General features: G+C 49.2%; 1 protein-coding gene across 1 annotated transcript; it reads left to right on the top strand.

Annotated features, from left to right (window-relative positions):
* The first annotated feature begins 43465 nt into the window (after positions 1 to 43465).
* LOC109784766 (GDSL esterase/lipase At4g10955-like) lies at positions 43466 to 44840 on the top strand. The gene is made up of 2 exons (XM_020343364.2): positions 43466 to 43476; positions 43752 to 44840. The coding sequence occupies exons 1-2, from the start codon at positions 43466 to 43468 to the stop codon at positions 44695 to 44697; spliced, it is 957 nt and encodes a 318-aa protein (XP_020198953.1). The 3' UTR covers positions 44698 to 44840.
* The last annotated feature ends 27249 nt before the right edge of the window (positions 44841 to 72089 follow it).

Below are 72089 nucleotides of genomic sequence, written 5' to 3'. Positions count from 1 at the left end.
TGGACTCGGAGATGGCATGTGCTGGTGTTCCCCCGGGATAATGAGTGGCCACTCTCCAGAGAGTCAGCCAACACACTAGCCTCACCACTCGGGTTTCATGGCACGTCCACATCGGACTACTAGTCTATCTGCTCCGGGAGACATACGAGTGCCACCAAGTTTTTCCTTGCAGTCAACATACCCGGATCTGTCGGGAAGCACGTGTACTCTTACAAATACCCCCTTCCTGCAAAAGCTAACGGTCAACGTAAGAAGTACTGCTGGAACGTTTACTCCCTGGAGTGTCCAGCTTTTTTCTACAGTTGGCAGTTTCAAGGCCGAATTCATTCGTCATGCCGAGCGCACGAAGTTTCGCTTGATTGACCCAGTTCCAGGTTGAATTTATTTACCGTGCCAAGTGCATGAAGACCAGACTGACTAACTCAGCTCCAGGCTGAGCTTATTTACCATGCCAAGCGCTTGAAGATCCATCTGATTGACTCAATTTCAGACTAAAAGATATTTATCATGCCGACTGCATGGAGGTTTACCAGGAGACCTAAACCCTCTGCCAGACTCATCTAGTCCGACAGAGGCTCGTGGACTACACCCATTGAGATTTTGTTCAAACCTTGGTTGTCTACTCGACCTTTGAGTTGGAGAGGAACAAGTTTGATCTGTACCAGCTAAGAAGATTTTTAGTTCTCTCAGACCCCCGCTGACTGCCACCAGTCGACGGCGGTCTCGGGGACTACACCCAGTGGGTGCACTTAGCGTGCCCCCACCGAGTAATCTCTACTCGGTACGGCCTGACCGGTCCGAGTGACGACCAACAAACAAACAAGTTCTAAGACTCCCGTCGACTACCAAAAAAAGTTCCTATAAGGTGAGTTTAACGCTCCTCCGTGCACATGTTTTGAGCCTTCTTCTAGGACTCAAAGCGTGAAACTCACAAGTTTGGATATAGAACCAATTCGTATTGACGTTCCTCCGGGATAAGAATGGCATCTCTCTGAGAGAGCAGTCCATGCATCAATTTTGTTGCCCAGATTTAATGACACACCCATAATCAGATCACGAGTTAACCTCTTCCGAGGGATGAACGAATGTCACCAGGTTGCTCCTCACGGGCCCTTACCGCATTTCAGTCGGTAAGCACAGTGCCAGAATCCATTGAGATTTTATTCAAACCTTGGTTGTCTGAAAGCACGATGATAGGCACCGAGTATTTCCGTAAGCACTCGGGCCAAATTGTGTCTTTCATAAACTCGTATTGCAAAATATCAACCGATTCGGGGGCTAATGTTGGGCATACGCATAACAGGTAGGCCCACGAAGGGTCAAAATATATTAAAGCATGGGGTCCAGACATCATGTGGGTCCAGATAAATTTCAGACATACATACTATCCACTCGGACAAGCAACATACCATCCACTCGGATGACAGTCGACCACTCGGTCGTATGACTCACTCGGATATGCGAAGACCAACAGTCAACAAGGCACTCGAAGCATCATCTTAGTAGTAGACTGACATTATGGCATCAATGCCCCACTTTGTAACATAGGAGGTGAGTGGGTGGCGCACTCTATATAAGCCACCCCCACCACTAGACTCAAGGGGGAGGCCCTCATTCTTCTCTCTACTCTCTCGCCATTAGTCTCAGGACTTAGCTCTGGCATGGGGATCCGTTCTCCTCTCTCTCTCTCTCTCTCATTGTAATCTCCGGATACATACTCAGATAAAACAAAGCCTCTCCGGAGCACTAGACGTAGGGCTGTTATCTCCACCGCAAGAGGCCCGAACTCGCTAAGACAACCGTGTCACCCATATGCATCTCGATAGATCATGCTCCTTTACCCTATCCCTTATTATTGCCGGAATCATTCCCACGACAACCGATAATGTTGAAGACGAAAGAGGGCATGCCTTCCGGGCCATCCCCAAGCTTAGTTTCTTGGATCTTCCTTGAATATTACCTTGGAGTGCCTTGGGCATCCCCAAGCTTAGGGTCTTGTCACTCCTTACTCTTCTCATATCGATATCTCACCTAAAACTTGAAAACTTCAATCACACAAAACTCAACGAAACTTTGTGAGATGTGTTAGTATGATAAAGAGGAAATCATTCACTTTGGTACCGTCAATACTAGATTCATAACTGTTCTCACACAATGCCTACTGTACCTTATCATTTCAACAATTTATATTAAGCAATATAAGCCATAGAGAGTAGGAAACAAGCAAAGTATGCATTGAAAACATAATCTGTCAAAAACAGAACAGTCTGTAATGTTCTGAATTGTGATCATACTTATGCAACTCTAAAAATTCTGAAAACTTAGGACAACATAGGGAATTTTCATATAAATCATATGTCAAAATTTTAGATTAAAATCACGTTCCAGTAAATTTTAGAAATTCCTGGACTAGGCGCAAAAGTTTCAGTTTTTGCACAGAATCAAGTCAACTATCATCCACACTATCCCAAAGGCTTTACTTGTTATTGAAACAAAAGCTATAAAAAATGATTACTACAGTAGCTTAATCACATGAACACACAAAAACACTAGGTAAAAGTGTTGGGTTGTCTCCCAACAAGCGCTTTTCTTTAATGCCTTTTTATCTAGGCACGATGATTTCAATGATGCTCACGTAAAAATAAAAAATTGAAACACAACGGGAGCATCATGAAGCATATGACTAGCACATTTAAGTCTAAGCCACTTCCTATGCATTGGGATTTCGTGAGCAAACAACTTATGGGGGCGAGAATCAACTAGCACAGGAAGGCAAAACAACTATAATTTCAACATTCTCAACACATAGAGAGGGAACTTGATATTATTGAGATATGTAAAAGCATATGTTCCTCTCTCATAATAATTTTCAGTAGCATCATAAATGAATTTAACAATATAACTATCACATAAAGCATTCTTTTCTTGATCCACACACATAGAAATTTCATTACTCTCCACAGAAGCAAATTCCTTCTCATGAATAGTGGTGAGAGCAAACTCAACAAAATAACTATCATGTGATTGAAAATCAAAATCATGATGACAAATTTCATGGTTATCATTATTCAATATAGTATACATGTCATCACTATAATTATCATAGATAGCAACTTTGTTGTCATAATCAATTGAAGCCTCTTCCAAAATAGTGGATTCATCACTAAATAAAGTCATGACCTCTCCAAATGCACTTTCATAATTATTATTATAAGATTCAACACCCTCCAAAATAGTGGGATCATTCTTACATAAAGTTGACACTCTTCAAACCCACTTTCATCATTGTAATCTTCAAAAATAGGAGGCATGCTATTATCATAATAATTTTTCTCATCAAAACTTGCAGCACTAAAAATATCATATTCATCAAACATAACACCCCCAAGCTTGTTGCTCTGCATACCATTAGCATCATGGATAATCAAAGAATTCATACTAACAACATTGCAATCATGCTCATCATTCATGGATTTTGTGCCTAACATTTATTAAATTCTTCTTCTATCAATTGAGCACAATTTACCGATCCATCATTTTCACGAAAGACATTATAGAGATGAATAATATGAGACCACCTCAATTCCATTTTTTTAGTTTTCTTTTTATAAACCAAACTTGTGATAAAACAAGAAACTAAAAGGTTAAGTTACAAGATCTAAAGATATACCTTCAAGCACTCGCCTCCCCGGAAACAGCACCAGAAACGAGCTTGATGTCTACTACGCAACTTTATTCTTGTAGACTCGTGGTGGGCCTCCAAGCGCAGAGTTTTGTAGGACAGTAGCAATTTTCCCTCAAGTGGATGACCTAAGATTTATCAATCCATGGGAGGCGTAGGATGAAGATGGTCTATCTCAAACAACCCTGCAACCAAATAACAAAGAGTCTCTTGTGTCCCCAACACACCAAATACAATGGTAGTTTGTATAGGTTCACTAGTTCGGCGAAGTGATGGTGATACAAGTATAGTAACGATAGTAGATATTGATTTTTGTAATAGTAACAATAAAAAATAGCAAGGTAACAAGTAACAAAAGTGAGCACAAACGGTATTGCAATTCTTGAAAATGAGGCCTAGGGTCCGTACTTCCACTAGTGCAATCTCTTAACAATTCTAATCTAATTGGATCCCATAACCATCCCTCGACGTGCAACGAAGAATCACTCCAAAGTTCTTATCTGGCGGAGTACATAAGAATAAAGTGTTTGTAGGGTACGAAATCACCTTAAAGTTATTCTTTTCGTTCGATCTATTCAAGAGTTCATACTAAAATAACACCAAGCTATTCTTTCCGTTCGATCTATCCAAGAGTTCGTACTAAAATAACGCCATACGATACGCATCAACCAACCCTAATGTCACCTAGATACTCCAATGTCACCACAAGTATCCATGAGTTAATTATACGATGCACATCTGTCGGATTCTGGGTTCCGGCAAACCCTTGAGGTTCGAACTCTGGGGTGCGCACGAAGAACTCTCTCTCCCTAGCTCGCTCTCACAACGATCTCGAGGCCTAGCTCGCCGAACCCAAGGAACAAGAGACACGAGAGTTTATACTGGTTCGGGCCACCGTTGTGGTGTAATACCCTACTCCAGTGTGGTGTGGTGGATTGCCTTGTAGGCTGAGGATGAACAAGTACAAGGGATGAACAGCCTCCTGTGGAGAGGTGTTATTGAGCTCGGCGAGCTAGTGTGTGTGAGGGTGGTCCGAATGATCCGTCTAGATCAGTTCGATCCGTCCAGATCCGTCCCCTCCTATGGTGGTGGCTAGTCCTATTTATAGAGGCCCTGGTCCTCTTCCCAAATGCTAGACGGGAAGGGATCCCACAACGGCCAATTTTGAAGGGAGACAACTAGTACAAGTGATCCTGACAAAAGGTGGTCTTCACTTGCCAAAGGCTCTGGTGGTGACGCTGCTGTGGGCTCCATGGTAACCTCCGTCCTGCCGTCCAGCTTGTCTTGGTCTCGTTGCACCGATATGGAAACCTTTGCCCGATGCCTCGGGACTCCTCGCCTGTGCCTGCCCCTTTAGCACCAAAGAGGAAACTGGTACACTGCGCCCGCTGGCGCCCGCCTGGCCTTGGTTGTCATGGCTCATGTCACGCGCACCTCGCGAGGTGCCCCCTGCCTTGATATCTCCGCTCCTCGGGAGCTAGCCTAGTGAGGCTGCCCCCGAGGGGGTCTTGCATCGTCCGCCTCGCGAGGGTCTTGAGTGGTTGCTGCTGAAGATGGGCCGTACCAGGCCGATGATGGAGCCACGCCATGGGCCGCAGGCTGGCAAGTCTAGGTACCCCCGTTCCCAGGATGTCGACAACATCAAACAATGTCAGATTCATAATACTCAATCCAACACAAAGAACCTCAAAGAGTGACCCAAGATTTCTACTAGAGAAACAAGGACGAAAACGTGCATCAACCCCTATGCATAGATTACCCCAATGTCACCTCGGGAATCCGCGAGTTGAGTGCCAAAACATATATCAAGTGAATCAATATAATACCCCATTGTCACCACGGGTATTCATATGCAAGACATATATGAAGTGCTCTCAAATCCATAAAAGTATTCAATCCAATAAAACGAAATCTCAAAGGGAAAACTCAATTCATCACAACAAGATAGAGAGGGAGAACACCATATGATCCAACTAAATTAACAAAGCCCACGATACATCCAGATTGTGCCATCAAGAACACAAGAGAGAGAGAGAGATATTAAACACCTAGCTACTGGTACAAACCCTCAGCCCCGAGGGTGGACTACTCCCTCCTCACAATGGAGACCATAGGGATGATGAAGATGGCCTCCGGTGATGAACCCCCCTCCGGCAGGGTGCCGGAACAGGGTCTAGATTGGTTTTTCGTGGCTACAGAGGTTTGCCGCGGTGGAACTTCTGAACTAGGGTTATTTCTGGGGTTTTTGGTATTTATAGGATTTTTCAGCATTGGAATCATGCATAGATGGGCCTCGAGGTGGGAACAGCCCACCTGGGCACGCCTGGGCCTCCTGGCCCACACAGGTGTCTTGTGCTCACCTCCTTCACCTTCTGGTCCTCCCATGAAGCTTATAGTGCCTTTTTGTTCCAAAAAAATTGTCAAAAAGTTTAGTTGCATTTGGAGAACTTTTATTTCTCCACCAAAAACAACACCACGGTAGTTTTGCTGAAAACAACATTAGTCCGGGTTAGTTCCATCCAAATCATACCAAAACCATATAAAATTGTTGTAAACATAGCATGAATACTTCATAAATTATAGATACGTTGGACACATCACTGGTGAAGATTGGTCCTCCCACGATGAGAGGAACGTTGGTGATGTCGATGGCATCGAAGTATCCCCGGCATAATCGCTCTGCCGGAGAGGAAAAGTGCTCCTGCCCAGGTCCCGCCTCGAGACAGCGGCGCTTCGTCCCAAAAAATCATCCTCTTATTTTTTTTCTAGGGCAAAAGGCTTCATAAAGTAGGAGTGAACCGGAGGGCTACTATGGGCCCCACAAGACATCAGGGCGCGCCCTAGGGGTAGGTGCGCCTCGATGTTTGGTGGACAGCGGGTGGCCCCCTCTGGTGGCTCTTCATTCTAATATTTTTATATATTCAATAAAAAATCCTCCTGAAGTTTCAGGCCATTTGGAGCTCCACAGAATAGCTATCTCTATTGTAGCTCTTTTAGGTTCAGAATTCCAACTGCTCGCAATTTCCCTCTTCATATAGACCTTGCAAATTATGAGAGTAAAGGCATTAGAATTGTATCATAAAGTGAAATAATGACCAAAAACACTATAAGTAACACTAGGAAAACAAGATGCAAAATGGATGTATCATCACCACGAGTATCCACAAGCAAGACACACATCAAGTGATCTCATATCCAAAATATTCAATCCAACATACGAAACTTCAAAGCGCAAGACTCGATTCATCACAACAAAGATAGAGAGGGAAGAACACCATATGATTCATCTATATTAACAAAGCCGATGGTACATCAAGATTGTGTCTTATCTAGATCACGAGAGAGAGAGAGGGAGAGAGATCAAACAGATAGCTACTGGTACATACCCTTAGCCTCGAGGGTTAACTACTCCCTCCTCGTCACAGACGCGGCGGGGATGATCAAGATGGCCTCCGGTGATGACTTCCTCCCTCCGATAGGTGATACGTCTCCAACGTATCTATAATTTTTGATTGTCCCATGCTGTTATATTATCATTCTTGGATGTTTTACAATCATTTTATAGAAACTTTATACCATTTTGGGACTAACCTATTGACATAGTGCCCAGTGCCAGTTGCTATTTTTTGTGTGCTTTCTACTTCGCAGAATATCAGTACCAAACGGAGTCCAAACGCAGAAAAACATTTTGGAGAATTTGTTTGGACCAGCACTACAGGAATCAGGCACTTCGCCAGCGGACGGCAAAGAGCATGGATGGCAAACATTGCATGTTAGGTCCGTTAGGGGGTTAACGGCGTGCTTTGCCGTCAGCTGGCGGACGGCAAAGACCTTTGCATATTTGCCGTTTGCCAGCGGATGGCATAGCGGGCCACGTGGCAACACCTGGGGGGCTGGCCTATTTGATTTGTTTGCCGTCTACTAGCTGACGGCAAAGATGCAATGGTCTTTGCCGTCTGCCAGTAGACGGCAAAGCATCCAAATAGCCAGCCTATTGCCCCAGGTTGCACAGGTAGCTGACACGTGGCATATTTGTCGTTTGCTGGCTGATGGCAAAGCTCTTTGTCATCTGCCAGCAGACGGCAAAGAGCCTGTATAGCCCCTGTTTTTTTCTGTTTTTTCTTAAATTCATTCAATTTCACAGATATGTATATATATATATATACATATGAAAATACTTTCGACAAGCATACCAACACATATACATACCAAATCATATCCATGCCATATGGATATGATCATCCAACACATATACATAGCAAATCAAAAGTCCATATGCAACATATATAGCTAGCCAACATATCCAACAACAAGCATACAATGGTTCCATCCATACATACATATATAGGTAGCAAGTTTTCACATTGTTCATCCTACAAAATCAAAACAAGAAGGAAGCATAAAGAGCAGAGTAGACTCCATCAACGCAAGCTTCCTCATCTAAAGCAAATCTGCAAATTGGGAAAGAAGAAAGTTAGAAGAAGAAGAAGACTAGTTAGAAGAAGAAGAAGAAGAGTTTTTTCTTCTCTTTCTTTTTCTCCTCTCCTCTTCTTTATCTTCTTCTTCTAACTAAGGTAGGTAAAAAATACCATTTTATTGCTAAGCTAGGTAAAAATGCTAAGTGTAGGTCATTTTAGAGCTAAGCTAGGTAAATAGGTCATTTTGGAGCTTAGTAAGGTTATTATGTCATTTTCGAGAAAAATAAGCTAAGTCTATATCATTTTGGAGGTAACAAAGATTATCATGCCATTTTTGACCTAAGTATGCTAAGTATGTCATAAATGAACTAAAGAAGCTAAGTATAGCCCATTTTTTGTCTAACTTAAGTAATTATTCCATTTAGGAGGAAAGTAAGCTAAGTATGCATTTGTTTAGCAAAACACTAGAGAAAACATACCCTCATCACAACAAATGCGATGAAGATCACAACTAAGGTAAGAATTGATCCAGCGGCATAATGATACCAAGCCTCATTATCAATGGCATATTTTCTAATCTTCTTAAGCTTCAAGCGCGTTGCATCCATCTTCAAGAGCATTGCATTCATCTTCATCTTGTGATCATCGACGACATCAGCAACATACAACTCCAATGTTATCTTCTCTTCTTCAATCCTTTTAATTTTTTCTTTCAAATACTCATTTTATTTTTCAACTAAATTTAACTTCTCGACAAGAGGGTCGGTTTCAAATTCCGGTTCACATACCTCCTAGATTAAAATATCTCTATGCCAACTTGATGGCCATAATTGTCATAAATGCGAAATGCAACAAATAGTTATGAAAGAGAATTTACCACATCTGAATTATAAAGCGGGCGAGGGCCGACGGGGACGGACATCAAGACCATGGCACTATGTATAAGACACAATCATACAAAGTAAGAAAATTATAAAAGTAACTATATAAATCATACAATCATACAAGTAACTATATAAATCAAGTACACCATAAAAAATTGAATACCTAATAATAATCTGGATCATCGGGTTCAATAAATGCTCCGGGATCAATAAATGCGTCATCATCATCACTATCGGTAATGACGTGCTCATCATCATAATCATTAATAAATGCATCATCATGTGGAAGGCCACCTTTACGTATTCAGTCAAGCATTGACAGGTCATCAGCAGCAGTAACCTCTTCTAGTTCAAGCTCTTCTTGTTCCGGCTCAGGGGTGAAGTCGGGTTCACTATCGCTGTCTACTTCAATGTTCTGGGATGAACTAGAGCGGTTCTTGAACCATTTTTTGGGAAGACGTGTTTCTTGGAAGAATTCTCCTTCATATGTGTCTGCGTTAATGTGAGGTTCATAATCCTCTTCATTGGGGGGAGGTGGTCTAACACGTGGCGGCACTTCATAAACGACATCCCAACCATTGAGATTTGGATCACTTTGACACGCCCACGGTAGATAGAAAACTTAGGTTGCTTGTTGAGGCATAATATAGACATTGGGAACATCCAAATGGGTGCTTTGTTTGATTTCCACTAGCCCTAAGTGTACATGAGTCCTTCTAGTCTCCTTCGGCTGGAACCAATAACATTTGAAGACTACGACTTTTGGTGGGTTTGCACCATAGAATTGAAGTTCATAAATTGCTTCAACTCTTCCATAATACTCGGTATCTCCTTCGCCGATAGCAGAGACACAACAATTTGTAGACTTTCAGTCGGCCATAGATACCTCTTTGCCATAGGTACGAAAGCGATACCCGTTGATGTCGTATTTGTCAAATGAACGGACCCCAAAGTCAAAACCATTAGCGACTTGTCTCAATCCGGCGTCCATTAACTATGAATTAGCCTACAAGTTTAATACGAAAGGGATTGTTGCATTAGCCACAAATTAGACGAAGAAATGAAATGGTAATGGAAATTACCGTTTGTCTGAACCAAGAGATGAAACCAGGATAGCTGCCTCCATGCTTTGCCAGAAGCTCATACTCTTCGACAGAATCCTTTTGGATCACCACTCTATACGAGAATTTGGCGACATATCGACTGTATTAAATTTATCCGGGAATAAGAGCAGTTCAAAGGCATTAGAAGTTGCGAAACAATGTATCAAGAACTTACTCGATGTACGGCCGCACTTGTGTTAGGTTGGTGAAGATATACAATGAAATGATCTGCCATTCTTCGAAATCCAACGTTAAGGAATTAGAAGCACCGGCTGGTGCGAGATCCCCTTTGAATAGGCTGAGGTTGGATTCACCCTTTTTAGGGTCGTCAGCATTGTACCGAGGCTTCGGATTATGCAAATGATGATTTTTGGCTTCATAGTGTGCTGTCACGAAGTTTGCCGCCTCCTCAGTAATGAATGCCTCAGCCATCGATGCTTCAATTCTATGTTTATTTTTACATTTTGCTCGTAGCGTCTTTTGCATCCTCTCAGTTGCGTAGCACCAACGATTTTGCACGCCCCCCCCAATCTTGCCTCGGTTGGGAGATGCAAAATCAAGTGCTGCATTGGATTAAAGAAGCCCGGCCGAAAGATCTTCTCTAACTTGCAGATCAACTCCAGAGCCAACTCTTCCATTTCTTCTAGCAGGTCGGGCGATAGTTCTTTCGCACAAAGGACACGGAAGAACTAGCTCAGCTCTGCTAGTACTAGCCATTCATCCACAGGGATGAAGCCACGCAACATCACCGGCATTACCCGCTCAATCCATATGTGCCAATCGTGACTACTGAGACCAAATATCTTCAATTTATCAAGACTCGCTCCCCTCTTTAGATTCGCCGCATACCCACCGGGAACATCAACTCCTTTTGCACCCACAAGATAATTTCCCTCATAGCTGGCCTTCGCAGAATAAACCATGCATTTGGCTTTGTCCAGTTCTGCTTTCCTTTCGGTGGTTGCATGTTTTGTAATGGTCTATGACATAGCGCCTCCAGATCAGCTCTAGCCTTAGTATTATCCTTTGACTTCCCATCTATGCCGAACAATGTACCAAAAGTGCCTCGGCGATATTCCTCTTAGTGTGCATCACGTCGATGTTGTGTGGGCAAAGCAGGGTCGGCCCTGGCGTATGGCCGATGGGGCGACGGCCTAGGGCCCAGGCGGGGGAGGGGCCCATGATCTAGTACATATATATACTATAGCCCAGCAAAATATATGTAAAAAATATATAAAAAAGAATGAGATGGGCTAGGCCCATCAGATAGCTACCGATCGATTAGCGAAGCGTCACGCGCGTCAGTCACGCCAAATGCCACGCACGGCTGCTCCTTTTCCTTCGTCTCGTCGGTTCATCGACCGTGAACCATCGGCCTGCTCGCTTGGCGCCTCGCTGCCTCGCCCTCGCCCGAGTCACCTTGGCCGCCGCTGGTTGTCGCCGCTGCGCGTGCCGCACCCGCACGGCAGTCCGGCAGCCCCGCCATCAGGCATCCGGCAAGGTAGTCCTCAGCAATACATATACATCCGGATTCCGACAAGTTCGTTGTCCGCTAGGCCGCTACTTGGCCGACTGCAAGTCTCCAACGAAGCTCTGCCGTGATCTTATCACCGACCGTGAGGGCACCATAGTAGTCTCAGTACATTTGAACTTTCCATCCATGTGGCCTGATTCATCAACCCAAACCCTAATTTGACATATTCAGTAGTTTATTTTATTGTTTATTTAGTACGCGTATTCAACTATCCATCCATATTCATCCTCAAATTTCCGTATGCACGAAGTTTTAAAAATTTAATGTATAATTTTCTAATTCAACATTTCGATTTTTTGTCATTCTATGTACATGTCTAGGGGTCCAATCATCCGATGTATAAATTCTTAAATTTTTGTTTTCCTCTTTTCTTCATGATTTTAGGATATTAGCCTGCCATGTTGCCTAAGAAGAAGCAATTGTTGGGTGCTGAAAAAAGGAGAAAAAAGAAAGAAAGTGATCTGAAAATTCAACCAAGGGTTATTTGAATAAGTATTTTACATCGTCAAGCAATATTGATGTCAGTGAATGTCGGGTGGTTGGTGCGACATATGCCAATGGATGGCTTATCATTGTGGGTGCCAATAAGACGTCGCCGGTGCCTGGAAACGGGATGAGGCGAAGACATGCACGCCGGCGGATCTTACCCAGGTTCGGGGCTCTCCGGGGAGATAACACCCCTAGTCCTGCTCTGCAGGGTCTCCGCATGATCACTAGATCAAAGAAAGGTAGCTACAATCGCTCCTAGAGCTGTTGGGTTCAAGGGAGAAGAAGAACAAGGCTAGCTCTTGCTTCTCTCTATCTCTATGGTGTGTGTGCTGTGTTCAGAAGCTATCCCTTTGCATGGGTGCTCCGGGGGGTTTATATAGGCCTACCCCCCGGGGGTACAATGGTAATCCGGCTGGGCACTGTTCCCAGCCATCAGTGTCTACGCTCGCCGGCTTCTCCGCTGGCTGCTGGGTCCCGCCGACTGGTGGGTCCCGCCGGCTGCCGGCTCCTTGGTCGACAGGCCGGCCCCACCGTCTTGGGTCTTGTCGGCGTCTGCTTACTGTAGCCTCGCCTCTGATGACGAGGGCTTTGTCGAGGTAAGCATGGCTACAGTGGCCCGCCTCGGGGGCTCTCACTGTAGCCTTACCTCGTCTTGTCTCCTTAAGGGGGCTCCTGCTTCGAGGAAAGGAGTGGCCGGCTCCTGAGAGCCAGCCACACCCTTGGCCGACTGGGGGGACGCCGGGCCGCCTTCATGCCTCTCTCTGGCTAAAGGGGCCCGCCGCCCGTGGGCCGTACGGGAGTCGGTCGTGGATGACGTTGAGGCTAGCATGGCTACAGTGCCGGGCCGCACGGGAGACGGCCGTCCCGTACGGCCTCCTGTAGCCATGCCCGCCTCGGGCTTCGGGGGTAGTGGGCCGCACTGTGGCCACACCCCGTCTTGTCACCGTTATGTGGGAGTAGCTTTGGTGGTTGTGGTCTCGGCCGGCTTCTTGGAGTCGGCGCTCTTTGAGGCCGGCTTCTTGGAGTCGGCCACCCCGCGGTTGTCTTGGGGAGGGAGGTCGCTTGAGGCTGGGCCGCCTTCCGTGAGTCGGCTTCAGAGGTAGCCGGCCAGGGAAGGTGGTCCAATGCTCGAAGTGTTTGAAGGCCCAAAGGCCTGATAATTTTTCTGAAGAGCCAGGGGTAGTCAGTTAGGCTACCCGTGGCCATTTACTCCAACAGTAGTCCCCGAAGCTGATTGGGCTTCGAGGTTGTGTAGGAGTTGAGAAGCACGATCAGCTTCCCATCTTAGCAAGCCAGCAGCCGGGAGCCGGCTCTGGTTAGGCGTGCCGCCTAGGTCGAAAACTTTTGGAGTCGGAGGGCGGGAGCTCGCCAACGCATGCTCTGGGCCGCGGGCTGGCCACTCGCCGCCCGCGGACCACGTGGCCAAAAAGCCTGCCAGCCTACGCGCGCGACAGGACGTCGCCGCAGGGCGGGGGCCCGCCACGTCCACGCCCGGCCCAGGTGCGGATCGTCTGCATCCCGAAACCGCCCGCATGTCACGTGCGGCAGTTTCGGGCCGCATTCATGCACAATAATTGCGAGGCGTGGGGGGGAGTGGGTGCAGTTAATCCCATGACTCCCCCCACGTTCGGCTTCTCCGGTCCTGCCTCGTGAGGCTATAAGTAGGGGGAGGTGGAGGGCGGCAGGCCCTCGCACGCTCCTCCTACCTCCGCCATCTCCTTCGCTCTCCCGTTCTTGCGACAGCGCCTCGCCGCCGCGCTCTTCCACCGCACATTCCTCCGCCGCCGCGCTCGTTTTCACCATGCCTCCGGCCCCAGAGCAGCACGGCGGGGATTGGGACGGCTCCAATGTCCACGAGGACCACGTTGAGTTCCTCCGCCAGACGCGGCGGCTGCCCGGCGCGGACAAGGTGGAGGTCTGCCTCGCGCCGGAGGGGGAAACTACGCCGGAGCCGCGGGAGGGCGAGCAGGTGGTGTTCCGCTCGCATTTCTTGCGCGGCATCGGCCTGCCGATGAGCGCCTTCTTCAGCACCTGGCTTGATTTTTATTAGCTCCAGCCGCACCACGTCACGCCGAACGCGGTGGTGCTGCTGTCGGCCTTCGTCACCATGTGCGTGGGCTACCTCGGCGTCCTCCCGACCCTCGAGTTGTGGGGGGAGCTCTTCCAGTCCAAGCTAGGCACGTGCAAGCAGGGCGTGCCGGCTCAGACTGGCGCCTTCATCGCGTCGCGGAGGTCGAGCGCCGACAACCCCTTCCCTGTCATTACGCTGATCCAGTCGGTGAAGAAGTGGCAAAAATCGTACTTCTATGTCAGGAACATCGCCCCGCGGGGCGACTAGGTCAACCTGCCGGCTTACGTAGCCAGCCCATCGGCGGGCAGGCGGCCCCAGTGGTCGTACCGGGCCGTGACGCTGACGCCGGCTGGGAATGCTGCCATCGCCCGACTACGGGTGATGGTCCAATCGGAGGGCCTGACGGGGCCCGACCTCCTGGCCGCGTTCGTCTCACGCCGGGTTCTTCCGCTCCAGAGCCGGCCTCATCTGATCTGTCAGATGAGCGGCCAGCTCGATCCGAGCCGGATGTGCACCCAGGAGATGCCGCAGGAGGAGGTGGCCTTTATGGTGAACTACCTCGCGAACTGCAAACTCTCCGTAAATTGGCAGTTCGGCAAGGAGCCATACAGCCGAGCCAACCCGCCGCCTACGGTATGCTTTCTTTGTTTCTTCTTTTTCTCTCAGCTTTGACGCCGAGTTCCTCTTGGCCGACTCTGACTTAGTCGGCTCGTTCTTCGACAGAGCCCTCTTCTTCGGCCGGCCGGCGGGTCAGACGCGGAGCGCCGATTCGCCCCCGACCGGACCGAACACGATCGGGATGACCCTGACCTGAGGGCGGTCGGTATGGACGATGAGGTCGATCCGAGTGGTGGCCCAGCAGGCGGCGAAGCAGGCGGCTCCGGGCTCAGCGCCACCTTTGACTACTGGCCGGATGACGATGAAGCCGAAGCCGTCCCACGCCGCCAGCCGGCGTCTAGCCGCGGCGCGGGTTCCTCTGCTGCGCCGCCTGCTCGAGGCGGCGGGCAGAAGCGTCGCGCCGCCCAGGGCTTGTTCGGCAGTCGGACGAAGAAGCCCAGAGGCGGGGCGGTGGCGACCAGGCGGGAGGAGGCGGCCGCGAAGGCGGCTCGCTTCCGCAGGGCGGTGAGGCAACCGCAGACCGTGTCGGCGTTAGTCCACTTTCCTCCGTATACTCTCTTTCTTTCTTTTCTTTGGTGGTTCCTGAAACCTTGTCTTTTTTTCCAAATGATCAGAGCTCCGTTGTCGCTTGAGCGGGCGGCTGTCGGCTCCGTCGTCGAGTCTCCGAGGGGATCTGGGAGCACCACCCACCGTGTGGACCCCCGCGCCGAGCTTCAGGCGGCGACGGAACGGAATGCGCGGGAGGCGCAGGAGGAGCAGGAGGCACGGGAAGCGGAAGCACGGAAGGCGGCCGCCGCCCAGGCGGCACGGGAGGAGGAGGCGGCGAAGGCGCTCGCCGACGCTGCAGCCAGGGCCCAGGCAGAGGCCGCAGCTGCAGAAGCAGCGGGGGAGGTCTTGATGGTCACCCCTCTGCGCGTTGCGGCGCCGGGGTCCATGGAGCCCTCGCCAGAGGGGGCCAGCGGCGACCAGCCAGGGCTAGGGGGAAGCGACGACGTCATCATCTTGGAGAGGGCGCCGGTGCCGACCCCGCCAACGGGAGCGGCCCAAGGCGGCCGGCCTGATCCGCCGCCTGCAGAGTCGGCGGGGGGCGAGCCGGCCATGAGGGCTGAGATGGCGGTCCGGATTCGGCCGAGCCGGCGCGCGGGGAAGGCCGCGTCGGAGCCACAGCCGGCCGTGGGCTCCAGCTCGTCGGCCCGTGATGCGGAGGCAGCCAGCGCTACCTCGGGGTGGACGCCAGGCGGAGGGACGGCCGTGGTGAACGTGGCCGCGCAGGACGTCCGGACCCGGCTCCAGGCCCAAGCTACGGCGCTGAGGCAGTACACCGACGAGTTCCTCGCGACGCGGGCGGCCATCCGGGTTAGGCTTCTTATCATGCTCTTGATTTCTTCTCGATCTTGATTTTTTCTGTGGGGGCGCGTCGGTGCACCCACTGGGTGTAGTCCCCGAGTTCCGAGTCGGCTGCTGAGCAGGCGGCTTGGAACTTCTTAGAGGATTTGTCTTTGCTACTCTTGTTCTTATTCTGATCTTCTGTCTATTCTGCAGGACGACCACAATCTTCGTGCGGCCGCCTTCAACTCCCAGGCTCGGGAGCTGGCCCAGAAGACCGCCGACCTTGCTGAGAGCCGAGGTATGTGCTTGGTTCTTTGTCTCATGCGGGGGCGCGTCAGCGCACCCACTGGGTGTAGTCCCCGAGATTCGGGCCGACTGCTGAGCAGTCGGGTCGGATCTTCCTTGACGACTCCCTCTTACTGTTTTTTGTTTTTCTGCCGTCTCTGCAGCGGCCAACGCCGGTCTGAGGGCACAGCTGGGAGAGTCTCAGACTGCCCTCCGTGTCAAGGACGCCGAGCTCGCCGCCTTGGTGCAGGAGCGCGACCGCCTGGTCAAGAAGCTGGCCGACCAGGAGGAAAGCCACAAGGCGGCCCTGAAGGCTGCACAGGACCGCGAAGCCACTCTCCAGGCCGAGTTCGAGACGGAGGCGGCCGGCTGGGCTGAGGCCAGGCAGACTTTGATCTCTGGCTACGGCCAGATCGAAGATCTGGTTGACGGTAAGCCGCCTACCTCTTCGTCCTTTCTTGCCATCCGCCACTTTGGCTTGTTTTCTGATTTTGGTGTTCTTTTCTTCCTTTCTTGCGCAGAGTATTTCCCTGGCTATTCTACTGCCGCCAACCAGACCATCGAGGCCCGTCGCCAAGCGCGAAGGCAGGCCGGCTTTGAGATCTCGCCAACCGCCGGCCGCTCGCTGGAGGAGCAGCTCCTGGCGATCCAGGCCCGCATCCAGCCGGCTCACCGACTGCTCCGCCATCTTCAGCGCGTTGGGGCGCAAGTCTTGGCCGCCCTCTGGCCCGGCCAGGCGGTTCCTCGCACCCCCCGTCGGACTGCCCACTGGCTGGAGGTGGCAGTCGGCCGCTTCGAAGCCTGGATGGCCTCGGCGGCTCGCTCCGGCGTCAGGCGGGCGCTGGAGTTCGTCAAGGCCTGGTATCCCGGCCTGAGCCTGGATCAGCTGGCTACCTGGCGGCAGCAAGCCGACACGGAGCTGGAGCCGGCGCGGCCGGCTATCATCCGGTGGGCTTCGGTGATCGCCGACTACACCGACACCAGTGTCTTCGCCCCCGAGGTAGAAGACAATGGTGTCGCCCAGCCGGAGGAGTGGTTCGGGCTGAACCCGGGGGATGGTGAAGACTCGGCGGAGGAGATCGACTCCAGCGACGAGGGTGAGAAGGAGGAGGAGGAGGGTGAAGACGCCGAGCCGGCTGGTGGAGCAGCCGACCAGCCTCAGCTTGACCGCTCCTCCAGCACTACGCCACGCGCGAGCGCGTCGCCTGCCCCTGGTGGCGGCCAAGCCGGGACTCGCTAGGCGGCCACTCCTTCAGCCGGCCAGGCCGCCTTCACCGACCAGCTCGGCCTCCGCACCGCCCCTTAGTCTAGTCCGCCTTCTTTTATTTCCCTGTCTTGTTACTTTTGGAACAAAACTTTTTGTTAAGTTTGCACAATTCCACCCACTGGGGGTGTATTCAAACCATGTTGATGGCCAGCCTGCTGGCGGCCTTATATGTATATATAACTTATGCATGCATTTGGCTTTTCCTTGTACTTTACTTTTCGTCCTTCTGCTGTTTCCTTTGCCGCCCTCCCTTGGTTGCCGCCTTCCCAGTCCAACAGTTGCTCTGCAATCTGTTGCTGGAGAAGTGCTTGGCCGATTGGGAGGGCAAGTACTCTAGCTTTACTAGACTAAAGCTAAGTTTTTAGGGAGCCGGCCAGCCGACCGTTCTGACAGTCGGCAGGCATGTTTGGGGGCCGTCTTGTTGCTATATAGGTTCGTTAGTCCTTAGCCGTTTTTCGTGTGGGCGTCCTTTCTGCCTTGCCTCTTGCTAGTCGGACAGTCGAGTCTTCGAGCTGCGACGTTCAGCAAGAGAGGATTCTGGAGCCGGCACACTACTTGTTCGACTTTAGGTAGAACTTTTTAATATAGCTCAAGGCGGCCAGTCCCCGGGCCGACTAGTCGAACCCGGTGCCGGACAAGAAATCAAATGTAATAATACATTCATGGATATGACACTCGTCATTCATAGATAAACAAAGGTAGTCCCCGAGTACTGGTCGGGGGGCCTGTTGGTTTGTACTTAATACAAAAGGGGAGCATGGTTCATACTGCTTTCAACTGTAAAAACGTCTCAGGAGGTTTGCGTTCCATGGTCGCTCCGACTCCTTGCCGGAGTCGTCTCTCTTGCGTGCTCTTGGTTTTTGTGCGTCGATCAAGTAGTAGGAGTCGTTGCCGAGTGCCTTGCTGATGACGAAGGGGCCTTCCCAAGGGGCCGAGAGCTTGTGCTGGCCGGCTGTTCGCTGGATCAGCCGAAGCACAAGGTCGCCCTCTTGGAAGGATCTTGGCTTGACCTTGCGGTTGTAGTAGCGGCGCAGCCCTTGCTGGTAGATGGCGGACCGACTGAGTGCTAACAGCCGGCCTTCTTCCAGCAGGTCCACGCCGTCTTCTCTTGCTTCTTTAGCCTCCTCCTCCGTGTACATGGTGATCCGAGGCGAGTCGAACTCGATGTCTGTTGGGATGACAGCCTCAACACCGTACACGAGGAAAAACGGAGTGAAGCCGGTTGACTTGTTGGGTGTAGTGCGCAGACTCCAGAGGACAGCCGGCAGCTCTTCGAGCCAGCAGCCGGCCGATCGCTCCAGTTGTACAACTAGTCGAGGTTTGATGCCAGAGAGGATGAGTCCATTTGCTCGCTCGACCTGGCCGTTTGACTGCGGGTGGGCAACGGACGCTAAGTCCAGTCGGATGCCCTGTGTCGTGCAGAAACGTGCCAGTGCTCCTTTGGCGAAGTTTGTGCCGTTGTCGGTGATGATGCTGTGTGGCACGCCGTACCGAGTAGTGATGTCGGTGATGAATGTCACGGCAGTCGGCCCATTGAGCTTCTTGATTCGCTTTGCTTCAATCCACTTTGTGAACTTGTCCACGGCAACAAGTAGATGTGTCAGGCCGCCGCGGGCTGTCTTGAAGGGGCCTACCATGTCCAGTCCCCAGACGGCAAAAGGCCATGTGAGGGGAATGGTCTTGAGTGCAGAAGCCGGCAGGTGTTGTTTGGAACTAAAAACTTGGCATCCTCTGCAGTTCTTGACTATTTCTTTAGCATCCTCCAAGGCAGTCGGCCAGAGGAAACCATGGCGGAAAGCCTTGGCCACAAGGGATCTTGAGGCTGCGTGGTGGCCACACTCGCCTTGGTGGATGTCTTTGAGGATTGCCACTCCTTTTTCTGGCTCGACGCAACACTGGAAGACTCCAGTAACGCTGCGCTTCACAAGCTCTCTGTTGATTATTGTATATGCTGCGGCTCGTCGTTGCACTAGTCTTGCTGAGATCTCATCAGCCGGCAGCTCTCTGCTGACTAGGAACTTGAGGATGGGCTGGGCCCATGAGGGAGCTGTGACTTCTTCTTCTGTTAATGTAGCCACCATGACTCAGGTGGGTGGGTTGGGTGAGTCGGCTACCGCTTCTTGTGTCGTTGCAGTCCCCGGGCCGACTGCTGCAGTCCCCGGGCCGGGTTCTGAAGTCCCCGGGCCGGGTGCGGCTACGGCAGTCCCCGGGCCAGTTGACGAAGTCCCCGTGCCGCCTGCGGGGTCTCTCCAGTCAGATCTGGCTGTATCTGGCGCGGGCGGTACGAAGATGGAATCCGACTCTGGAGACGGCTTGATGGACGGCTTGAGGAGGCGCTGGAGTGAGACGCCAGTCGGTATGGCTTGTCGGGTGGAGCCGATCCGTGCTAGGGCATCTGCTTGGTCGTTGTCGGCCCTTGGCACGTGGAGGAACTCGCACCCCTTGAAGTATCCGCTGATCAGCTGGACGAGGAATCGATAGCTCGCCATGTTTGTGTCCTTGGCGTCCCAGTCGCCAGACGATTGCTGGACCACCAAGTCTGAGTCGCCGTAGCACAGGATCCGGCGGATGCCGAGTTCTTTGGCTAGCTGGAGCCCATGTACGAGCGCCTCGTACTCGGCCACGTTGTTGGAGGCGGCGAAGTGGATCTGCAGCGTGTACTTGAGCTTGTCGCCTTTGGGAGAGGTGAGGACGATGCCGGCTCCCAAGCCGGTGCGCATTTTGGACCCGTCAAAGTGCATCCGCCAATGGGTAGAGTCGGGAGCCGGCGGTAAGTACTGGGTCTCGGCCCAGTCGACGAGGAAGTCGGCCAATGCTTGCGACTTGATGGCGGTGCGGGGTTGATAGAAGATCGTGTAGGGCGCCAATGCAATGGCCCATTTGGCCACCCGGCCGGATGCATCCCGGCTGCCTATGATCTCGGCAAGCGGGGCAGTGCATACGACCGTGATGGGGTGCTCTTGGAAGTAGGGCTTTAGTTTCTTGGCAGCGAAGTACACCCCATAGCACATCTTCTGGTAGTGCGGGTAGTTTTGCTTTGAGCTGGATAGCACTTCGCTGAGATAGTACACCGGCCTCTGGACTAGCTGGGCTCGGCCTTCCTCCGGGCGCTGGACCACAACAACAGTGCTGACGACTCGGCTAGTCGCGGTGATGTAAAGGAGCATGGGCTCCTTCTCAGTCGGCGCAGCCAGGACAGGCGGAGTGGTCAGCATTTTCTTCAACTCATGGAAGGCTTGGTCGGCTTGATCATTCCACTCGAAGTGAGTGGACTTCTTCAAGAGTCGGTACAGGGGGAGAGCCTTCTCTCCTAGTCGGTTGATGAAACGATTCAGGGAGGCTAAGCAGGCAGTGAACTTCTGCACATCTCGCAGCTTGGTGGGAATCTCCATCCTCTCGATGGCCTTGATCTTGACGGGGTTGCATTCGATGCCGCGCTCGGAGACCAGGAAGCCCAGCAGCTGGCCAGCTGGCACTCCGAACACGCACTTCTCGGGGTTGAGCTTGATCCGGAATCGGCGCAAGTTGGCAAATGTTTCTTTCAGGTCTTCCAGCAAGGTACCGCGCTTCTCTATCTTCACCACAATGTCGTCTACGTAGACGTGGGCATTTCTGCCGAGTTGTTTCAAGAGGCATTTCTGCATGCAATGCTGAAAAGTGGCACCGGCATTTCTCAAGCCGAATGTCATAGTCAGGTAGCAAAAAGCTCCAAAGGGTGTGATGAAGGCAGTCTTCAGGCGGTCAGCTGGGTCCAACTTGATCTGATGGTACCCTGAGTACGCATCCAAAAAACTTAACAGCTCGCATCCGGCTGTGGAGTCTATCACTTGGTCAATCCGCGGCAGAGCAAACGGATCTTTTGGGCAGGCCTTGTTCAAGCTGGTGTAGTCTATACACATACGCCACTTGTTATTCTTCTTCAGAACCAAAACGGGGTTGGTAAGCCATTCTGGAAAGAACACTTCCATGATGAAGCCAGCGGCGAGCAGCCGGGCTATCTCTTCTCCCACAATTCTTCGCTTCTTTTCTGACAGTCGGCGGAGGGGTTGCTTGACCAGCTTCGCATCAGCTCGGACATGTAGCTTGTGCTCGGCGAAATCCTTCGGGACACCCGGCATGTCCTTTGGGGACCATGCAAAGATGTCTCGATTCTCACAGAGGAAGTCGACGAGCTCGCCTTCCTATTTACTGTCCAAGTTCGCCCCAATGCCAGCGAACCTCTCCGGGTTCTCCGGGTCCAGCGGTATCTTCTTTGTCTCTTTGGCAGGCTGGAAGGAGCCCTGCGCATCACAATCTTTGGGGTTGGGGGACAAGGCCGGCTGCTTGCCGGCCATGGCCACAACCCGCTCCAGCATCTTCTTCTCTTCGGCCACCACGAGGGACTCGGCCAACCGGCTACTGGCCATGGCACACTCGATGGACTTCTTGTAGTCGCCGGCTACTGTGATGATCCCCTTCGAGCTCGGCATCTTCATCTTTAGGTAGGCGTAGTGGGGCACAGCCATGAACTTGGCCAGAGCAGGTCGGCCAAGCAGAGCGTGATAGGGGCTCTCCAAATCTACCACCTCAAACCAAATTGCTTCTCGGCGAAAATGATCTTTGTCTCCGAAGAGAACATCCATTTTAATCTTGCCGATCGGGGAGCAAGACAGGCCGGGGACGATACCATGGAAGACAGTGCGACTCGGCATGAGCTGCTTCGCTTTGATATTCAGCTTCTCCATGGTATCGCGGTACAGTATGTTGATACTGCTTCCGCCGTCTATCAGGACTCGGGAGAATCGGGCAGCTCACCTCTCCGTCGCGAGGGTGACATCCAAGACCATTGCATAGGAGCCAGGCGATGGCATCACCTCTGGGTGGTCGGCCTGGCTCCAGCTGATTGGCGCTGGTGGCGACTGCATTCACTTCTTGGTGCTGTCGGCGTCGGCTACGCTTGTCGTCGGCTTGACTAGTGAAGACGACGTAGGCGGCGTGCTCTTCGGGGAATTCGTCTTGGATGGCGCCGACTGCCGGCCGAGCCGCCGGCTGCTGAGGGGCTGGAGGCGGCGGGCCGGGAGGCGGAGGCGGCTGCATTCCCTCGCCCTTGGTGATGCGGGTGAGCCAGTGGCATTTCCAGGTTGTGTGGTTGGACGGCTTCGCGCAGCTGTGAAACTTGCAGGGGGCATCGAGAGCCTGCTCGTAGGAGAAAGCCGGCTGCCAAGGCGGCCGACCACCCTTCTTCTTGGGAGCGGGCCGTTCTTCGGGCTGCTCGTCTTCAACTGTGGCCACCTGCCGACTGGTGGAAGTCGGCATGGGGCCTTTGCGCTTGTGGTCGTTCTGGTAGGGGCGCCGATTGGGATCGCCAGCCGGCGTCTTGGGAGCTGGAGCGATCACCTTCCCCGAGGCGTCCACTCGGAGCTCGTTCTTCATCGAGGAGTCGGCTGTGGCGTACTTGTCAGCGATGATCAGCAACTCATCGAGGGTAGCCGGCTCGTCGCAGAGGAGTCGGTGCTTGAGGAGGGTGCCCTCTCGGCACCCGGCGGTGAAGTACTCGATGGCTTGGACCTCATGCACCCCCTCGCAAGAGTTGCGGAGCTCGGCCCATCGCGTGAGGTAGTCGCGGGTCGACTCGTTGGGCCCTTGGACGCAGAGGGAGAGCTGGCGAGGCTTGGGAGGCCGCTTGTAGGTGCTGGTGAAGTTGCGAACGAAGACTTTGGTGAAATCCAGCCAACTGTTGATGCTGTAGGGCTTGAGGCTGTTGAGCCATGTGTGCGCCGTGCCTTGCAGCATGAGGGGGACGTACTTCACGGCGACGCGCCGATTGCCGTTGGCTATGCTGACGGCCGTGGAGTAGTCGATGAGCCAATCTTCCGGCTTCACCGAGCCGTTGTACTTGGGCGTGTCTCTGGGGAGCGAGAACCCTTTGGGGAAGGGCTCGTCGCGGATGCGGGGGCCAAAGCATGGCGGGCCGCCATCGTCTTCTTCTTCTAACGCCAAGGATCGAGCAAGGTGGTCGATCCTGTGGCGGGCGTCGTTTTCGCCGACTCCTTCTCAGCGGCCGAGTCGGTCGCCAAGAGTCGGATGCGTGATAGGCGGCGGAGTGAGGCGTCTTTCTCTTCGAGGCGGGGGAGGAGGCAGATTCCCTTGATGTTCCACCGCTCGATGGCGGCCCTCCGCGTCGCGCTCGATGGTGATGTGAGTCCGGCTGCGGCTGGCAGCCGGCTCCTTGTCTTTCTTCTGGCGAGTGCCGCTCGCAGTCGGCGAGCGGGACGTCGCAGCATGCTCCCGTCGCGGGGGATGGCTATCAGCACGAGCGCCGGCTTCATGCCGTTCTGCAGCCCCGTCGATCAGCTGCTGGATCCGTCTCGTCATGTAGGGGAGCTCATCGGCTCCCAGCCCATTGAGCTCCTCTACGGCCGCCTGAGCAGCTCGCAGATTCTCGAGCGGGGTGGCGTAGACGGGGCGATCCGCCCCCAGCATGCTGGCGACGGCCGCGCCGCGCTTCTGGACGAAGCCGGCTCGGCTCGGGCCTCTAGGCGGCGGCGTACCAAAGGCGGCGCGGTCGACTTCGCGCTGGTGGGCCTCGGTGAGGCATCTCATGGAGGCTATCTTCTGGCCTTCCGCGATGAGGGCAAGGCGGCGTGCCTCCAGGGTCTCGGCGTCGGCGTCGGCCGGGAGGGGGACGGAGAGGTCGTCCATTGCCGCTTGCAGGGCGTCGCGGGCGTTCTCGCCCGAGTTGGCGACGTGGCTGATGACCAGCACCTCGGTGACAGCGCTGCTACCGCTGTCAGCTCGAGGGAGGGGGTCGCCGAAGACTACCACGTCGGAGGGGTAGGCGTCAAGCGATGCTGTGTCGAAGTCGATGAGCATCGGGTCGGTGGAGCCGACCGACTCCATGTCTGCAGCAGGCTCGCTAGAGACGTGAAGCCGGTCGAGGAGGCTGACGAGGCGGCTCTCGGGGTAGTCGGTGCCTGCGCTGGACGCAGGCTCGTCGGAGATGTGAGCTTCGCCGAGCAGATCGGCGAGGCAGCTCGCAGCGCAGGCGTCGTCGACGCCTTGCAGCGCGTCGAGGCTAACACCATCGGGCGCAGCAGGCTGGCTGCGCTCGCGGGGGAGGAAGAGGGTTCCCGTCCAGAACAGGTCTCCGGACGACGGTGCACCTGGCCCCACGGTGGGCGCCAAATGTCGGGTGGTTGGTGCGACATATGCCAATGGATGGCTTATCATTGTGGGTGCCAATAAGACGTCGCCGGTGCCTGGAAACGGGATGAGGCGAAGACATGCACGCCGGCGGATCTTACCCAGGTTCGGGGCTCTCCGGGGAGATAACACCCCTAGTCCTGCTCTGCGGGGTCTCCGCATGATCACTAGATCAAAGAAAGGTAGCTACAATCGCTCGTAGAGTTGTTGGGTTCAAGGGAGAAGAAGAACAAGGCTAGCTCTTGCTTCTCTCTATCTCTATGGTGTGTGTGCTGTGTTCAGAAGCTATCCCTTTGCATGGGTGCTCCGGGGGGTTTATATAGGCCTACCCCCCGGGGGTACAATGGTAATCCGGCTGGGCACTGGTCCCAGCCGTCAGTGTCTACGCTCGCCGGCTTCTCCGCTGGCTACTGGGTCCCGCCGACTGGTGGGTCCCGCCGGCTGCCGGCTCCTTGGTCGACAGGCCGGCCCCACCGTCTTGGGTCTTGTCGGCGGCTGCTTACTGTAGCCTCACCTCTGATGACGAGGGCTTTGTCGAGGTAAGCATGGCTACAGTGGCCCGCCTCGGGGGCTCTCACTGTAGCCTTACCTCGTCTTGTCTCCTTAAGGGGGCTCCTGCTTCGAGGAAAGGAGTGGCCGGCTCCTGAGAGCCGGCCACACCCTTGGCCGACTGGGGGGACGCCGGGCCGCCTTCGTGCCTCTCTCTGGCTAAAGGGGCCCGCCGCCCGTGGGCCGTACGGGAGTCGGTCGTGGATGACGTTGAGGCTAGCATGGCTACAGTGCCGGGCCGCACGGGAGACGGCCGTCCCCTACGGCCTCCTGTAGCCATGCCCGCCTCGGGCTTCGGGGGTAGTGGGCCGCACTGTGGCCACACCCCGTCTTGTCACCGTTATGTGGGAGTAGCTTTGGTGGTTGTGTTCTCGGCCGGCTTCTTGGAGTCGGCGCTCTTTGAGGCCGGCTTCTTGGAGTCGGCCACCCCGCGGTTGTCTTGGGGAGGGAGGTCGCTTGAGGCTGGGCCGCCTTCCGTGAGTCGGCTTCAGAGGTAGCCGGCCTGGGAAGGTGGTCCAATGCTCGAAGTGTTTGAAGGCCCAAAGGCCTGATAATTTTTCTGAAGAGCTAGGGGTAGTCGGTTAGGTTACCCATGGCCATTTACTCCGATAGTGAAAAACAAGGGCAAGAAACTAATCCTGAGCATGAGAATATGTTGAGGTTAATGAAGATGGTGCAAGTATAGGGGAGCAAATAAATTTTGGTTCTTATTTGAGGTAATCATGTCATGTTAGTTTCATTTTACTATCTTTTTAGTATTATCGATCGAGTTAGTTCGAATTTGGTTATTATTGTTGTCGATGGAGTCGGTCAAATTATTATAGTCAAATTTTGGACTAAAGATGTGTGGTTCAAATTTACTCTTAGTAAGTTATATATATGTTTATGTATCACGCACAGTCACACACACATACACATATATATGGTATTAGGATATAGGGGGGGGGGCCATGTCGTCGAGTCCGCCTAGGGCCTCCCGAAACACAGGGTCGGCCCTGGGGCAAAGGAGGTCTTTGAAGGAAGATCCCACAAGCATGTCTTGTGAGTCTAGGCGTGTTTCGAATTATACCCCTTGAAATACCCTGGACGCTCTGGATCTGGCTCGAGAGCGTTTAACTCATCCAGGGTCTCTTGGCTTGTCAACGCAGGTAGTGCAAATTTTTTGACAACTCTACCTTTGATGAAGTTCTTCTTGTCTTTCCTGAACTTATGGCGAGGATCCAGGAATTGTCTATGCATGCCGAAGCAAGAAAACTTGCTACCACCCTGAAGCCAACGAAATCCAAGAGCTCCCTTGCATGTGGGGCACGGGAACCTTCCATGCACACACCAGCCAACGAATAGCGCATACGCCGGCAAGTCATGCGTCGAGTACATGTACCAGACACGCATTATGAAGTTTCATTTGCTAAAGGCGTCGTATGTCTTGAACCCATTATCCCAGGCTTCTTGCAATTCGTCCTTTAGCGGCTGCATGTAGACATTCATATTCTTCCCCGGATAGTTGGGCCCTGGAATTACCAACATCGGGAAAATGTTTTTTCTTTGCATAATCTGTCCGGGGGGGATTGACTGGAAAGACAAATACGATCCAACAACTGTATTGGGCTGCCATCAGACCAAACACCCTGAACCCATCCGTGCTGATGCCGACTCGAGGATGCCTCGGATCTACCGCTCTGTCATCATGTAATGCATCGAAGCGCTTCCATGCTTCACCGTCCGATGTGTGCACCATCATCAGCTTCCCATCTGCATCTAGTTGGGTTCTTTTGCCTGCTTTGTGCCATGTCATCTGGCTAGCCGTCTCTTCAACCATGAAAAGACGTTGAAGTCCTGGTACAATTGGCATATACCAAAGAACATTAACGGGGATTTTGGTCTGCATCTTCTCACCCATACTGTTGTCTACCACAACATACCTGGATGACTTGCAAATGGGACAATAGTTCAAGTCCGCATACTTAAGCCTAAATAAGGCACATCCTTTCTCACAGGCATGTATCTTCTCATAGGGCATCTTAAGAGCACGTAGGATTTTGTCTGACTGGTACAGGTTTGCAGGTAGTACATGGCCTTTGGGTAGAAAACGTCCAAATACTGTCATCATTGCGTCGTAGCATTCTCTGCCCAAGTTGAATTGAGCCTTCAGAGCCATTAGTTGTGAGATGGCATCCAACTGACAAAGCTCAGTGTGCTCGTGGAGAGGACGTTTTGAAGACTCCAACATTTCATTGAAGGCCTTTGCAGATTCCTCCATCTCATCGTCCGAGTCCCGAGCATCATCAAAGTCTTGCACCTTGTCTTGAATCCCGGTACCATGCTCGTCGGTGCGATGATGAAGCACCTCAGCTCTGGCACGTTGGGCAGACTCGCCATGAAATGTCCACACCATATAATCTGGCATAAAACCCCTCTTCTATAGGTGTTTGCCCATTTCATCCTCTATCCTCTTGTGCCAATTGTTGCACCTGGCACAGGGGCACCATGTTGTCCTCTGGCCATTTGCAAATGCGGCTCTCAGAAACCCCTTGGTTTTTGTTGACCATTCAATGGTCATGTCTTTCTGACTAGTGTGACCGGCGTACATCCACACACGATCACTCATCTTGCCTAGCTATTGGACACATAAGAAATATGTATATAAATCAGCATGTATATATTCATCAGTTAATGGAGTTTGTCACTTTTATTACGTCCATGCAACCTAGACGCTAATAGGTAAAGATATGTCCTAATCCCACCCGAGTATGTGTAGATTGGATTCGTTTTCCCATGCTCTGCTCCGGATCCGACGCAAAATTTGGCAGCACCTCCCCGTTGTTCTCCTGATACACATCTCGGCAATAAGCAGAGAGGATGTGTACCCGAAGAACAACAGGGAGGCACTGACAAAATTCTGCATCGGATCCGGAGCAGAGCATATGGGAAAACGAACCCAATCTACACATACTCGGGCTGTCCATGGATAACGCTGGACAATTCGAAAGAATAACGGTTATAAATATGCAAATGCATGCATATTTATAGATGTAACCCTTTCGAACGGGAGACGCGTTGTGGTCACGCATACTGATGATTGAAGACAGCTAGCAAGTTTCATTGGCACAAAGACCGGAACAGAGCAAATGAAGGGGGGAGGAGGAGAAGTCATTTGTGCTCACCCACGAAGGCAAGGGCGGAGCTCGTTGAACAATAGACCCTCGCAGTGACGAAAAAACTGCACATTTAAATCGAAAGATGAGTAACATAGCAATTTTGTTTTCTCCGTCAACCTAACTAAATATTTACAACAGGACGAGCGGGTTAGGGGTTTCCTCGGCGTCGATGGAACCCTAAATAGCAAGTATCATCGGTGCGAGATACATGTGGCGCTCGGTGTTGAACACTAGATCCACATCCCACAAGTGACGCCAACGCCCGACGTCCCACAACAATAGTTCTGGTGGCCGATGATGATCGAACACCTTGGCGAATTTGTCTGGCAGCCTTTGCGATGAGGATTAAAGCCAAGTTTTGAAAGTTCAAACAACCAAACCGACTTGAGTCAGTTTGGGTGTTTCAAGTTTCAACACTTGGCTTTTAATCGTCATCGCAAAGGTTGCAAGACAAATTCGCAATGGTGTTCGACCGCCATCGACGCCGAGAACTGTTGTTGCAGGACGCCGGACGCCGGCGTCACTTGTGGGACGTGGATGTAGTGTTCGACACCGACGGCCACATGTATCTCGCACCGACGATACTTGCTATTTAGGGTTCCATCGACACCGAGGAACCCCCTAACCCGCTCGTCCCCGGGCACCCTCAGGTATGGCGATGCACGGTCGACCCCGATCCTCGACCCGGTTTCGTCGGTGATGCACCGCTAATCTTCTTCTTCCTCCTCCTCCTCCTCTTCTTCTTCCTCCTCTTCTTCTTCTTCTTCTTATTTTTTTCATGTTTATTCTTTCTTCTTAACCTAAACTTAACCTAAACTAAACTAAATCTAAACCTAAAAAACAGAAACTAAACCTAAACTAAACCAAGCCTAAATTAAACTTAACCTAATTAAACTAAATCTAAAAAAACAAAAAAAAGAAGAGGGATGTCTCACCTTCAGGCGCCGCAGAGGGTGCCTGGGATGGAGGAGGGGGCGCCGGAGCGGCCGGGGGGTGGAGGATTGGGGTGCCGGGGAGGGGTGGCCGCGGGGTGGAGGAGAGGGGCCCCGGGGCGGCGGGGCGAGCACCGAGGCGGCGCGGCGAGGCGGGGCGGCGGCGTGGCGGGGGTGGTGGCACGGGTGTGATGAGGGGAGGGAGAGAGAGGGAAGAGAGAGAGAGAGGGGGGTGGGGCTGGCCGCTTTTTAGTTTAGGTCACAGCTCTTTGTCGTCTGCTAGCAGATGGCAAAGTGCCTAGCTAACGGACGTTAGTTGGCCACTTTCTTTGCCGTCTGCTAGCGGACGGCAAAGAATGTGGCCCTTAGGTGGTACTCGTTAGTGGGCCACCCTCACTCTTTGCCGTCTACTAGCAGACGGCAAAGCTTCTATGCCGTCCGCTAGCGGACGACAAACATGATCTTTGCCGCTAGCTCTTTCTTTGCCGTCAGTTTCCTGTAAGCTGATGGCAAAGACCTTCTTTGCCGTCAGCTGGCTGATGACAACGAGCTGGCTGACGGCAAAGATCCTGATTCCAGTAGTGCAGAAAACACCACATGGGCCAAAGAAGTACCAGAGGGGAGGCCCGAGGTGGGCACAACCCACCAGGGCGCGCCCAGGGGGGGTTGTGCCTCCCTCGGTGACCTCATGTACTGCCTCTTTGCTCTATAAATACCCCAATATTCCAAAAACCCTACGGGAGTCGACGAAAAACAATTCCAGCCGCCGCAAGTTCTAGAACCACCAAATCCAATCCACACACCATCACGGAGGGATTCGTCATCCTCATTGGTGCCTCTCCGATGATGCGTGAGTAGTTCATCATAGACGTATGGGTCCGTAGGCAGTACCTAGATGGCTTCTTCTCTCTTTTTGATTCTCAATACAATCGTCTCTTGGAGATCTATTTGTTGTAACTCTTTTGCGGTGTGTTTGTTGGGATCTAATGAACTTCGAGTTTATGATTAGATCTATATCCATGAAGGTTAAGTTTCTTTGATCTCTTATATGCATGATTACTTATAGCCTCGTATTTCTTCTTCGAATCTTTGTTTTAGTTAGGCCAACTAGATCGGGTTTTCTTGCCATGGGAAGAGGTGCTTTGTGATGGGTTTGATCGTGTGGTGTTCTCTCCCAGTGACAGAAGGGGCAGCAAGACACGCATGTATCGTTGCTATTAAGGATAACAAGATGGGGGCTATTCCTACATGAATAGATCCCGTCTACATCATGTCATCGTTCTTATTGCATTACTCTGTTTGTCCATGAACTTAATACATAGATGCATGCCGGATAGCAGTCGATATGTGGAGTAATAGTAGTAGATGAAGGCAGGAGTCTCTCTACTAATCTTGGACGTGATGCCTATATAATGATCATTGCCTGGATATCATCATAATTATTTGATGTTCTATCAATTGCCCAACAGTAATTTGTTTACCCATCGTGTGTTGTTTTCTCGAGAGAAGCCACTAATAACCCACAAGTATAGGATCAATTGTAGACTCTTTTGATAAGTAAGAGTGTCGAACCCAACGAGGAGCTAAAGGCAGAACAAATATTCCCTCAAGTTTTATCGACCACCGATACAACTCTACACACGCTTGACGTTCGCTTTACCTAGAACAAGTATGAAACTAGAAGTACTTTGTAGGTGTTGTTGGATAGGTTTGCAAGATAATAAAGAGCACGTAAATAAAAACTATGGGCTGTTTAGAAGAAGACACAACTAAATTAGTTTTAGTAGAGAGCTTGTTGTCACAAGAAAGTTATTTGTCCCTAGGCAATCGGTAACTAGACCGATAATCATTATTGCAATTTTATTTGAGGGAGAGGCATAAGCTAACATACTTTCTCTTCTTGGATCATATGCACTTATGATTGGAACTCTAGCAAACATCCGCAATGACTAAAGATCATAACGTAAAACCCAACCATAGCATTAAAGCATCAAGTCCTCTTTATCCCATACGCAACAACCCCCTTACTCGGGTTTGTGTTTCAGTCACTCACGCAACCCACTATAAGCAAGTCATGAACGTATTGCAACACCCTACAGCGGGAATCCCTCACGCTTGCGCGACACGAAGAGCACCATAGGACAGCACCAATAATAAGACATGCAACTCAAACCAATCACGATCATCAATTAACCCATAGGACAAAATGGATCTACTCAAACATCATACGATAGCCATACATCATTGGGAAATAATATATAGCGTTGAGAACCATGTTTAAGTAGAGATTACAGCGGGTAAAAGAGGGGTTACACCGCTGCATAGAGGGGGGAAGATTTGGTGATGATGGCGGTGAAGTTGTTGGTGTAGATTGCGGTGATGATGACGGCCCCGGCGTTGTTCCGGCGCCACCGGAAGAGAGGGGGAGAGGGACCCCCTTCTTCTTCTTCTTCCTTGACCTTCTCCCTAGATTGGAGAAGGGTTTCCCCTCTGGTCCTTGGCCTCCATGGCATGGGAGGGGCGAGATCCCCTCCGAGATATGATCTGTCTCTCTGTTTCTGCGCTCCCTGATTCTGCCCTTCCACCGTTTCCTAAATTCCCGGAGATCCATAACTCCGATTGGGCTGAATTTTGGACACGATCTCTATCCGGATATTAGCTTTCTTGCGGTGAAATAAGGGCTCCAACCGCCTTACGGGGTGGCCACGAGGGCCCAGGGCGCGCCGCCCTGCCTCGTTGCCCCCTCGGGCATCGTATCGCGTTGATTCTTCTTCCCAAAAATCACATATATTCCAAAAAAAATCTCCGTCAGTTTTTTTCCGTTTGGACTCCGTTTGATATGGATTTTCTGCGAAACAAAAAACATGCAACAAACAGGAACTGGCATTGGGCACTGGATCAATATGTTAGTCCCAAAAATAGTATAAAAAGTTGCCAAAAGTATGTAAAAGTTATAGAATATTGGCATGGAACAATCAAAAATTATAGATATGATGGAGACGTATCACCACTAGTGAAATCTACGGCCCCGGGGTCTATTCTTTATCATATTTTCTTTGAGATCTATTTTTATTTGCTTTTATTCTCATATCTATTTTGCCAAAAACCAAAAAATACCTTGCTGCATTTTTTATTACTTATTTATTTCGCCTTTTATCGAGATCTATTTACCCAATCTATCACAATTTTTATACTGTCAACTTGAAAATTTCTCGCGCCGTTACCCGTAGAGGGATTGACAACCCCTCATAAGCGTCGGGCTGCAAGTATTGTTTCTTTGTGTGCAGGTACCGTCTACATAGTGTTGCTTGGTGATGTCTACTATGCAACCTTCTTCTTGTAGACGTTGTTGGGCCTCCAAGTGCAGAGGTTTATAGGACATTAACAAATTTCCCTCAAGTGGATGACCTAAGGTTTATCAATCCGTGGGAGGCGTAGGTTGAAGATGGTCTCTCTCAAACAACCCTGCAACCAAATAACAAAGAGTCTCTTGTGTCCCCAACACACCAAATACAATGGTAAATTGTATAGGTGCACTAGTTCAACTAAGAGATGGTGATACAAGTGCAATATGGATGGTAGATATAGGTTTTTGTAATCTGAAATTATAAAAACAGTAAGGTAACTAATGATAAAAGTGAGCACAAACGGTATTGCAATGCGTTGAAACAAGGCCTAGGGTTCATACTTTCACTAGTGCAAGTTCTCTCAACAATAATAACATAATTGGATCATATAACTATCCCTCAACATACAACAAAGAGTCACTCCAAAGTCACTGATAGCGGAGAACAAACGAAGAGATTATGGTAGGGTACGAAACCACCTCAAAGTTATCCTTTCTGATCGATCTATTCAAGAGTCCGTAGTAAAATAGCACGAAGCTATTCTTTCCGTTCGATCTATCCTAGAGTTCGTACTAGAATAACACCTTAAGGCACAAATCAACCAAAACCCTAATGTCACCTAGATACTCCAATGTCACCACAAGTATCCGTGGGTATGATTATACGATATGCATCACACAATCTCAGATTCATCTATTCAACCAACACAAAGAACTTCAAAGAGTGCCCCAAAGTTTCTACCGGAGAGTCGAGACGAAAACGTGTGCCAACCCCTATGCATAGATTCCCAAGGTCGCGGAACCCGCAAGTTGATCACCAAAACATACATCAAGTGAATCAATAGAATACCCCATTGTCACCACGGGTATCCCATGCAAGACATACATCAAGTGTTCTCAAATCCTTAAAGACTCAATCCGATAAGATAACTTCAAAGGGAAAACTCAATCCATCACAAGAGAGTAGAGGTGGAGAAACATCATAAGATCCAACTATAATAGCAAAGATCGCGATACATCAAGATCGTGCCAAATCAAGAACACGAGAGAGATAGAGAGAGAGATCAAACATAGCTACTGGTACATACCCTCAGCCCCGAGGGTGAACTAGTCCCTTCTCGTCATGGAGAGCGTCGGGATGATGAAGATGGCCACCGGTGAGGGATCCCCCCTCCGACAGGGTGCCGGAACAGGGTCCCAATTGGTTTTTGGTTGCTACAGAGGCTTGCGGCGGCGGAACTCCCGATCTAGGTTATGTTCTGGGGGTTTCTGTATATATAAGAGGTTTTGGCGTCGGGGACAAGTCAGGGGGGTCTCCGAGGCGGCCACGAGGTAGGGGGGCGCGCCCCCCACCCTTGTGGGTGCCTCAGGACTTTTCTGGCCCATCTACGATGCTCCGTGGGCTTCTTCTGGTCCAAAAATAATCTCCATGAAATTTCAGGTCAATTGGACTCCATTTGGTTTTCCTTTTCTGCGATACTCAAAAACAAGGAAAAAACAGAAACTGGCACTGGGCTCTAGGCTAATAGGTTAGTCACAAAAATCATATAAAATAGCATATAAATGCAAATAAAACATCCTAGATGGATAATAAAATAGCATGGAACAATCAAAAATTATAGATACGTTGGAGACGTATCAGGCATCCCCAAGCTTAATTCCTGCTCGTCCTCATGTAGGTAAATGATAAAAACAGAATTTTTGATGTGGAATGCTACCTAACATATTTATCAATGTAATTTTCTTTATTGTGGCAAGAATATTCAGATCCATAAGATTCAAGACAAAAGTTTAATATTGAGATAAAAATAATAATACTTCAAGCATACTAACCAAGAAATTATGTCTTCTCGAAATAACATAGCCAAAGAAAGCTCATCCCTACAAAATCATATAGTTTGGCCATGCTTCATTTTCGTCATAGAAAATGCTCTCATCATGCACAACCCCGATGACAAGCCAAGCAATTGTTTCGTACTTTAGTATTCTCAAACATTTTCAACTTTCACGCAATACATGAGCGCGAGCCATGGACATATCACTATGGTTGGAATAGAATATGATGATGGAGGTTGTGTGGAGAAGACAAAAAAGGAGAAAGTATCACATTGACACGGCTAATCAACGGGCTATGGAGATGCCCATCAATTGATGTCAATGCGAGGAGTAGGGATTGCCATGCAATGGGTGCACTAGAGCTATAAATGTATGAAAGCTCAACAAAAGAAACTAAGTGGGTGTGCATCCAACTTGCTTGCTCACGAATTGAGGAAGCCCATTGTTGGAATATACAAGCCAAGTTCTATAATGAAAAATTCCCACTAGTATATGAAAGTGACAAAATAAGAGACTCTCTGTCATGAAAATCATGGTGCTACTTTGAAGCACAAGTGTGGAAAAAAGATAGTAGCATTGTCCCTTTTATCTTTTTTTATTTGGCCTTTCTTTTTTTGGTCTTTCTCTTTTTTTGGGACAATGCTCTATTAATGATGATCATGACACTTCTATTTATTTACAACTCAAAGATTACAACTCGATACTAGAACAAAGTATGACTCTATATGAATGCCTCCGGCGGTGTACCGGGATAGGCAATGAATCAAGAGTGACATGTATGAAAAATTATGCATGGTGGCTTTGCCACAAATACAATGTCAACTACATGATCATGCAAGGCAATATGACAATGATGAAGCATGTCATAATAAATGAAACGGTGGAAAGTTGCATGGCAATATATCTCAGAATGGCTATGGAGATGCCATAATAGGTAGGTATGGTGGCTGTTTTGAGGAATATATAAGGAGGTTTATGTGTGATAGAGCATTTCATATCACGGGGGTTGGATGCACCGGCGAAGTTTTCACCAACTCTCAAGGTGAGAAAGGGCAATGCACGGTACCATACAGGCTAGCAATGATGGAAAGGTGAGAGTGCGTATAATCCATAGACTCAACATTAGTCATAAAGAACTCACATACTTATTACAAAAATCTACAATTCATCAAACCAAGCACTACGCGCATGCTCCTAGGGGGATAGATTGGTAGGAAAAGACAATCGCTCGTCCCCGACCGCCACTCATAAGGAAGGCAATCAAAGAACACCTCATGCTTCAAATTTGTCACACAACGTCTACCATACGTGCATGCTACGGGACTTGCAAACCTCAACACAAGTATTTCTCAATTTCACAATTACTCAACTAGCACGACTCTAATATCACCATCTTCATATCTCCAAAACATTATCAAGTATCAAACTTCACATAGTATTCAATGCACTTTATATGAAAGTTTTTATTATAGCCATCATGGATGCCCATCATATTAGGACTAATTTCATAACCAAAGCAACTTACCATGCTGTTTAGGACTCTCAAAATAATATAAGTGAAGCATGAGAGTTCATCTATTTCTTCAAAATAAACCACCGCCGTGCTCTAAAAGATATAAGTGAAGCACTAGAGCAAATGACAAACTACTCCAAAAGATATAAGTGAAGATCAATGAGTAGTTGAATAATTATGTAACTATGTGAAGACTCTCTAACATTTAAGAATTTTGATTTTATTCAAACAGCAAGCAAAACAAAAGAAAAGAAAATGACGCTCCAAGCAAAACACATATCATGTGGTGAATAAAAATATAGCTCCAAGTAAAGTTACCGATGAACGAAGACGAAAGAGGGGATGCCATCCGGGGCATCCCCAAGCTTAGGCTCTTGGTTGTCCTTGAATATTACCTTGGGGTGCCTTGGGCATCCGCAAGCTTAGGCTCTTTCCACTCCTTATTCCATAGTCCATCGAATCTTTACCCAAAACTTGAAAACTTCACAACACAAAACTCAGCAGAAAACTCGTAAGCTCCGTTAGTATAAGAAAATAAAACCACCACTTAGTTACTGTTGTGAACTCATTCCAAATTCATATTGTTGTAATATCTAATGTATTCCAACTTCTCTATGGTTCATTCCCTCCGATAATACTCATAGGTTCATCAAAATAAGCAAACAACACAATGAAAACAGAATCTATCAAAAACAGAACAGTCTGTAGTAATATGTATAATTCGAATACTTCTGTAACTCCAAAAATTCTGAAATAAATTGGTGGACCTGAGGAATTTGTCTATTAATCTTCTGCAAAAAGAATCAACCTAAAATCACTCTCCAGGGGGTAGGGCGCGCCCCCACCCTCGTGGGTGCCTCGGGACTCTTCTGACCCATCTTCGAGACTCCGTGGGCTTCTTCTGGTCCAAAAATAATCTCCGTGAAATTTCAGGTCAATTGGACTCCGTTTGGTTTTCCTTTTCTGCGATACTCAAAAACAAGGAAAAACAGAAACTGGCACTGGGCTCTAGGTTAATAGGTTAGTCCCAAAAATCATATAAAATAGCATATAAATGCATATAAAACATCCTAGATGGATAATATAATAGCATGGAACAATCAAAAATTATAGATACGTTGGAGATGTATCACTTGGTTCTCCTACTAGATTGATACCTTGGTTTCATAACTGAGGGAAATACCTACCGTAGTGGTGCTGCATCATCCCTTCCACTTTGGGGAAATACCGACGTAGTTCAAGCGACATCATCAGGGTGTCGTAACAGGGCTCCGGATGAGATCTCTTCGGAACAGAGGCTTGCAGCGGCGAAAAAACTCATCTAGTTTAACTTTCGAGGGTTTCTAGATTTATAGGAATTTCAGCGTTGGTATCACGACAAAGGAGTTATGAGGGCCCCACAAGCTCAGATGGCCCTCTCGGCCCCATAGGGCGCACCATGTGAGCTTGTGGCATCGTTGTGGGTCTTTTGGGCCTTCCACGAAGCTTCGGGGGTCTCTTATGTTCCAAACAAAAACACTGTAAATTTTTATCACGTTTGGACTTCGTTTGGTATGCTTTTTCTGCGAAACAAGAAAATAGGCACAAAAAAACAGGAGCTGGCACTGGGCACTAGATTAATATGTTAGTCCATAAAAAAATATAAAAGTGCACCAATACTATATAGAACTAATGTAAATTTAGCATGAATACTTCAGAAATTCTAGATACGTTGGAGACGTATCACTTCCACAAGAAGATCCTCGGGTATGTCGTCCAGCAGAGCCCTATCCCACTGCCTACACAACGAGTGTCACTACAATAGAAAAGCAAAAAAAATAAACACAAAGTCAAAGACACGCTAAAGAAAGACCCGCTCGATAACCATTTTATTACAAATAATTCAGAAGGTCCAGGTCATCGCGGCAAACACCAAAGAGAAGAGGCGCCTCCCCTTACCGGTATGGTTTGCTTGTGCTTCTAGGAACTCGCCAAGGTGTGACGCCTATTAGGAAGGTCCCAAGGCTCGAAGACAAAAGCTCCATAAGAAGTGGGCCATGGGATGGGCGAAGAGAATGTTAGTCCTAGATTCTAGAACTGCACAAAGGGGGCACATGCCTTTGTTGGGGCTTTGGCGTTTAGCCACCTCTACACCCGTGGGCAAGCGATTTGTAGCAACTGCCATACGAAGATCTTGGTCTTTAGAGGCATAGGGGCCTTCCACAAAGGGGAGGTTCAAGTCAAAACATGCCCACTAAATAGGGCCAGTAGGCGGATCTGAGGTTAAATGTACCCGAGGGGGAAAGGTGGCACGCAACACTATCCTGGGAGTCCGACAACGATTGGGATAAGCGCTTAAGAAGCATCTCCGACATATTAGCTTAAACAGGGACAAACATCCATCTAAAATGAATGTCGCAGAACCCATCATGGGCAGCGACTGGCACAAGGATCGATGGATTCGAGCAAATCAAAAAGATTTCAGGGAACTCAAAGCATAGGGGCTAGTCTTCCAGCCATGGTCGAGCGAGAATAGGGTACCTTCTCCATCGCCTATGGAAATGGTGAACCCTAAATGGATCTTATTCTTGATGGACTGGAGAGATCTCAAAAACTAAGATCCCTCCTTCCTATTTGGTTTTGATAAGGTGAAGCCAAAGTCCTCCATTATCCCTAAGAATCCACCAAATCCATTTCAACATCAACACCACATTCATCCGACGAGACGCTAAAATCTCTATGCCCCCAAGATCCTTGGGGCGCAAATATCCGCCAATTTAACCATATGGTATTTCCGATGCCCATTAGACGCCTGCCAGAAGAAGAAAGAAAGCTCCTTGCCAAAGTTACCATGAACCCCCTCCGATAGGATATAGAGCCCCATCATATACAGGGGAAGGTTGGAAAGGCTGTTGTTCCGAGAACCCACATAATGGGAATACATGATTTCTTTGTTCTCATGACTGTCACGCGATGATAACTCAAATACTTCCAGTTGTACATAGAGATATAATGGAAAAGCACATCTGTGAAACACTTCTTGACCTCTGTAATTTTTCGCCGTTATCTCTCAAAAGTCGACTAGTGTTTAACGTCTCTCAAGGCTACGTGAAAACAACTTAGTCATACTATGTGAGCTAGATATCTACTTCCCACCCGCCTTTTTTTATGTTATGGTGAATCTGTTGGTCCATATTGTCCCTGAGATCTATGATCATAGACTGGCATTCATTCACAACATGATGCCATTCGATATTATGAATTGGCGTGAAGGGATACATTCATAACAGGGCCCGTCGAGTTGGAAGCATCGTCCAAGACAAGTGCATCTCGTTTTCCACGAGTTTTTTGCATGTCCGAAAATCTATCAGTTTTCCCGTTAAAAGCACCTTCGTAGGATCAAAGGATTAGGTCACTCGATTTGGAAGAAGGATTTGCATGTGGACCTTGATACATCATCACGATGCAACAACTTTGACAAAGCACACCTAGTAGTTTTAAAACACTCGGAAGTGGTTGGTCCTTGGTTGAAGAAGCACGAAATCAAAATAAAGAAAAAGCACCATAAACAACCAAAGATGAACGACCAAATCGTTAGAGAGCACAACTCCTACTTCTTGGCTTGGTTTCAAAGAGCAAATTCAGAATAAGTAATTGCCAGCGAGTGGTGAAGATGCAAGTCTCATATACGCCTTGGCACTTGGCCCCACATGCAATAGCGTGACTCATCAAGCATATGTTTGATACGTCTCCAACGTATCTATAATTTATGAAGTATTCATGCTATTATATTATCTGTTTTGGATGTTTATGGGCTTTACTAAATTATTTTTGGGACTAACCTATTAACCGGAGGCCCAGCCCAAATTGCTGTTTTCTTGCCTATTTCAGTGTTTCAAAGAAAAGGAATATCAAACGGAGTCCAAACGGAATGAAACCTTCGGGAGAGTTATTTTTGGAACGGAAGCAATCCAGGAGACTTGGAGTAGACGTCAGGGAACCTTCGAGGAAGCCACGAGGCAGGGAGGCGCGCCCTACCCCCCTGGGCGCGCCCCCCACCCTCGTGGGCCCCTCGTGGCTCCCCTGACCGACTTCTTTCGCCTATATATATATCCATATACCCTAAAACATCGGGGAGCAGAATAGATCGGGAGTTCCGCCGCCGCAAGCCTCTGTAGCCACCAAAAACCAATCGGGACCCTGTTCCGTCACCCTGCCGGAGGGGGGATCCCTCACCGGTGGCCATCTTCATCATCCCGGCGCTCTCCATGACGAGGAGGGAGTAGTTCACCCTCGGGGCTGAGGGTATGTACCAGTAGCTATGTGTTTGATCTCTCTCTCTCTCTCGTGTTCTTGAGATGGTACGATCTTGATGCATCGCGAGCTTTGCTATTATAGTTGGATCTTATGATGTTTATCCCCCTCTACTCTCTTGTAATGGATTGAGTTTTCCCTTTGAAGTTATCTTATCGGATTGAGTCTTTAAGGATTTGAGAACACTTGATGTATGTCTTGCATGTACTTATCTGTGGTGACAATGGGATATCACGTGATCCACTTGATGTATGTTTTGGTGATCAACTTGCGGGTTCACCTTGTGAACTTATGCATAGGGGTTGGCACACGTTACCGTCTTGACTCTTCGGTAGAAACTTTGGGGCACTCTTTGAAGTTCTTTGTGTTGGTTGAATGGATGAATCTGAGATTGTGTGATGCATATCATATAATCATTACCACGGATACTTGAGGTGACATTGGAGTATCTAGGTGACATTAGGGTTGTGGTTGATTTGTGTCTTAAGGTGTTATTCTAGTACGAACTCTATGATAGATCGAACGGAAAGAATAGCTTCGTGTTATTTTACTATGGACTCTTGAATAGATCGATCAGAAAGAATAAATTTGAGGTGGTTTCGTACCCTATAATAACCTCTTCGTTTGTTCTCCGCTATTAGTGACTTTGGAGTGACTCTTTGTTGCATGTTGAGGGATAGTTATATGATCCAATTATGTTATTATTGTTGAGAGAACTTGCACTAGTGAAAGTATGAACCCTAGGCCTTGTTTCCTAGCATTGCAATATCATTTGTGCTCACTTTTACCATTAGTTACCTTGATGTTTTTATATTTTCAGATTACAAAAACCTATATCTATAATCCATATTGCACTTGTATCACCATCTCTTCGCCGAACTAGTGCACCTATACAATTTACCATTGTATTGGGTGTGGTGGGGACACAAGAGACTCTTTGTTATTTGGTTGCAGGGTTGTTTGAGAGAGACCATCTTCATCCTACGCCTCCTACAGATTGATAAACCTTAGGTCATCCACTTGAGGGAAATTTGCTACTATCCTACAAACCTCTGCACTTGGAGGCCCAACAACGTCTACAAGAAGTAGGTTGCATAGTAGATATCAATGTCATCAATGGATACACATTCTATATGGAGGGAAAAGACAAAAATAGAGATTACTAGAACTCGGGAACGACGATGTATGCTTGCAGTGGTAATGTAAAGCAAAGATATTACAAAAGGATTGAAGATACCTGGGAACTTGACTACTTGGTAGAGTAGAAGGTGACAATGTTCTGTGTCTGATGGGGCGAGGTGTGTCGTAAATGAATACCTTTATTTCACTACCATGTGTATATCCTAAGCACAACCTACTGGTGCAAAAATCATCGCCTAAAATGAGCTCTGGATATTCGCTAAGAAAGTGTCCCAATGCTTCTTCATAACCGACCCATGTTTTCATCAGGAGATGTAAAAGGAGTATCACCGGAATGGGTGAAGTCGCAAACAAGGAAGATTTTGACCAATTCAGCGACCCAAATAAAGAAGACAATGGTGATAAAGTATACTAATATACTACTCCCTCCCAACCATATTAATTGTCGCTGAATCGCATGTATCAAGAATTGTTTGAAGTCTAGATACATGCGATTCAACGACAAATGATATTGATCGGAAGGAGTATAATTGCTAAATTTTCAAGATTTAAGAGGGCAGTTAGGGCATCTCCAAGGAGACCCGCAAAACACCGGTATAATATGTCTAACCGGACACTTTTGTTCACTTTTGCAATCCAATGGGGACCCTTATCGGTCCGCGAAGTGGTCCGAACGTCCGTTTCCCAGCAAAAGCAAGACAAACGTGGGGGAGCTATACCGGAGTTCGGATATCCACTTGACCAACCAAAAGCCTCTGTGTGGTCCTCCTTTCTTTTTCTCTCTCTTCACATGCATGGTCTCCCTCTCATTTCTCTCCTCCCAACCGGACACCACACCATAATCCCATCATATGGATTGTCCCCACCTACTTTTTCTCCTCCCAACCGGATATTTTGTGATTAACATTGGATGGCTTACTCCTGCATCATGTCCGCTGACCACGTCCAGACACAAAAACGAACATATACTAAAGACATTTGTGGGTCGGCGTTGGAGATGCCCTTAGTTTGGGAAAAGCTGAACTTGAATAGGTCCAATTAAATTCGTGAGGCAGTGGCTTGTTTTTTCTTTCTCTGCCAGGAGCCATTGGATAGAGTTGGATGGATGGTTGAAATCTGTTGGACTCCATGAACTCGTTCCATTTATATTGGTTAGATACTAACATAGGAGTAGGAGTGGCCATTTATCAACACCCTAAAATGTGAGCAATGGCTAAGTTATGGACGGCATATCAGGCTGCCTTGCTAACCTTAAGATTTGCTCCTTCTGATTGGGCATGGGAAGGCTGGGATGAATCATTGATGGGATAGGAAGTTTTGGCTGACCCAATTGTGAGAAAGATTCGACCAGGCGGGCATTTGACTGGGCCTGCCTCCTATCCTATATACAAAGAACGTCTCTCTTATGCTTTTGCCGGCCTAGAGCATCTTTCTTTTTTTTGAGACAAGCCTAGAGCATCTCTTGTTGTGTGCTTGGGTACCTAACGTCTTTTCGCCAAAAAGAAAAAAAAAAGGAAAACAAACGTGCTAGCCTCTGCGGGTTGACTAATTTTTTTATCTACGTACGGGAAACCGTGTACTTGTACATTCTACTCAGTATGTAGCTAGCCCCACCTATATATATGTACCCCGTGGGAGTAATACCTGGCACAACCGCCGGAAGGAGCACACTAGCTAGTACACTACTGCTTCAACAAAAGAGAACGAGTACAGCACTCTGTCTGGATCTTTAGTTGGAGAAATAGTTAAAAGTTGGGGATGGACTTGGGTGACCACTTCGAACGTTCCGGGCCGACGCATTTGATGGCAAGAGCCGGCTCCGGTTCTATTCGGATGATGATTGACTGGTATGTACACGTACGCGTTGCTCGATGGTATGCGTATACTTGTGGTGTGCATTTTCCGTGTATTAATTTGTGGATAGAGGTCTATATATGCATGCATGGTGCACGAGGTGTAATGCACGGCATGGGTTCATAGGAAGTGTATACGTACGTCGGTACGTGGCATAAGGAGACACTGGAGTCATGCATGCATGCATGCCAGGCGTGCATATGCATGCCACAGTTTTCTTTTCAGCCAAATTAACGTGTGAACTGATCTATCTACGACTATCTTATAGGGACAAAGAGGAGCACCGCCGCTGCGTCGCCGCTAGCCTTGTCAACAGCACGTACGTCATGGAGAAGGACCGCGGCAGATGGAGCAGGGCGCAACTCGCGCCGGCGTGGTGGACGAGCTTTCACTTTCACTTGGAGCGCACGCGCCTACTTGAGGACGAACGTTCCATCTTTGGCGCTATCTACAGGCACGTGCCGCCGCCGGGCCAGCATCATCCCTCCGCTCCACACTACATCGTCGCCTTCAGGGGCACCATGACAGTAGATGACATGCAGCTTAACGCACACATCGTGACCAACACCGTGCATGACTCCAACCGCTCGCAGCTCGCTCACCAGGCGGTCCGCAACCTCCTCGCCACAGTCCACAGCCGATGCATCGTCTGGCTCACAGGCCACTCTCAGGGTGCGTCGCTGGCGCTGGAGGTGGGGCGGCACCTAATGCTAGACCACCGGCGCAACCTCCCGACCTTCCTCTTCAATCCGCCGCAGGTATCGCTGGCGCCCGTCATCAACTTGACGCATTCGCCGGACGACAAGACGGACCTGTACACCTTGAGCAAGCTCGTCAAGGCTGGCCTCGGGAAGGTCCTCCGTCCCCACCGGAAGCGCATGGAGAAGCTGTTCGAGCAGCTGTCCTCGTGGGCACCCAACCTGTACGTGCACGAGAAGGACTTCCTGTGCCAGGGCTTCATCGACTACTTCGAGCAGAGGGAGAAGCTGGAGAGGCGCTTCCGCGGAGCTGCCAGGTCGGCAACGGCACTCTCCTACCGTGACATGCTCTTTTACCTGCTCGGCAAGGACAAGGAGCCGAGGCCGCACCTCCTGCCATCAGCAACGGTGTGGAAGAACTCGACCCATGTCTGCCGCCTTCGCTCACATGGTCTCAAGCAGTGGTGGAAACCGGACGGTGAACTTATCTTGACCCCAAGGCGTTACACATATTAAGTGGATCTGGAGTGAGTATTACCGCCTTATCTGTCATAGTATATTAAGATTATCTATGGATAATGATATCTCCGAGGAAGTAGTAAAATAAGAAAATTTGGACCCACGTACACTACAAGTACCGTGGAGCGTGACGTAGTATTGTTATGTGTGCTATATATTTCTCAATTATGGGAGTAGTTTATTTTCGTACTAATTGTGGACCGGATATATCCTCGAATACTCGAGTGATAGATTAGAGCAAGGATAATAAGATAGCCCGCTGGCTATAAAATTATGTGATGTCACCTATAGTCATCATAAAGCCAAGCCATATAACAGGATAGCCATAGGCTGGCTGTTTGGTTGCCTTTATTAAAGATTCGGAAAAACTAACGCCCACACGTGTGGGCATTTGCACATCACCCACACGCCTTCATCATCACTTATTTTGTCACGTACAAACAGATGACATCAGCAGAAATTTTTTTGGTTTTCGGCTTAAAAATGGTTTATCTCCTAATAAAAAAGCGAATTAAAAATCCGTTTTAACCATTAAATCCGTCTCGACGAGATCTTCAAAATTAGACCCCATGTTGATATGTGTCGACGAAAAAAAAATTTGCCCAAAAGTTGCCATGATGTTTACACTGTAGTTGCCATAATGCTTAAACAAAAGTTGCTATGTGGCAATTTTAGTTTGTAGATCATGGCAATTTTAGTTTTTTGATGATGGCAATTCCAGTACTTTGACCATGAAAATATTTTTTTGTATGAACCATGGCAATTTTAGTTTATGGTGCATGGCAAGTCTAGTTTCTTAATTCCCCGTTTTATAATATGTCAAAATTTACTTTTAAATGTAGAAGAAAATAGCTGAAACATATCATGTCAACTTAAGTGTAAACATCATCGCAATTCATGTGCAATAGACGTGGCAAATTTTAATCAAAAAAAATTCGTCGAAATATATTGATATGAGATCTAATTTCGAAGATCTCGTCGGGAGGGATTTAATGGTGAAAACGGATCTTCAATCGGATTTTTTATTTAAGAGATAAAACATTTTAAAAACTAAAAATCCAAAAAGATTTCCACATGCATGCATGCAGTGACATGGCGTTGTCTGTGTGTTATAAGGCGTGTGTGCGGGTTTGACTCCCACCACACGTGTGGGCGTTAACGTTGTCCTAAAGATTTCATTTCATTACTAGTCTTGTATGCTGGGATTGGGTGGAAAAGGCAAACATTGGTTTAGGGCATCTCCAATGGTCGTATGATCATCGTTGGTAAATCTGCCATGTAGACTGTTCTGATGAGGTGGCTTAAAATAAAAAGAAGAGAGAGAATGGGATGGTTGTTGGGGAAAGCAGTAATTTCAAAAAAATTCCTACACACACGCAAGATCCTGGTGATGCATAGCAACGAGAGGGGAGAGTGTTGTCCACATACCCTCGTAGACCAAAAGCGGAAACGTTATGACAATGCGGTTGATGTAGTCGTACGTCTTCACGATCCGACCGATCCTAGTACCGAAAGTACGGCACCTCCGCGATCTGCACACGTTCAGCTCGGTGACGTCCCACGAACTCTTGATCCAGCTGAGTGTCGAGGGAGAGCTTCGTCAGCACGACGGCGTGATGACGGTGATGATGAAGCTACCGGCGCAGGGCTTCGCCTAAGCACTACAACGATATGACCGAGGTGGATTATGGTGGAGGGGGGCACCGCACACGGCTAAGAGATCATTGATCAACTTGTGTGTCTATGGGTGCCCCCCTCCCCCGTATATAAAGGAGTTGAGGAGGGGGGAGGGCCGACCCTCTATGGCGCGCCCTGGAGGAGTCCTACTCCCACCGGGAGTAGGATTCCCCCCCCTCCCTAGTTGGACTAGGAGAGAAGGAAGGGGGGAGAGGGAGGAAGGAAAGGGGGGCGCCGCCCCCCTGCTTCCTAGTCCAATTCAGACCAGAGGGGGAGGGGGCGCGCGGCCTGCCCTGGCTGCCCTTCTCTCTCTCCACTAAGGCCCATTAGGGCCCATATACTCCCCGAGGGGTAACGGTAACCCCCCGGTACTCCGGTATATGTCCGAACTGATTCGGAACCATTTCGATGTCCAAACATAGGCTTCCAATATATTGATCTTTATGTCTCGACCATTTCGAGACTCCTCGTCATGCCCATGATCACATCCGGGACTCTGAACAACCTTCGGTTCATCAAAAAACATAAACTCATAATACCGATCGTCACCAAACGTTAAGCGTGCGGATCCTACTGGTTCGAGAACTATGTAGACATGACCGAGACTCATCTCTTGTCAATAACCAATAGTGGAACCTGGATGTTCATATTGGCTCCCACATATTCTACGAAGATCTTTATCGGTCAAACCGCATAACAACATAAGTTGTTCCCTTTGTCATCGGTATGTTACTTGCCCGAGATTCGATCGCCGGTATCTCAATACCTAGTTCAATCTCGTTACCGGCAAGTCTCTTTACTCGTTTCGTAATGCATCATCCCGCAACTAACTCATTAGTCACATTGCTTGCATGGCTTATAGTGATGTGCATTACCGAGAGGGCCCAGAGATACCTCTCCGACAATCGGAGTGACAAATCCTAATCTCGATCTATGCCAACTCAACAAGTACCATTGGAGACACCTGTAGAGCACCTTTATAATCACCCAGTTACGTTGTGACGTTTGGTAGCACACTAAGTGTTACTCCGGTATTCGGGAGTTGCATAATCTCATAGTCATAGGAACATGTATAAGTCATGAAGAAAGCAATAGCAATAAACTAAACGATCATAGTGCTAAGCTAACGGATGGGTCAAGTCAATCACATCATTCTCTAATGATGTGATCTCGTTCATTAAATGACAACTCATGTCTATGGCTAGGAAACTTAACCATCTTTGATTGACGAGCTAGTCAAGTAGAGGCATACTAGTGACACTCTGTTTCTCTATGTATTCACACATGTACTAAGTTTCCGGTTAATACAATTCTAGCATGAGTAATAAACATTAATCATGATATAAGGAAATATAAATAACAACTTTATTATTGCCTATAGGGCATATTTCCTTCAGTCTCCCACTTGCACTAGAGTCAATAATCTAGTACACATCGCCATGTGATTTAACACCAATAGTTCACATCACCATGTGATTAGTTCACATCGCCATGTGACTAATACCCAAAGGGTTTTACTAGAGTCAATAATCTAGTTCACATTGTTATGTGATTAACACCCAAAGAGTACTAAGGTGTGATCATGTTTTGCTTGTGAGAGAATCTTAGTCAATGGATCTGTCACATTCAGAGTCGTATGTATTTTGCAAATTTTCTATGTCTACAATGCTCTGCATGGAGCTACTCTAGCTAATTGCTCCCACTTTCAATATGTATCCAGATTGAGACTCAGAGTCATCCGGATCGGTGTAAAAGCTTGGATTGGCGTAACTCTTTACGACGAACACTTTATCACCTCCATAACCAAGAAATATCTCCTTAGTCTTCTAAGGATAATTTTGACCGCTGTCAAGTGATCCACTCCTGGATCAATATCGTACCCCTTTGCCAAACTCATGGCAAGGTACACAAAAATAGTTAGGTACATAGCATAGCATACATTATAGAATCAATGGCTGAGGCATAGGGAATGACTTTCATTCTCTTTATATTTTCTGTTGTGGTCGTGTTTTGAGTCTTACTCAACTTTACACCTTGCAACACAGGCAAGAACTCACTACAAAAAAAAGACACATCCGTGACATTTTGGGCCGAACGAATTTTTTTTCTATCATACATATGACAATAATTGTGACAAAACCCGGTATCATCATAGATATGGTGGGCTCCTACTTCTATGACAAAAAATCATGACAGAAAATGGGCTTTTCGTCCTGGGCGGGCCGGAGACGCAGCTGCATGACATTCTTTGGGCCGTCCATGACGGAAAAAACCGTGGTAGAAGCGAGGGCGAGGAAAATTTCGGGGAGTTCCCGGTTACGGTGGGAGGTCGGGGGCCGAGCGATGCGCGTTTTTCTCGTACACGTACGTGCGTGTGTGCGAGACGTTGGCTCTAACTGAACCCGAGCGAGGCGTTGGGCTCTAACTGAACCCGAGTGATTGCACTGTAGGCTACGTGTTACTGAACCCGAGCGATCGATCGATGGCTGTTAACTGAACCCGATCGAGCGATTCCTTCGCTACTGCTGCTAATTGAAGCCGATCGATGCTGCCTCTGGATGAACAGTGAGCGTTGCTGGGGGGTTTGGATGATCAGTTCCCGGTGGGGGTGGATGAACAGGACCCCGTGGTGTTGCCTCTGGATGAACAGGACCCCGATCGATCGAGCCGGTTGGGGCTGGATGAACAGGACCCCGTGGAGGGCAGGATGAATAGGACCACCCCGTGGAGGGCAGAATGAACAGTAGACGGTGGAGGGCTGGTTGAACAGTAGCCCGTGGAGGGGTGGTTGAACAGGAGCCCATGGAGAGGGTTGGTTGAACAATAGCCGGTGTAGTAGCGCGTGGTGGAGGCTGGATGAACAGGAGCCCGTAGATGAACAGTCGCAGGTGGAGGCTGGAGGAGGTCGACGGTGGATGAACAGTAGCCCGTGGAGGCGGGAGGGGGTCGGCGGTGGAGATGAACAGTGTCCCGTGTCCCGTTTTGCGGTACGCCACACCCCTCCCGATGAGCAGGACCCCCGTTTCGACTGTAGTGCTCCAACACAAGTCCGTTTCCTCCGTTTTGCGGTACGCCACACCCCTCCCGATCAACAAGACCCCCATTTCGACCGTAGGAGGTCCGTTTCCTCCATTTTGCGGTATGCCAGACCCCTCCCGATGAACAGGATCCCGTTTCAAACGTGGCCGGTCGAACACAAGGCCGTTTCCTCCGTTCTGCGGTACGCCAGGCCTCGTTTCCATCGGCTGTTCCGTCCAAGCCCTCCCGATGAACACGACGACGCATTCCGTTCCGACCTAGCCGGTTGGCTCCCCATGAACACGACGACGACGCTGTTTCTCCGTTCCGACCCAGCCATGTACACGAGCCCTGGCCGTACGTATGCGCGAGTAGGCGTTCGAGACCCTGCCCGTATGTATGTACGTGGCCGTATTTTCTTTCTTGCACACTGACCGCTGTACGTACGTGTACATGCTACGTGCGCGCCTCTACTACGACACGTGCGCGCCTCTACATCGACCAGTATGTACGTACACGTTCATGACTAGAACGACAATGCTACGTACGCTTCGACCAGGTGGGTCCCGACTGTCAGGCACTTCCTTGCCTGCGAAGATGTAGCTGGTGGGTCCCAGCAGTCAGGGGGGCAAATCTTTTTTTTTCCCGAACGCACTTCCTTGCGTGCGAAGATGTAGCTGGTGGGTCCCAGCAGTCAGGGGAAACGTTTTTTCGCGAAATGCAGTGGCCCGTCCGGTGGGTCCCAGCTGTCAGGTAGAGGAATCATTATTTTCCGTGTAATAAGGAGGCACTTCCTTGCTGCGGCCGTGGACCCAGCTGTCAGCCTCTCCACGTACAGTCCACGTCCGATGGAAGTCGTCCCTTGACCATGTTGACCACGCCGCGCCGAGAGCACCAGGGCGGTGGACGACGGCGAGGCTTAGGAAGGGGACGACGGGGAGCCGGGGAAGACGCAGCAGCGGAAGCCCGCGCGGAGAGGAGTACGAGGGTTCACTGGTTTGGCTGCGGTGTGAGGCTGCCGTCGCCGCAGGGCCTGGCCAGCGGTGGGAATAGTAGGGGGCGGTGAGGCCTCCGCGGCAGCACAGCCGCCCACGGGAGGCAGGAGCATGCGGCACGACCGGCGCTGCTTTAGGCGGCTGGAGTAAGAAGACCAGAGGTTGAAGAAGCACTACGGCCGTTGGATGGACATCGTACGGTCATTGGAGCTAGAATCGTTCATATTGACTAAAGTTGACAAAGGCCCCCGTCCCAGTCAACTTAGTAGGCCCACAAGTCAGCCTCCCACCATGGTGGGTCCCATCTAGCAGGGGGAGTATTCATTTTTTTTGTGTAATAAGGAGGCACTCCCTTGCATGCGAAGATATAGCTGGTGGGTCCGAGCTGTCAGCGGCGGTAACATTTTTTTCGCTAAATACAGAGGCCCTTTCAGTGGGTCCCTGATGTCAGGTGGAGGAATCATTATTTTGCGCGTAATAAGGAGGCATTTCCTTGCGTGCGGCCGTGGACCCAGCTGTCGGCCTCTCCATGTACAGTCCACTTCAGATGCATGTCAGTCGTTGACCACGTTGACCAGGCCGCGCCGAGAGCACCAGGGCGGCGGACGACGGCGAGGCCTAGGAAGGGAACGACACGGAGGCAGGGAAGACTCGGCAGTTGTTTCCCACGCGGAGGGGAGTACGACTGTACGAGGGTTTAACTGTTCGTCTGCCGTCGCCGGAGAATAACAGCAGGTGTGGGTGAGCAGAGGGATGGCTAGGCCAGCGATGGGAGTACAGTGGGGCGGTGAGGCCTGCGCGGCAGCAGAGCCGACCGCGGGGAGCAGGGAGCAGGCAGTCCCGTCGGCGCTTGTTTGAGCGGCTGGAGCAGGAAGAGCAGAGATTGAAGAAGCACGATGGCCATTGGATGGCCATCCAACAGTCACTGCTTGTGCGTCAACCTTTTTTTAGGAAAGCCTCAAATGTGTGGAAAACAGCATACAACCCATCTGCCATTATTTCTAATAATTTACAGCCCATTTGCTAATTATTAAGCTTTTTTGGAGCCCATATTCTTTTTGTTAGCATTACAGCCCATATTGTGGTCACGGTTAAAAAATTATACGAAATTTTGCATATTTCAGTGCGGTCCGAACTGTTTTTAATCCCGAAATTTCAACTCACATTCAAACTGATTTTAAAAATAAATGTATATCAATATAAAATCCAACAAATTCTCCACGCATAAAAATTAATGTAATTTAAAATCTCGAAATGAAGAAGATATTTGAAACTAATTGCCGGTTTGATGTGTTTTAAAAATGTACAGCCCATTTCTCATTACTAATGGGCCATTTTCTCGGCCAGCCGAATGAAAGCTCTCCTCGTCTTGAAAGATTTGCAGCCCAACAGGCCTGACAAAGCGACTTACTTGGCAAATCACAAAAAAACTGGGCTGTGGCCATGGACCCACCTGTCAGCCTCTCCACGTACAGTACTCTTCCGATGGAAGTCGTTCTTTGACCACGTTGACCACGCCACGCGAAGAGCACCACGGCGGTGGACGACGGCGAGGCCTAGGAAGGGGACGACGCGGAGCCGGGGAATACGCGGCAGTGGAATCCCGCGCGGAGAGGAGTACGAGGGTTCACTGGTTCGGTAGCGGTGTGAGGCTGCCGTCGCCGCAGGGCCTGGCCAGCGGTGGGATCAGTAGGGGCGGTGAGGCCTCCGCGGCAGCACAGCCGTCCACGGGAGGCAGGAGCATGCGGCACGACCGGCGCTACTTTGGGCGGCTGGAGCAAGAAGACCAGAGGTTGAAGAAGCACTACGGCCGTCGGATGGACATCGTACGGTCACTGGAGCTAGAATCATTCACATTGACTAAAGTTGACAAAGGCCCCCGTCCCACTCAACTTAGTAGGCCCACAAGTCAGCCTCCCACCATGGTGGGTCCCAGCTCGCAGGGGGGTATTCATTTTTTTACGCATAATAAGGAGGCACTTCCTTGCGTGCGAAGATATAGCTGGTGGGTCCGAGCTGTCAGCGGCAGTAACGTTTTTTTCACGAAATACAGAGGCCCTTTTGGTGGGTCCCTGATGTCAGGTGGAGGAATCATTATTTTGCGCGTAATAAGGAGGCATTTCCTTGCGTGCGGCCGTGTACCCAGCTGTCGGCCTCTCCACGTACAGTCCACTTCAGATGCATGTCGGTCGTTGACCACGTTGACCAGGCCGCGCCGAGAGCACCAGGGCGGTGGACGAGGGCGAGGCCTAGGAAGGGAACGACACGGAGGCAGGGAAGACTCGGCAGTTGTTTCCCACGCGGAGGGGAGTACGACTGTACGAGGGTTTACTAGTTCGTCTGCCGTCGCCGGAGAATAACAGCAGGTGTGGGTGAGCAGAGGGATGGCTAGGCCAGCGATGGGAGTACAGTGGGGCGGTGAGGCCTGCGCGGCAGCAGAGCCGACCGCGGGGAGGAGGGAGCAGGCAGTCCCGCCAGCGCTTGTTTGAGCGGCTGGAGCAGGAAGAGCAGAGATTGAAGAAGCACGACGGCCGTTGGATGGCCATCCAACAGTCACTGCTTGTGCGTCAACTTTTTTTTAGAAAAGCCTAAAATCTGTGGAAAACAACATACAACCCATCTGCCATTATTTCTAATAATTTACAACCCATTTGCTAATTATTAAGGTTTTTTGGAGCCCATATTCTTTTTGTTAGCATTAGAGCCCATATTGTGGCCACGGTTAAAAAATTATACGAAATTTTGCATATTTCGGTGCGGTCCGAACTGTTTTTAATCCCGAAATTTCGACTCACATTCAAACGGATTTTAAAAATAAATGTATATCAATATAAAATCCAACAAATTCTCCACGCATAAAAATTGATGTAATTTAAAATCTCGAAATGAAAAAAAAGATATTTGAAACTAATTGCCGGTTTGATGTGTTTTAAAAATAGCCCATTTCTCATTACTGATGGGCCATTTTCTCGGCCAGCCGAATGAAAGCTCTCCTCGTCTTGAAAGATTTGCAGCCCAACAGGCTTGACAAAGCGACTTACTTGACAAATCACAAAAAAAACTGGGTTGTCGCCGTGGACCCAGCTGTCAGCCTCTCCACGTACAGTACTCTTCCGATGGAAGTCGTTCCTTGACCACGTTGACCACGCCGCGCGAAGAGCACCACGGCGGTGGACGACGGCGAGGCCTAGGAAGGGGACGACGTGGAGCCAGGGAAGACGCGGCAGAGGAAGCCCGCGCGGAGAGGAGTACGAGGGTTCACTGGTTCGGCTGCGGTGTGAGGCTGCCATCGCCGTAGGGCCTGGCCAGCAGTGGGAATAGTAGGGGCGGTGAGGCCTCCGCGGCAGAACAGCCGGCCACGGGAGGCAAGAGCATGCGGCACGACCGGCGCTGCTTTGGGCGGCTGGAGTAAGAAGACCAGAGGTTGAAGAAGCACTACGGCCGTTGGATGGACATCGTACGGTCACTGGAGCTAGAATCGTTCATATTGACTAAGTTGACAAAGCCCTTCGTCCCCGTCAACTTAGTAGGCCCACAAGTCAGCCTCCCACCAAGGTGGGTCCCAGCTAGCCGGGGGAGTATTCATTTTTTTGTGCGTAATAAGGAGGCACTTCCGGTCGGTCCAAGCTGACAGCGGGGGGGACATTTTTTTCACGAAATACGGTGGCCCGTCAGGTGGGTCCCAGCAGTTAGGGGGCAAACGTTTTTTTCGCAAAATACGGTGGCCCGTCCAGTGGGTCCCTGCGGTCAGTTGGAGGAATCATTATTTTCCGCGTAATAAGGAGGCACTTACTTGCTGCAGCCGTGGACCCAGCTGAGACTCTCCACGTACAGTATACTTCCGATGGAAGTCGTTCCTTGACCACGTTGACCTCGCCGCGTTCCGTTGCATGCATGCGTCCATTGGCGTGGTGCGTCCCCACTATCAGCCTCTCACGTACAGTCATCTTCCGATGACTCTCGGTTGTTGACCACGTTGACCACACTGTCCCGAGCGCACCCAGACTGGAACAACCCGGAGATGGGGAAGATGGGGCAGTGGAGTCGCAGATGGAGAGGAGTGGGAAAATTCACTGGTTCGGGTGCGCGGCAGCATAGCCACGGTGCTGCCCACGGGAGACAGGAGCAAGAACGGAGGTTGAAGAAGGAGCACGGCTGTTGGATTAACATCCAACGGTCCAGCTGCTAGAATCATTTGTTGATTAAGTTGACAAAGCCGTGCGTACACGTCCGCTTAGTAGGCCCACAAGTCAGTCACCAAATCTGACGGGTCCCAGCTGTCAACGGGATGAATAATTTTTTTGCAAAACAAGGAGGCACTTCCTTCCGTGCGAAGATACAGCCGGTGGGTCCCAGCTGTCAGGTGGAGGAAACATTTTTTCAGCTTAATAAGGAGGAACTTTCCTTGCGTGCGACCATGGACCTCGTGGGTCCTAGCCGTCAGGCTCTCCGCGTACAGTCCTCTTCCGATGACTCTCGTTTGTTGACCACGCCGCACCGAACGCAGCGAGGCGGTGGACGACGGCGAGGCCCCGGACGGGAACGACTCGGAGATGGGAAAACGCGGCAGTGGAGTCGCAGATTGAGAGGAGGAGAAGGGTTATAACTGGTTCTGTTGCGGCGTGGGGCTGTAGTCTGTGGAGAATAACAGGAGGTGTCGAGGGGTGGAGGGATGGCCTGGCCGGCAGTGGGGTAGCGCTTCGCAGCGATGCGTGCTAAGCAGAGCCGCTAGCCGCCGGAGGCCGGACCAGGCGGTCCCGGCGACGCTGGAGGAAGAAGACGAGAGATTGAAGGTGCATGCCGGCCGTTGGATATAAATCCAATGGCTGTGGATGACACAATCATTTGTCGACCAAGTTGACAACGCCCTGCGTAGGCTTCAACCTATTGGCCCACATGTCAGCCTGCAAAAATGTGGCATATATTTAACCCATGTTTTCTAGAATGTACAGTCCATTTGCTGGGCTGGGTGAACAAATAATTTCGCGTCAATCAGGCCCATTTATATTTTCTAAGAAAACCCAGCCCGTTTGCCCTTCCTTGAAATACACGTATTAGGTGGGCTCGTTATATATATAATGTTATGTTAGAAGGAGCAATTAATATCAAAGAATAAACTGGAGAGGCAAATTATTTATATATATAATTAAGAAATTAGCGAGTTATTGCTCAAAATAAAAATGAGCGCGTTATTATTAATTGGTCCTTAAAATCTTCGCAAGCTTTTGTACGCAATCACCAGGATTTTCCTTGCCTGTGAGTCAAAAACAACCAGGATTTTCCTTGCCTGTGTGTCAAAAACAACCAGGATTTTCCTTGCCAACTTTCGTTAAGCATTTACTTTTATAAGTTAATAACACGTGGGATGTTTTTATAATGTATATATAATGTAAATATACGATAATAGTAATAATATAAATATATATAATGTGGTTAGAAGGGAAAACATAAATTGGACACAACATTACTTTTATAAGAGACCTGCGTTTTATACCCCACAGTAGGCATACTAACAAGTTCACACACAAATACAACAGAAAAGGTAAACATTCATATCAAACTCAGGTTCACAGGACACGTTCATATTCATAGCCAACATTCACTATCAACAACTCAAAAGATTCATATATACACAAGGTCAGCATATCTATGCATCCAAATGATTGATAGATCACACGACAATATTCATACATAATTCACAAAAAGATTCAGATATACACATGTTCAGTATGTTTATGCATCCAAATAATTGAGATCACAGCCAATATGATCCATGGACGAACTTTAATTACCTAGGGTACAGACTGGTAAATGGTGTTCAATCGGAGGTACTTCTTGCTAAAATTAGTTCTTGTACGAGTAAACTTTCGAGTACATAAGAGGCAGCACAGACAATCTGAACTTTGCTTGTAGGTTTATCCTCAAATAGTGGCCTCGTGCCGAGGGAGGTTTGAGCAACTTGGCCACTACTTTCATCCAACTAGTTTACTGGCTCATCTTGGTCCTGTATCTTGCCAAAATTCTACATTGCAGACGAGAAAGGAGGCGGTTGAGAAAATGAACCACCCAAATTTTGTGTGCAGTTCAACTGAAATGTAGCATCCTTGGCGTGCAGACTGATTAAGTGCCAGATGAATATACGCGTCAACCAACTTGTCTGGAATCTTTAGACTCCATGCCATATAGTTCGCTACCATATGTGCCGATAACCAAAAGGCACAAGTTGGGACCAAAGACGGGACTGCGTTTTTCTGGGCTATCCACCAAGCTATATTTTTGGCGTTCACTCTCCTAAGACTTGGAGTTTTGTCGGAGTAAGTGGCCACGGGTAGCCAAACTGGCTACCCCTGGCTCTTCAGAAAATTTATCAGGCCTTTGGGCCTTCAGGCACTCCAAGCATTTGGGCCGCCTTCCCGGGCCGGCTACCACTAAAGCCGACTCCCGGAAGACGACCCAGCCTCGCCGACTCCAAGAAGCCGGCCCAGAAGGACGCCGACTCCTAGAAGCCGGCCACGACCACAACCACTCCAACTTAACGGCGACCTGACGGGGCGTGGCCACAGTGCGGCCCACGACCCCCGAAGCCCGAGGCGGGCATGGCTACAGGAGGCCGTACGGGAGGAAGGTCTCCCGTGCGGCCCGGCACTGTAGCCACGTTAGCCTCGACGTCATCCACGACCCGTTCTTGCACGAGCCAAGGACTGCGGGCCCCTTCAGCCAGAGAGAGGCGTGAAGGCGGCCCGGCTTTCCCTAGTTGGCCGGGAGCATAGCCGGCCTCCAGAAGCCGGCCATGCCCTTCCTCGAAGCAGGAGCCCCATTAAGGAGACAAGACGAGGTGAGGCTACAGTGATAGCCCCCGACGCGGCCCACTGTAGCCACGCTCACCTCGACAAAGCCCTCATCATCCGAGGCGCGGCTACAGTAAGTAGCCGCCGACAAAACCCTAGGCGGTGGGACCGGCCTGTCGACCGAGTAGCCGGCAGCCGGTGGGACCCACCAGCCGGCGGGACCCACCAGCCGGCGGGACCCAGCAGCCGGCGGAGAAGCCGGCGAGCGTAGACACTGACGGCTGGGGCCAGGTCCCAGTCGGATTACCATTGTACCCCCGGGGGGTAGGCCTATATAAACCCCCCGGAGCACCCATGCAAAGGGTTCGCATCCAAGATAACACACGCGCACACATAGATAGAGAGAAGCAAGAGCTAGCCTTGTTCTCCTTCTCCCTTGATCCCAACAGCTCTAGGAGCGATTGTAGCTACCCTTTATCGATCTAGTGATCATGCGGAGACCCCGCAGAGCAGGACTAGGGGTGTTATCTCCTCGGAGAGCCCCGAACCTGGGTAAGATTCGCCGGCGTGCATGTCTTCGCCTCATCCGGTTTCCAGGCACCGGCGACGTTTTATTGGCTCCCACAATGATAAGCCATCCCTTGGCATATGTCGCATCAACCACCCGACAAGTTTGAAAATTGGTTGACGCCGGTTGATACTCGAATGAATATAGGCACTTCTTGTCAACATCGATGCTTGTCTGAGTGAACTTTGGAGTACATAGCAGCAGATGATGAGGATTGGAACACAGATCTCCCTTTGTGCAGTTCCACCAAAATGAACCAACTGTTCCATTCTGACATTCCAGTTAAACAACACAAAAGTCACTTCTTTTAAGAAGAGTTTTGTGCAGTGCACCAAAAGGTCACAACAGCAACCAGGTGAATTGGATATCCCTGTTTGCACAAAAAGGCACAGAGGAAACAGTCAGAGTCTCAAACAATTACAGGCAAAAACATTTGGCTAAACTTGTCATGGCTTATAACAGTGGCATGGCTTCATTTTTACCAGGGACATTAGATTAAGAACAGCTAAGGCTGCGTTTGGTTCACAGGTTTGGTGCAGGATTTTCGTAGGAACACAATTCCTACGGTATTCTTTCCCTTCCAACCATTCGGAACACGGGAAAGGTGAATAGTGTTTCATAGGAAAGCTGGTCTGGTAGTACTGATTCCATAGGATTAGAAACATCCACGCGCTGCTCATTTTTTGGGTGGAAGCCCGAGGCAGGCGCTCGCTGCCATGCGTTAGACAGGTTGCTGTGCTGTGTTGCCGGAATAAAAAATCAACCTATGTGTGGTACGTGAGGTGAGGACAAGAGTAGTCACTGTGTAGCTGAATAAACAAATAGCATCTCATACTGCCAAGCATGCTACTCTAAAAAAACAAATCTGTACATTTCGTAGTCCATCCGAACACATTCTCTTGAGAGTTTCCTCCGGTTCGCTGTTTCATAGTTTTATACCTACATTCCTTTCCTATTCCTCTATTTTCATCAAGACCTATGTTTTCTGCCCCTTTATTCCGAACGGAGCCTACATATTTGGTATAAGGGCATGGGACAGTGGGTGCACCAGCAGTCCAGCACCATGTATGTAAACAGGGGCATAAAGTGGTGATTCATAGTTTGTTGCCCCAGGAAACAAACATCCAAGAAACATATCTGGGTTGGTCCCATTTTTGTTCACTCTAGCCACCTACTCCTATGTGTGGATAGCAAATTTAGTCCTGGTCATACCACTGTGTACAACGTTACCCCTATATTTCCCTTTTCGACCAAGAGACCGGTTGGATGACCAGTCTGTACTACTTTCACTCCCTTTCCTTCCTGTTTGTACCAAGTCCGATGTAGGAGTACATACTAAATTCCCCCACCCCCACTTTATTTCTTGTTTGAACCAAGTACTCCCTCCGTCCGGAATTACTTGTCGTCAAAATGGATGTGTCTAGAACTAAAATACATCTAGATACATCCATTTCAATGACAAGTATTTTCGGACGGAGGGAGTACAAGATTCGACTCCATGAAGTAGCTTTACCTCTAACAATAGAAGAAAAAATGTGACGTTGGACCATCCGATCGAGAGGGGCTGAGAGGTAGAAAATGATGCACATGCAGTGACGTAGTGAGCTGGGGAAGTAGAGCTAAGGCGGTTTTGAACGAAGATATACCTGAAGGTCGTCGGGATGTGGATAGGTGGGCGGCGGGAGGCCGGATCCGCCCACAGGCAACGACGAAGGGATCGGAGGACCTCCCGCGCCGGCGCTCGGCCAGAGATAACGGTGCGGCCAGCAGTGGGTCTCCTCCCTCGCTGTCGACGACGACCTAAACGTTGCCCCTCCTCCCCTTCACCGACGGAGGGGGATACGTCCGGATCTGTAACCAACGGTGAGGATAGAAAGCCAGTGTTTTTTGAAGGGAGAAAGACAGTGTTACTACCCCTACCTTATTTAGATCTGGAGAGGATGAGAGTGTGTGAATAGAGCAACCCTAGCAAGCAAGCGCGGAGGCTCCGGCCTATATATACGTAGTGGGGTAGTTTTCCTTTTTCACTCCATCAAAACAATCATTTAAAATTGTGTACTACTACATGCCAGGTCGCGGTTTTATTTAGTTGTTGATTGTTTTTTGAGATAGCTACCCGCTTGTTCCAAGTAGTGTTATGGTGTGCCAGGTCGCACTTTGTATCGTTCAAGTCTGGTACTAGAAGTCCCTCCATTAAATGAACAACCAACCCCTCGTAAAAATTGTGAACAAGCCCATGGCTAAAATTAGCGGAAACGTGGGTTGCCCCAACATGCATTATTATTTATATTTTCTACTCCCTCCGTTCCTAAATATAAGTATTTTTTATAAGCCACACCTAAGACAAGAATTTTTTTATTAGCAGTGAACCCCACATGTCATAGACACAAAAATTGTGGCAAGATTCCCTTAGGCAAGCCAAAGTGTGTCTAACAATTTGAGCAACTCAGGTTAGGCATGTGTGGCAAGTGTGGGAAAAAGAATGTGGCAACATAAGACAAACATAGTCACAATCCAAACAGCCCCGTAATATTTTGTGACATGCATGAAAATTTGGTTAGTTAAATTTATAGTCAAAATTTGGCAAGGTGCATCAAATCAACACATGCAAGTATCAAAAGGAAAGTCACGGCACGCATGCATGCGTTGAACTCCCTCCGTTTCCAAATATAAGTCTTTTTAGAGATTGCAACAAGTGACTACATACGAAGCAGAATATGTCTACTCCTACATACGAAGTAGCCCATTTTAAATGTGTAAAAAGACTTATATCGAGTGAAGTGCTTTGATGTGTCGCGTCAACTCGTACAAGACTGAGAAATTTGATTACTACAACGCCCTCTCCCTCGCGGACTGAGCTCCGGTGCCTTAACTGCACCTGCCTTTGGCTACATGACAGGAGGGCCAACCACCTGTTGGTCCCACCTGTCATAGACGCAAAGGCAGGAGCAGTAAGTAGAAGCTTTCGCTACACGCTATCCCTCCCGCACGAGGTGGACGGACATGCAGCAGTGGATTCGATACTGTAGAAGTAGGAGTAACATCATTGTTCGTCTTCTCGAAGAGGCGAAGAGCCAAGCGCAACCCGAACGTGGCAGTTGCGAACGCTCGCGTGGTGCGGTTCCTTGGAGTACTAGCCAGGCTCTTGCATGAGACAAAATTGCTATTGTTTAACAATTAAACTCCATTATCCATTGGTTGATACTCATTCTGCATAGGTCCACGCGCTTAGCACCGTTTCCTCCTGGGGTCACCAATGTTTATTTGCTAATTAATAGCATTGCATGCAATGAACTAGCCATTGCAAGTCATTAAAAGCATGCACACCTCTCATCTCTTATTGGTTGATATGTCAAGAAACATGAAACAAGGTAGAAGTTAATGCACCGCGCCTAAGTGTTTTGGGACTATTTGGTTTTCGTAAGATGACTTACACACCTAGACGGAGGGAGTAGTATAGCCATGTAAACCGGAAAGGAGTATTTGCCTTTCTAGAGATTTCAACAAGTGACTAGACTACACCGTGTGCAGTACTCCCTCCCTTCCGGCTTATAGGGCAAAAATCTCAAATCTCATGAACCAAGGCATTTAGTGATTGGAGGAATGTATCTCGTACTTTACAAAACTACCCTAATTAAACTCATGCATTAATTACGTCGTTCTCTCGTTTTCCTCTCCGCCTTGGTCGCGGTGCACAATATTGAGCACTCCTATATGACTAGCCGCTCTATCTTCATGCGGGACACTTCAAAGCATCCGGGCCCGCGTGCCATCCACCAAATCACAGCGAGGTGCTATAGTCGAGACTCACATGTCACCCCGGTGTGGCCGTCATGACCCGTCATATCACAAAACCCACACCTTTACCAGCAGTGTAAGGTGGCCTCCAAGTTGGACTGGACGAAGCAACCATCATTTCACTGGAACGCTCGTTCAAGCCCTTTCTTCCCTTTCTTGAAGAAAACCTCACTCCAGGCTACTCACTTCTGCCATTTTTCTTCTGTACCGACGAAGGAAAGGTGGACGAATCAGTTATGCTGCTATATTTTCATTCCAAGAATCTTCTTTTTGCGAAGCACAGACCGATTCTCACATCCTATTCTTTTCCCGTTTTCATTGCGATTGTGGTTTCCTTTCGATTGCTTTTTGTTTGTCAGTTCATTGATGGATCCTGGAGCACTGGGCAAAGAGTTGCCGGCGAACAACCCACTGGAGATAACGATCTCCAGGAAGCGAGCACCGACCAACGAGTTGACCATGTTGGCGGGCCAACCCATGGAGACGAAGAACTCCTAGAAACAAGCACTAGCCAAAGAGTTGAGGACGTTGGCGGACGAACTCCTCAAAGAAAGTTGGAAGAACAGCAAGGGCCCAACCGTGCCTACCCCAGGAACTCTGATTGCCACCTATGTGAGGCTCAAGACCGAGTTTGAGGAGATAGTCGCCGTTGAGAAGCAGTATTCCCCTGGCAAGGTGATGGCCCCTATCGAGGACGAGGAGATGGCCCCCGGAGGGGTGAGATCCCCCGGTGACCTGCACAAGGTAAAAAATCATGGCCTATTACCATAGTTGTGGTTTCTGATTATTTGCAATGTGTTTGCTAATATGTTACGGTTGTGCAGGTGCCGGTGGACGTCCTTGATGATTCCGATGTCGTGGCCCGTCCTATTGGCATCGCCCCGGAGATCGATTCCGATGCCGCTGTCCATCCTGTGGACATCGCCCCTGAGATCGATTCCAATGTCGCGGTCAGTCCTGTGGACATCGCCCCAGAAATCAATTCCCATGCCGTTGTCCGTGCTGTGGTCATTGCCCGAGAGATCGAGGACAAGAAATAGTTGGTCGCGCTAATCCTTCAGGGTAGTTTGCATTGCCCTGTGTTCAATTACCAGAACGATGCATGCTATCAAACCATCTTAGGGCTAGTGCACTGTCTTGTGTGGGCGGATCTTGCTACTTTTGTTTGATAGTGAATCATGCGATGAATCATGCGAACCCTCTCCAAATTATGGAAACAGATGTATCCTCACCAGCTTTTGATGTGATATATGGCATGCTTAGATGTAAGTTTGAACTGTTTATCATATCAGCAGGGCTTGTTTGATGATTCTTGGTGTTAGTAGGCTAGCTACTGTGCGAGCTATAGTACTTGCAAAACACTCACCGAAGAGAAACGTTAGGGCTGATGAGCTCGTGGTACGCTTATACTTATCCCTCGTCGATCGACCAATAGCCCTAGCTCCTCAAATTGTAGGCTTAGCGATCGATCAGACAATAGTCGACATACATTCAGGCCTCATTTGGTTCATAGGGTAGGAAAATCGTAGCAAAAGTACAGAGAACGTGCAACACAAAATCATAGCAGTGTAGAGACGTACTCCCTCCATTCCAAAATAGATGACCTAGGCGGGCTAGTTTGGCCTAGTGGGTTTCAGTGATATGATGTGGTACAGTGCCGTCCAGTCTTCGCGTGTGGTAGCAGTATTGCAGGTACAGTAAGTTTTCTTGAAGAAGCGGAATTCAACGAAGTCATGATGGTTCCTTCGTCCAAACAACTTACAGTGGGAAAGGTTGGGCCTGCGATACGACCGGGGTAGACCAGGATAATTTTGTGCATGGCAGGTGGAACTGGATGGTCGACGTCCCACATGTCGGCGAATGAAAGTATACTTTCCGATATAGAGGACGAGCAACGAGTATTCATTGTTTATTTTTGATGAAAGCTATTGTCTCCACTGTTACGACGGAGGAGTGTGAAACACGGCAGCCCAGTGAACTTGGCATGTGCACCACTCCCTCCTTCCTCATGTAATGCCCATGTTACAGCTTTTTCTCACTTTCTCTCTATCTATTTCCTCTCAAATGTTTTTTACCTTTCTTTTTTTAAGACACAATTGTTTTTATGCCTTTTTTTAGAATTATTTTTTTATACCTAGGAGCACGTGTAGAGACGGGCTCTTGCAGAGCCCACTCCTTGACTTTGTCAATGCCTCTCTCTCCTCCACATAAGGAGTACTACTTGCTATGCATGCATGCGGCGGGTAGCCGGCGTCTTGAGGGGCCAGGGCGGTGAGAGCGGGCTCCAGAAGCAGTCCGGACTCCAGCATGGCCCACCTCACATTATCACCATATATTTCTTGGAGTCCGTGCGCGGCGGGCGGGCGATCTCTTCTCCCTCCCCCATTTCTCTCTTCTCAGCCGACGCCCGCCGAGCGATTAGATTTCGGCTATCGACGGTTTATTCAATTACGGTCCCACATGTCAGTGAAATTGCAAGACAACGCGTGTCCCCTCTGGTGAGCGGCGTGCGAGCCGGACTGTCGGGGTTGCGACGCTTACGTCATAAGTGTGCCGCCTTTTCCTTTAGAACTTGCGAAGCGTAACATTTCCACGCGATCGATCGATAGAAATCCAGAACAAAATGACGAGGGCGGTGCTTTCCCGCTCGTTAGGCGGGCTAGTTCGAGTGATATGACGTGCTACAGTGCCGTCCACTTGCTCCATTTTTATGTAAGCAAGAGTTTACACTCTTATGCGGGAGGAGTGTGAAACACCGTGGATCTGATTTTGATCGAGGGATTACAGTTCCCTGCCAAATAATGGAGGATTGTTAGCGATTATAGCATGATAGTTAGGGCATCTCTAGCGCTGGCCCACAAATTTACACCAACATCTGTCCGAGGACACTGATGGATGCCATCCGATGCTGCCCGCATACCTTTCGACAACTATATGAACTAACCGGACGAAATTCGTGCAAACAAAGCAAATTTCAAATTAACCGGATGAAATTCATTACATTTCGAAAACTTTTCCTACAAACTGGACAAAATTCATTACATATTTCGCACAAACCGTACTAAAACCTACTGTAAACCTAATCTAAACGATCGCCGGCGCCCGACCACCATGTCCGGCCATGAACCCGAGAAAGCCGGCCATTGCCTTTGCCTCCTCCTCATCCGCCTCGATAACATCCTCCTCCAGAGCGGCGGTGACCTACCGTGTACTACTCTTCCTCGCTGCCGGCTCCGCCCGCGCACGCGCGCCGGCTTCGTGGTCGTGGCGGCGGAGGGCGGCCGGGGGGGTGCCGGCGATCTCCTTCGTTTGCTCCTGCGACAGTACGTCGAAGAGAGCTTTGGAGCGCGCCCGGAGCGGAGCCGCCGATGTCCCTCGTCTACTCCTGCGACAGTACGTCCAAGAGAGCTTCGGAGCGCGAGGAGGCCATGGTTGAAGTGGTGCCGACAGAAGGAAGGGACCGGAGGAGAATAAGTGTGGGTCTTTGGCTATGGCTGTGAGCTGGGGCTCAAGTTAATATAGCGGGCGAATGGCAATGAGCCACGGTAGACGGATGGACAACTGGCGCCGGAGTAGGTTTGTCGGGCATGAATGCGGACGCTGCTTCAGTGACTTAACTGCAGATGCGTTTGGGTTACTGACATGTGGGCCCAACGGGCATCTGGCCCGCATGTCAGTGACACACCAATTGCACCTGCAGTTAAGTCCGGTGAATGCGGCATTGACATTCTGGAGAGACGGTGACCGTTTCAGGCGGGAAGCGCGCGCTAGCGATGGAAGGGGTTTCGGTGTGCAGTGGCACTAAGATCGGTCGCTGACGATAGTACATACTCCGTACCATACTACCATAGTACCCTCTCTAGCTTAGGATGTTTTATAGATTGTCGTTGTGATGGACGATATACATGAGCAAGGCGGTCCGAGTATGACCGTTGGTGTTGAGCCAGGTGAATACATGCTCGGCGTTCACGTAGGCCTCCATCAAACGTCTAAACAGTAATGTCAGGCACCGCCGGGGCGCGCAGGTGAAGGGCTCGCCATTTGCGTTGCGCCATGAGCAGGACATTGATTTAGAGGGCGACGTGCATGCATTAGCATGCTTTGACAGTGTGAGCGTGAGTGTCTGACGCGAAGTATTTCATTTTCATTTGGCTGACGAGGGTGCGTTGCAGCGATGAGTCCGTGGTTTGATTCCCCACATACGCATAATTTTGGTTTTTACAGTATTTCTTTCTCCATTGACAGGTAGGCCCGCGTAGATAGATAAAGAACACGAGCTGATGAGGCGCATGCGGACTGTTTAACTGGTCAACCAGACAAATACGGAGCTATACGCTCAGCCAGTGACCGTATAATCACCATATCTCGTATACAATGATCAAAGTGAGCTATCAAGACAAGTTCGATGATCGCCAATGCATTTTACTCGGTAATAAATGACCAGGATTGATGGGGAATCCCAATTTGCTTCGTCTTCTGTCCTTGAGCTCTTGATAAACCAATGCACTATACGGTTCTCCGGCCACTCCACCCCTGAGCTCTCACCAAGCGTCGTTCATGCCACCGCGCCGCACACTAACCGGTAAGGCAGCGATGGCATCCCGCCGCGCCGAGTTCCTCGCTGCCCACGACCGCACACAAAATGGTAGGGAAGCGATGGCATCCCGCCGTGCCGAGTTCATCGCCGCTCGCGACCTCACAACTATGTGGGAGGAATTTGAAGATGCCAAGGCCGAATGGGTGGTAGAGCAAGAGGCGGCCAAAGCCGCACAAAGGGAGCAGAAAATTCAGAAAGCACTCAACAAAAGAGAGGCCCGCCGCCGCAAGAAAGAAAAGGACGCACGCGCTGCTGCGGAGAGGCCGGCAGAGATCCAAGCACGGTGGGGTGTCGCCGACAATGCCGGGAAGGAGAACGATGGCGTCTGGCCAGCATGTGAGAAGTACTAGTACTAGTAGTTTGTGTGTGTGTCTGTGTCTGAGTACGAGCATGTACCAATACTACTAGTTACTACTGTAGTTTTTAGAGCAAATTACCAGTACATTAGCCTAGACTAAATGGAAAAATTCATATCCTAAGCATCAAATGGCATCTCTTTCTCTATAATAATTGAGATGCATGTCATCTCACTTCCTATGATTTTCATATTCCTATCCTATGAACGAAAGGAGGCCTCTGTTGGAGTAACAACTGTAGCTAACAGTACTGCTGGTACAGTAGTTTTCTTCAAGAAGCGGAATTCAACGAAGTCATGATGGTTCCTTCGTCCGAGCAACTTCAAAGTGGGAAGTGGGCCTGTGATTTGACAGCTCATTAGTCATTGTTACTGCGGCGCGACGACCTGGGTGACTCTCCCTTGGAGTTCTGCGTGCATGGCAAGTGGACCAGGATGGTCAACGTCCCACATGTTTGCGAACGGAAGTATTCTTTCCGATATCGAGGAGCAAGGAAACCGCGTGGTATAGTATCAGTGCTGATTGGTTCACAAAAAAATATTATCACTGCCGATTTATAATTATTTTTTATTTCTGATGAATGCTAGCGTTTCAACTCTTATGGCGAAGGGTGCCAAACACGGCACATGCTGGATGTCCCACACGTTAGCGAAAGGAGTGGGACATGAACAACATGGTAGAGCCCAGCGTAAAAAAAACAGCGTGGTAGAGCGTCTCCACTTCTTCCACTTCTGGGTCGGAGACCACACGTAGTAGTACTTAGTGGTATGAACGATACAAAGTGCGACCTGGAGAGAAAGACACGTCTAGTTGGAAGGTCTCGGGGCATACACGTAAACAAATATAAAAGTTAATATGTGCCTCCAACTAATATAGTAGTAGTAGAGTACTTAGGCACGTACTCCATAACATCACTGTGCATTGCACGTACAACATTTAGGGGTAGTACGTAGTAAGAGACAAATGCCGTCCAAGAGTTCACTTCTCGACCTACTTTTGGGTGTTTGGTAGAGTGTATGGAGGGTGCATGAGTCCACACTAGTTTAGCACAAATACACTAGAAGCATGCATGAAGAGAGCATGCATGAAGAGGGGTGTTGAGTTGAGCATGCATGAAGAGGGAACAACTATGCTGAGATGAGAACGCAACCAAACACACCCTATATGCCACGCATGTTCATACCATTTGTGCCTTTCTACTTCACTTACTGCGCTACATTACTCAGGTTCGTACGTCCACTCCTGGGTACATGTCCGTCTCGTAGTTCCAGTCCCACGTGTTCTTCATATAGATGGAATGATCCTTGCATAACACGTGCACCTTGATGCTAGATGTCTCGCGTGTTGGCAAAAGGATGAACAAAGCTCACGAAAAAAATAGAGTGGAAGAACATAGATTCCGGACGACCGAGAAGGAGCAAGGAACCTCGTGGTGGAGTGTTTGCACTCATAATATTTAATATTATTCAGCGATATAAAATTAACCAATCATCTCCAAGGTGGACTGGAAGAGTACGAAACACGGCAGCCCAGTGTAGTTACATCATACTAGTACATGGCTAACCCACGCTATCACCATATTTCTTGGCTTCCGTGCGACACCTATCTCTAGTAATCCAGCAGCCTGTATCGCTTCTCCCTCCTCGTCTCTATCAAAGTGCGGCGGGCTGGCGTTTCTGCCGTCTATTGAGGTCGGTTAACTATCACATGTTAGCGACATGCCAAGAGCATTCTAAAAAAATTCCTTTCACGTTCCGTTTTCAAAAAGAAAAAATCCTTTCACATACGAATTTGCCTGTATGCTTTGAGCAACTTGCATGTCCTATACTGCTCCTATTTGATACTCTAACTTAGCTTAGAGGTTAGACTAACTCATGACTAACCCTGAACTAACTGTAGCCAAAGAGGTGTTTGGGTGACAGGGTTAGATTGACAATAAATGCACTTCATGGAGAGAGAAAAGTGATTTTTCAGTGGTCCCAATGAGAACTATCTCCAGTTAGCACCTCTTGGGTGGGATAATTTTTTTTGGTGGGTTCGGTGCAACTTGCTCCAATTTAAACCCTCATGCTTGGATACTTTAGGGCTATTTGAGCCCCAACTAGCTCAAACTAACTCTAACCCATGGATCCAAACAGGGCCTATGGCCAGTCTCGACGCGGAGCAGTCGTGTGCACCGGGTAGCGGAGCTCTCTCGGCCGTCGCGCCACTTCAAAGCCGGCGCCAGTGAGAGGTCGCCTCTGCTCTGGCCGGGCATTAATGTGGCACTGACGCTCCAGGGCGGCGCTAACCGTTTCACGCGGGAAGCGCGCGCTGGCAAGGGAGTATAGGTTTTGAACCGTTTCAGGTGTAGTACTGGTAGTTTGCAAAACTACTCAATTACTGCACTTAGTTTCCCAAGAAATTGTGGTAAAAACATTACTCCACAGCCCGCTTCCCTTCTCCATCCTCTTCCACCGCCCGCGCACGTCCACGGGAAGCGACCGGTCAACCCTTATATAGGAGTGCTAGCACAAAAAGATGCATGCATGACCACTAAAATTTCCATATTAAAGCACCGCTCCGGCGGGAGTATGGCGTATGTTGTTACCTTCGGCCGGCCCATGGCTACCGGGCGACGGCGACCAGAGAAGAGGCGGCGGGAGGGGAATGAATGCAGCTACTGTTTGGGTTCGCCTTCCGGCTTAAATAAATGTGCAGCATCACGTGTACCCGCGGGTGCACAAATTGTAACATACGTGTCTGCTTAAGTGGGCGTCACGTAACTGGTGTGTGTGTGTGAGAGAATCTGAGAGACAGAGTGCGTGTGTGCGACTCTACTCTTCGGACATGTACTCAACCTTTTGCATCGGGATATAAGTATAATGGTATTTACTTTAGCTAGTGATTTACGTGGCCATGTTAACGTGGTTGTGTCAAAAAAATGTCACTTCCTGCTCGTGATTTGCGTTATATAATTACAAGCAAGATTCTCGTGCATTGCATGAAACATCAATATGCATTTTTTTACAGAACACCTGTTGTGATTGACCCATGCAGGAGTAATCCCATGTGTAAAAACTAATGATATCTCGAGAATTTTATCGGAAAACTGGTATCTCGAGAATGTCATCGAAAAAATGAAAGATGAGAGATAAGGCGAGGAGGAGTGGAGCGTGGTGGTGACTGGTGGTCGGAATGGCCGGAGGCATGGGGATGGACGGCGCCGGCAGGCGGCAGCGGCCACCATGCATGCTAGATTGTTCCAGAGACTTATTCCCTTTTTAATTGCTGAGCAATGAGGTTGCGGGAGATAATGATGTGGAGAGAGGTGCGGCTATCTTTTGTAAAATTATCATAGTTTGCTTTCTATCCTCAGATATAGATCATACGGTCTGTATTACAAGATGGCAGGCACACCATCACCGCCAACTCGTTTTTTTATAAGGGTACAGATGATAAGTTTGCTGACTACTAAAGTAAAGTGGAATTTGTCCATGTTATGCAAGTAAATAAAGGTGATTGTTTATCATACGGGTAAGGTTGGATGAAGGGTGGTAGGAACAAATGCTCCGCCTAGAGCATGTGTGTGTGAGATGAAGTCTTAGTGTGTGTGTGGTGTGTGTGTGTGTGTGTGAGGAGAGAGAGAGATGGAGTCTTAGTTTGTGTGTGTGTGTGAGAGAGAGAGAGATGGAGTCTTAGTGTGTGTGTGGGGAGGGTGCGTGCTTGCGTGTGTGTGTGTGTGTGTTTGTGTGTGTGTGAGAGAGAGAGAGAGAGAGAGATGGAGTCTTAGTGTGTGTGGGGGGTGCGTGCGTGCGTGTGTGTGTGTGTGCGTGCGTGTGTGTGTGTGTGTGTGTCATGGGGTCCTCTGTGGCGGATGTAATTTAAGTGTGCATGGCTTCATCATAGAGAGGTGATGTGTATGGCAGAGGCCACCAACGATGGGGTGCGAGAGAGAAAATGCCCGTAGAGAGGGAAGAGAAGTTGTGCGCGCGTGAGAGGAGTCGACATCGAGAGAACGTGTTTGTTCGAGAGACACCGAGGAAGACTACTATATATGATGGTGCATGTAGGCGGGAATTAAACAAAGGGATGGTCTTATTGGTTTCGGGGATATAGGGGAAGAGTGAGAGGCGGGGGGGGGGGGTAGCTAGAAGGAGATTGTTAAGTGTGAGTGCGTGTTTTACCCATCCAGGCGGAAGTTATGTGCACAAAAGAGGAGAACGATTCGATGTGGCGTTAGGATTGAGGGTAATAAACTACGTATGGAGACATAGAGACCTTGAACGTGCATGTGTGAGAGGTATACATGTATACGTGGGATGTGTGTGTGTGCGCGCGCGCATGATCGAGATAAAAGAAAGAAGACATAAGTCATAAGATCAACGACATGGGAGAGACGGATCGGTATGACAATATGCATGCATGTGAGAATGCATGGAAGAAGGCCCGACAATTGAGCATGTGTTTTTGTCTTTAAGAGATAGTGGCGTGGGCTGGAGCATGCATGTATGGCGAGCAGAGGGAGTGAGGCGCAACGATTGTGCAAAAGAGACCAACCTATAAATGCATATGTATGGAGAGACATATATAGTGTGGGTGATAGGAAGCAAGACTCCGTGCGAGAAAGAAATGTTGATGGAGAAACTACAGATAGATACAGAGATGGAGATGCTAGCTAGAGGGACATCCGCTAGTTTGGGTGTTGGAGATGGCCGTCGGGTGGTTCAAAGGATGAAGTTATATATGTGTGTGAGAGGGCACTTGACTGCATGTAGAGAGAAACATATGTAGTGTGCGTGATAGGAATCAAGAGTGAGGGCAAGAAAGAAGGTTGATGGAGAAACAGATAAATAGAAAGATAAAGATGCTAGCTAGTGTGCGTTAGAGATAGGAGTCGAGTGGATCAGAAGGCTGGGTTATGTGTGTGGGTGTGAGAGAGATAGAGAGAGGGTGCATGTGAGTCACATACAAACAGATATGAGAGAGAAATGAGATCCAGAGAGACGGAGTTTTGTGTCTGCGAGAGAGAAAGATATTTCACAACGAGAGTGATAGCTAGAGAGACATACGAGGGAACGCAAGATATCTCTAGGGAGAGAGGGTGTGTGTGAGCGACATACAAGAGAACAATGGAGAAATATGAGACCTTGGGAGACAGAGTTTGTGTTTGTGTGTGGGAAAGAGACATTGAAGAGGAAGAGTCGTAGGTTCTCATATCTAAGGAGCGAAAGACATCTCTTTATGAGGGGTGTGCGAGTGGCACACATGGGAATAGTAGAGAGAAATGAGACCCCGGGAGACAAAGTTTTGTGTTTGTGTGAGAGAAAGAGATTCCACATGGAGAATCATAGTTAGAGACACATAGCAGGGAGCGAGATATACTTAGAGAGAGATAGAGTGATGAAGGTCGAGGGAGAGAGTACCGTCAGTGTGTTACGAAGATAAAAGATCATTGTCGACATATAGGTAGCACGAGAGATACCTGAGAGACGATGAACGCGTATAGGTCCAGAGAGATAGTCCTATATAAGCATGAGTGATAGCTATATGAGACGAATATCTGGATTAAAGGGGATTCAAATATTTAAACTGGAGACACTAGTAGGAAAA

The sequence above is a fragment of the Aegilops tauschii genome, chromosome 5 (assembly GCF_002575655.3).
Source record: "Aegilops tauschii subsp. strangulata cultivar AL8/78 chromosome 5, Aet v6.0, whole genome shotgun sequence".
Classification (NCBI taxonomy): domain Eukaryota; kingdom Viridiplantae; phylum Streptophyta; class Magnoliopsida; order Poales; family Poaceae; genus Aegilops; species Aegilops tauschii.
Note: the sequence above shows the minus strand (reverse complement) of the source record. Positions and strands in the feature narration are given on the sequence as shown.